Source organism: Stegastes partitus, unplaced genomic scaffold, assembly GCF_000690725.1.
Source record: "Stegastes partitus isolate 25-593 unplaced genomic scaffold, Stegastes_partitus-1.0.2 Scaffold137, whole genome shotgun sequence".
Classification (NCBI taxonomy): domain Eukaryota; kingdom Metazoa; phylum Chordata; class Actinopteri; family Pomacentridae; genus Stegastes; species Stegastes partitus.
In genome coordinates, this window is record NW_007577868.1 from 686,040 (window position 1) to 753,752 (window position 67,713).

The window sequence follows — 67,713 nt, forward strand, 5'->3', positions numbered from 1 at the left end:
AGACACGAAGCAGGAGTAGTTTCCTGCGTCCTGAGCTTCCACCTTGGAGATGTACAGGTTCCCCGTCTTCTGGGAGACAAAGCGCCGGTGGTCTGTGTGCAGGAAAACTGGGAACTCGTTGTAGATCCAGCGATAAGTTACCTCCTCTGGATAGGAAGAGACAGAAGGACAAGTTTGAACCCCAGCTTCAGACGAATGAATAAATGGCCCAAACTCATTTATGTAGCATAGTTTCTTCACTGGGGTTGTAACAGTTATTCATGGAACACTTGAAGACCTGTACATACGTGGCCAGGCTTTCGGAGGTGCACACAGCAGAACAGCTCCCTGTCCTTCTTTGACATACACGGGATCTCTCTCCTCATCAGGAAACTCACCGATAACTACGGAGAAGATGGAAGCGGACAAAGAAGAATGATGAATCATCGAAGCTACACAAAACCACGGAGGCTTCACTGCAAAACTGTTCATCAATACAGACCATCACCGGAAACTCAAAGGAATGAATCAGCTCTCGTCATTACGGACCTCAAAGTCAACAGAGTGGGTGTTTCCTCTTTCAACACAGAGCAGTTTGATATATGAGCTCATTTTATTTCCCCGCAGTTTGTCAAGAGTAGAAACATAAGAATGAAGACTGGCATAAACCTCAGCAGGGCTGCAGAGAGTCGCTGAGTTCAGGTGAATTATTAATACCTCAGATTCAAAGTACTAAAGTAGCCAATAAAATTGCGCGCCAGAACAATTTGTACACTTATAGATGTGCAGCACAAGGCTTCCGCATCAACATCCTGATGTTTTATGCACGTCAGTTTGACTTTAAAAAGCATCAGTAACGAGACATTTAACCCTAAGCAGTTTCTGGACGTTGTTGTTTTTTGCTCGTCACATTTGTCTCAATGTGGGCCCATTTTAGCTTCAATATAAAGTCCTGCACCTCTACAGAAACAGCACAACCATGGCTAGATATAGAGCGCACTTAAGAATGTCTTTTGTGCAAGAAACAATAATAAAAGACACTTGAATTTGTTTGATTAAAATTGATGATAAAAACTGGAATCAACATGGACAATATGTGTCCAAGTGCTTACTAATGCTGCCAGTGCTGTTGTAAAAAAAGGACTCTATGTATGATAGATACTTAGATTTTACATTTTTCCACAATTTCTTCAAAAAAATGTTTTTTATTTAGAAATGATTTTCAAACAACAGGACTGCACATTTCTGTAAATGTGCTAGAGTTAACCATAGGGTAATGTTTTATCTGTAGTCCCTGTCCAGATGTAAAAACAAATATTTGTCTCCTGTTTGCTCTGTGTAAACACAGACTGAAGTTCAGCCTAGGACAGCTAAAAATCAGTTATGGTTCATTTTACTAGTGGACGCATGCCACACTTGATTAGTTCAAAGGCCATCAGACAGTTGAATATCCAGCAATTCTCTACATTATTACAGTTCCTGGATCTGCTAAATGGTGTAAATTTGATAACTTTTAGGACAACAAGCCTTTCAAAGCTACTGGTGAGTTTTGGGGTTGAGACAGTTAAAGCACTGGTCGTTTCTAAATCAGGCAAAGAAACATACAAAGCTTTATACAAGAGAAGCAAATTGGACACCAGACATATAAAATGATGTCCTGCTAGCCAGCATTAGTTGGTTTTATGCTCACATCCAAACTTGACTCTGGCCTCTTTGCTGATGACGGTGCCGTAGATATTTTTGGCCACGCAGATGTACGTCCCAGCATGCTTCTTCTGTAAAGGGTTGGTGATAACCAGGTTCCCTCCCACCAGGCTGTAGTGCTCATCTGGCTGCTCCATCAGCTTGATTTCCCAGTTATCACGGCGCCACCTGGCAGCAAAACAAATACAGACTATGTGGATAAAATCTGACACAGCACAATGCCATATAATATCGCGGATCATTGTTTAGGGTTCTTCTTGTAATGGTGAGTGACCTGTATGAAGCTGGTGGGTTTGCACGTGCCCTGCAGTTCATGGAGATTCTCCCATCGGGTGAGTCTTCAGTGTAGACCACATCCACAGGCTCCTCTTCAAATATGGGGCCGTAACCAGTAGCATCCTCTGAGAAATTTAATAAAACAATTTACTCATCTTCAAATCACCTTGAATGTTGGTTTTCTTTTCGGACACCAATTCCAAGAACTCACCTCCAAAGATTCTGGGCTCACCAAACAAGACGGCCACTAGAAGAGCAGAAGCATTGTCACGTTAGCTATTGATGAGCACATGATCACCAGAAGCACTGTAAAACTGGTGCACTTTCAGGTTTCTATCTTACCTGTGAGGGAGACAGAGGAGGAAAGCACCAGCAGCAATAAAGCAGAAGAAGCCATGACCACGTGAACTGGGCGGATGGAAAGAGGGATGCAGAGAAGTCGATGGACAGGGTATGAACTGGAGAGGGCTGAGAGAGACAAAAAGAAACATGTGCAGGTTCAAATCATTTAGTTTAACATGTGTCCTTACAACCACCAGTTTAATTAACACGCTTATATAACTCCAAACATGCAAATCTGATGACTGTGCACGCTATCTGCACGACTTTCCAGAGCAGAAACAGAGCCAGTGCAGAACCAGCTAGAATCCTCCCTGTGCATATAAATGATTCAGGATGCGAGTGACTCAGCAGTACAATGCAGGCGTGTGAGCGGAGTGCGTCCACAAAGACACCTGCAGAAGCTCGACCGTGCACACTGAAATCCCAGCGGTGTCTATATGCACAGAACACACGGTAGCTCTGCAGCATCTAGACAGCTCCCGCTGTGCCGTCACACATGCTTACACATCACTTCTGCAGGATGAAACAGCGGCACAGCTGCAGCGTTTTAAGTTCCTCTGACAAACGGGAGCAACAGAAAAAAAAAAATCAGAGTGAGATGTAACCAGTTTTAGGAATATAAAAGTGAATTACAGTGTAATAACAGGTTGGGCTCGTAATAAGAGCCTGGCCAGAGTCAGAAGACACCGAATTCGTAAGGAGCCAAAGTGTTGAGCGACTGAATAACTGTTGAGTAGCAACTCATGTATTTTTTTTTTTACAGTGGATAACTAAAATATTCAGTTTGTACAAAAAGGAAAAACATAACAATAAAACAATGACCCAAATGATCAGAAATAAAATAAATAGTGTGCACACTTAAACCAAATAAAAGTGTCCATATAAATGTAGTGTGAATGTAGGTGTATGAGTGTGTGCATGGGTGTCTCCGTTGTTGTGAGTTTTCCTCAAAGTGGTTGGCTCGCCATCTGTCACGACCAGAATCTCGTCCTCATCTTTGGATTTTCTCGTCCCTCCACTAAGGTCATATAATTTACATTCTAGTCTCAGATGCATCATTAAAGGTTTAAATGTAAAATATCGCAATATTACATTAACCTCATATCAAATCTCAAATCTTCAGCTGTTCAGTTGTATAACATTCAGTTTTCAGTGGATCAAATATGAGAACTAAACATTCAAGTACTCACACACTTCTCAGTTCATATGAACAGTAACTCAGTAAAACTCATGGTAAGTAACATTCAAAATATCACATAATAACCACATCACAGTCATGTGCAAATACAATAGCTGTAAATACACATATCGAGTTTGTTTTAGAGGCATCAAAGAAGTGTGTTTAAGCTACTCTTTCACTATAGGCCTATTCATGAGAGAGAACTGCACCAAAAATTACCCTCTAGTTTGCTCCAAACATTTCATCATATCTGTCAAACAAATCATTCAGTGTTCACATAAATCACTATGTTTCGTCCTCTGCTTCCGTTGTATGCGGGGTCCCTCAGGGGTCCATTCTGGGACCAGTTCTATTTTCCCTATACATGCTGCCTCTGGGTCATTTGCTTAATACTATCAGTGGTGTTTCCTACCACTGCTATGCTGACGACACACGACTCTACTTTTCAGTAAGCCCAAATAACCTTAACAACATCTATAGCATTCATGACTGGATTGAATCAGTTACAAACTGGATGTCAAAAATTCTCTCTTGCTAAATTCAGACAAAACAGAGGTCCTTGTGATTGGCCCAGATCACTGTGCTAGGGAGGTCAGTATTGAACTTGGTCCACTATCTGCTACGCTTGTGTTGTATGTATACATGTATGTTTGTTTGAACTAATTTTATATTGCATCACATTAACTTTGTATTATATCTTATCAGAATTGTGTTTTTATCTTTTTGGATTATGTGAAAGCGATTTGTAACCCTGTGTTTTAAAAAGCGCTTTATAAATAAACCTATTATTATGATTATTATTATGATATTATTATTATTATTACCGACGTTACTTGTCTCCGTCGTTCAGTCCCTTGGCTCCGGACCTCCAGTAGATAAGTGCGCTGGCTGTGATTGGAGATTTTCCTCCCTTTTCTCTATGTTTGTCTGTGTTTCCAGCAATAGCTGTCTTCACTCCCGTGGCTGAGATGAGATAAGACCGTAAGGTCAACGCACCTGCACTTCACCTCCGAGCCGACAGGCTGAACGTGGTCTGCGTAAACTCTGATTGGCTGTTGAGGCAGGTACCCCACGTGAGTGAACTGGGAGGTGCATTCATATACAATCGGACATTTAACTCTTTAGCGATGTCAACATATAAAGAAAATAAATACTCTCTTCTTTTGTTACTGGTCTAATCTACAGAGAGGTCAGAGAGCAACATGGTTATTTAAAGCAGACTGGAGTGAGACGGAGAAAGGTGTACAATCCTAAACTGTTCCAGGGGAGCTCTCATGTTATGCTACGAAATATAAATGATGGACAAGGGAAATCTCCGCACAAATCTCCTGTGCTGTTTCAGAGTGAAGTACTAACAGCTTATCATGTGACTAAATGGAATTTGGGAGCAATAAATACACATGCTTCATCTTGAAATATTGCACTTGCAGGCAACATTTGTGTGAGCCGAGCGATGGCTAACTAAGAGGGTGTTTGTGGGCTGTAGTGTCTGCAGCATGAGTCAAGGGTGTAAATAAAGACCGAAAACACAGAAAACAGTGCGTCAGAAAGAAATGATGACCAAGATTGATGGTGAAAATCCAGTCTGATTTGAAAAATAACCCTTCACAGCTTGCATGAGGTGTTGAAAGCAGCCATACTTGATGACTTAAGATCGTCATAAGTTCTCCATCTTCACATCCAGGAGAAGTACACGTGTCCCTAGATAGTCTCTACTTATATAAGTAATATACCTTCAAACAACAGGCTGTTTTACTTGGATCGGTTTGCACTTTTACTGTTTCACTTGTTTAGGCATCCTCATCTGACATTCTAGAAAGAAATATAACAGTATATGTTAGAACCAAAGGAAGCTTAGACTTCCGTTTGTCTCGGCGTGAAACATGAAGTTATACAAACGTTATCTGATGCATTTGTGCCACACTTGGTAGAATTAGTCTTTTCCATTTCTAGGTCCGCTTTTCCTTTTTGGATATTTCCAAAACTAAACCATACAAGTCTTCCAAAGCCGACAGTAAGATGTTTTTACTTGCTGCTAAAAGGGCTTGTAGCAGCTTTGTACTCCTTCTCTGATTCAAAACAACAATGTGGCTGAGATAAAGGGTCTCAAAGTTCTGGGGTATCTGGGCCTTGAATATCTTATTGAATGTTTTGGGATTGCCATACGAATAAAAACTCAATTTAGAGAAATCACAGAATATGCTGAAATGATCTGCATCCTTTGAGCCACAATGTCTCCAACATGTCAACCTCGTATTCTTGTACATTTCTTGGTGTACGACCTCTGAACAGTGTTCTCTCCAATCAGTGCATTGAGGACTCCTGCAAGCGATCTCACCAGAAAGCCCCATACTGGGTTCTTTCCCCACTTTTCTTTGATGTTGAAGGTGTTTTTCTTTTTAGCATGTAAGAGAGCATTGTACAACCTAAAGAGAGGCTTATTTAGCATTGAGTTGAGAGCTCATTTCCGGATTTTATAAAACTCTGATGTCTCCCGATCTGCATGTCTGATTGAAATACTGATACTCTGCATGTATTTTCGTGTGTAAATGAGGTTGTAAGTTCTTTCCTTATCCAGAATTCAAATCTCTCATCTGGTCTGTTGGTACAAAAGTCTATATTGTATCTATAGCATATGAGAAGTTTTGGATATCATAACACCTTGTGCCATATATGTATGCATATTTTTTTACCTTTAGCTTTTATTGGATAGGAAAGGTGGGGAGAAGAGTGGGGTAAGGACATGCAGCAAGTAGCCATGTGTCGGGCTAAACTTCATGTTGTTTTGAATCAGAGTAGGAGGTTTTTTATGTCTTTCAACTGAGCTACGAACCCTCTGTCAGCAGCCATTCCAAATTTGAAGTCCTTCCTTTTGGCCTTCTGCTACATCAATGACACCAATACAGCGATGGAGTGATTTTTGAGGCGTACAAACAGGTTCTTAAACAACAAAGTTCAATCCCTCCTCTTGTTTCCCTGCTTGTAGCATATTGTAACATACTCTAAAAGGAGAAATCCAATTGTTCCCTTCCTTAAATGGGTTTGCACAGCCTGATTTTCTATAACTAATCTTGTTATACTGGCTGGTAATTCAGTAGGATACATCTCTGCCATGTCTTGTTTTGGACTGTTGTTGCGAAATGAAACAGATCCCCAGAACGGCACAGAACAGTCCCATGAAATCCCAGTTATCAGTTAAAACCATCAGCTTCTGCACCCAAACACACAAAACATACAGAAAACACAGCGGCTATGTATAGCAAAGAGTTTCCTTATGGTCTCTGCTCTCATTAAAGATGTGCAAGTCTGGTGTAAAATGCATCACAAACCATCGAAATCGCCCGAAAGCATCAGCGTGAAGCTCAGGCTGGAACCCATAATCTTCCTACAGTGTCAAAGGGCATCAGGCTGTGATCAGGAATTTAATACAGCACTCTTCCCTTATAGGCGTTAAGAAAATGGGATGTTATATTGAATAAAGCCAGAAAACTCCAGAGAAGTTTAACTGCTGGAGCGAAAACATCGCAGCCATCTTCAGCAACTATCATCTGACAACAAACTAGCAGCCACATCGTCTTTGCAGAGTCATTCTGGGTGTGAGAAGACAAGAGAACAAACTGCCAGACATCCCATTATTCTCAGTCAGCAGCCTCACCAGGCAGGAATAAAGAGAGAGAGAGAGCGAGCGAGCACAGGCATCCACCCAGCACAGAGATGCAGAGACTGCAGCACTGACTCCTCATGGGCACTCCTGATGACTCAACACTAATACCACCATGCTGCACAGCAGTCGTTCATATGTCCTGCAAATGCACAGCTACATGTCCTCTATGCATCTCTGACACGGAGTCAGAACTCAGCAAAGTGAGACAAAAAAATATATAAATGTAACTTTTATCTAAGCAGCAGATTTGCTTTTATAGATTCTTGCTGCACCAGTCTGTCGTCCTCTGATCAATTCATCTGAGAGTGTTTTCATGTGTTTCCCCCCCTTTGGCAATAATCCCATCACAGATCCTCTTTGGACAGGCCGGCGAAATTTAGGTCAGCACATGTATTAAGCCCACTGTCTTAGCCGCTGACTGTGTTTGCTGTGGGTTGGTGGCAGCAAGAAATCACATCCAAAGTCGTCCTAATGATGCTGTTTTAATCTGGAGGTTGCTTATCGATGAGGCGTTGAGGATTTAAAAGGAGGAAGTAAACATTATGTGAAACGGTTTCTGACGTGTGGGAAGGCCGAGTCATTTTCTGGACATTTCTGTTGCAGTTTAGGACACAAGGGAAAGAAAATCCTGCACATATCCAAGTTGCTGCAGAAAACACACCATATAGGCTCCCTTCTTGCACATCATGCCATTTAACCTTCATCATGTTTAAGTTGCACATACAGCATTTGGATCTGCACCATACCAACACATTTGCAAAATTTATTTGATTTCTACACAACCGATGCTTTCATGTAACTACAGAACACAATCTTTAAAGAGTATTTGAGGAATAAGGGAGTTGCCCTCCTGCCCATCACTTTAATCCTTCACCAGACAGATGCCATGATGCATCCACAGCCTCCTGCGCCCTTGACGCATTCAAAATCTGACACTTTTCACCTTGAGCCTCCTCCCTGCCTCCACAGACACACTTAGTTTTTTAGCCTGAGCGAACTGCACAGCGAGAGGCTAAACCGGTCTCTTTCTTTTTCATTTTAATCCACTGACTTTTGTCGCAGCAGCCTGGAAAAGTAACTGCGCAGCCCCCCTTACATCACTTGCGCCCCAGTGACGACTGAGCGGCACCGGTAATTCGCTGCTCTGCATTGCGGTACTCCAGTGCCGGTCCATTTCAGCACCAACGCTGCTGCTGCTCGACACCGCATCCCCGGCTTTTACGCTCGCACAAGTCCAGACAGAAGAGCCACTCTCTCTCTCGCGCTCTCGTGTGGTGTCGTTCTTACCTTTGAGGGCAGAGCGAAGGGGGGGAATCTCAGAACACTCTCCTCATGGCTCACCTGGACCCGAACCGCATCGTCCCACAGAGCCCACCCGCCGGAGCGTCCCGTTTCACACGAACTTTTCCATTGGATGGAGGAGGCTGAGTGGCACGTCGGGCTGGCGGCGAGGACGCGCCTCTGATTGGTCCGTGTGAGAGGGAGGGATGGGAGGAGATGCGAGCGTGGTGCTGATGCTGCTGCTGCTGCTGCTGCTGCTGCGCATCCCACACAGGAAGGTAAAGGCATCTTGAAAAATGATTTAAACCCTCATTTCCTATAAATTACACACCCCAGCACATAAAAGCATCATAAGAATGCTTTCACACCTGTTATTTAATGAATAAAACACAAGCAAACACAAGCATCTAACTCTAGAACTCTGTGTACCCATAACCAAAGATTTATTAAAGTGAATTCAAATAGTAAAAGCTGAACAAATAGAGCTAAAAAAACCTAGAAAGAGGTCACTACAGTTCATGCCACCATGTGCTGTGCATCATAAATGACCTTCACATCCATGTATTATTGATGACAGATCCCAGACAGCACTTCAGAGATGAGAGGGAATATGATTTCAACCCCAATGGAGGGGGCAAAAATGATAGATTATAGGATGAATTTCCCATTACAATCTTTCATTTGTCTTGTTTTCCTAATTAAGAGGCCTCTTATTCTAATATTTACTGCACTCGGCAGCTGTAATAGTACACCAGCCTCTGTCATGGTGATGTTCATCTCATATTCAGCCGTCACATTTGCTTTTGGAGAGACAGAATAGTACAGACAAGCTGCTCCATGCCACGTGAATAAATAAAAAAAAAAAAAGAAAAACAGACACACCAGATGTATGTTAATCTTTCCAGGATTAACTTTTGGAGGTTTATCTCTGTAGGTTATTAGCTGGAAGAGGAAAAAAACATCATACACTAGGTGGAGCCCCACGCACACACTTGTCCCAAAGAAACACAGAGCTGGTTTGAAATCCTGAAACCAACATTTATTTCATTGTTTTTTGTTTTTTTTAAACTTCATTTAAAATACAAAATATTTTGCAATATTATATTGTAGAGTAAACAATTTTGACAGCCTTTCATGCTTCTCGTGTAGCTTCAACATTAACCAGAATGTCATATTATATCATATCATATACTGTATATCCTACTGTATGTTCACCAGTAACTAGAACATTGTTTCCAGGGTATTCACACTCCAATTCACCAGTCCACTTATGTATCCATGCCGGCCATCGTTCCGTATGCTCAAAATTAGTTTTATTTTGTTTTTTTTTTTTGAGTGCACACATTCAGACGGATGTGTCATCGTCATGCGAGGTCTAGTTTAGGACAACAAGTTCTCCAGCACGATGCATTCAGACACCAGATGTTGTCGTAAATTAGATGCACGACCGTTTGAAATGACACGGCCCGTTTGACTGCGCACCTTTTTATAAAAAATACAGAAAATGTGCATGAACTGTCAAAGACAGAAACAATACAGGTGTCACAAGAGCTCAGTCACAAGTTAAATAATCTCCTTTGATACCTGATAGGCTAAAACATTTGACCTAGCAATTTCACCTGACGAGTTAAAAAAGAAAAGAAAATTATTTCACACCAAAATGAAAGAGTGAAAACTGTAAATAGTCTCATCTCACACAACGCCGTTTGTTTTGTTTTTTTTTTTTGTGTGTGTGTGTTTGCCAGCCCCCTACCCATAATGCAGCGGGGCTGGCTGAGGTCAAGCTCTCATCTCCAACCTCTACGCTCAGTTCAAGCCGTTATTTACAAAAACACAACAGAAATATCTACATGTGGAAAAGCCGACGCGTTGCAACCTAAAAACTTGATGCAAGTTATGATAAAACCTAAAACATGGAAATGTTCTCTGAGAAAAAAAAAAAAAAGAAGTCTTGCATTTCCTGTCAGGAGCAGGAGCAGACTGACACATCGGATTTATGGAAATAGAAAGCAGTAGTTCACGTCACGCACGCTGTAACACGGTAGCATGCATGTGCTGCACACACACACACACACACACTCGCACACACACACTCATGCACCCCAACATTCACACATAAGCTTCATTCATTTACAGTAATAGAAAACTCACTGAGTGCTGCGCTCAGACGACATAGATAAGGTTAAATGCATAAACCAAAGTCACCAGTGTGTTTACCATTTGCAGTGAAACAAGCAACATTTTTCATTCACATAAACGGACACTTGTTTCCACATTCAGCATCAATTCTCCGACCCCCTTCGTCTCCTCAGAGCTACCGGTAACGGTGAGACTGTCCCCCCGTGGTGCGTCTGGTTCCCATTGGCAGTTACCTGGTGAGCAGGTTGGCAGTAGTTTAGTTCCTCCTCCAGATGAAACGAGGTGAGGAGGAGGAGAGAAATGAATCATGACCTCGGGTTTCCTACATGTATTTTTTTTAATATTCCACATATTTCCCCATGGGACGACTTCTTCTATTTTTTTATTTTTTATTTTTTTACCGTTTGTGTACCACTTGAGCTAATGGTAGCTAAATAGCATGATTGTCAACAAGGCCAGAACAATCTACAGCTGTAAATGATTCCTCACAACTCATGCCTGTGAAATCAAAATCCACTTTTCTTTTATTCTTTAAACCCCATGTAGGAACCCTGGACTCCACATACTCACAACTCAGCTCAAAAGACAGTTTTAATGTTCCCCTATGAAGAATTTCTTCTTTATCGCCTGAATCCTGTAGCTTATTTCCCATGAATGTTTAATGTAGTTTTTAATACTCGCATAACTTTAAAAGCTACAGTAAAGTTGGATGGTGTTCTCCGTGTAATGTATTCTACTTGAACCGCTCTAAGCCCTGGTCCGTCTCGTGTATGAAGAGGGATGTAACGCCATGGATCTAGGTCACTGTTCTCTACAAAGGCACTAGAAACCGTGCTGAGACCTTTCTCGATCATCAACATCTAAAATATCCAGAAACTACAGAGTGTACTTTCAGTGAACCTCTACGTGTAACAGATTTTTTTTTTTCTGCCGGCGCGTGCGGCAGAAACAGGAGAAAAATGCTATCGGAAATGCTGTTAGCTCTGACACAGCGGCCACGACTCGGGGTGGAAGCACTTGACGATGACACCGGATCAATCAGCTTCGGGAACAGAAAGCATAGGCTCGGTGGAAAGAAACAGATTGGGAAAGAAAGCGGAGGGAAAAAAAAAAAAAAAACAAGCTTGAGAAAACATGAGGCTAAAAATCAGGCCGACTGGAGTTAAGTGTGGGAGTTCTGGCTGGCTGGCTGGTTGGTGTGATAAGGAGTGACCGAACGCTGAGTTCAATGCATTTTCTTGCCAGGTTTTCCAATGACTACAAATGGACATACCTGACCTTGAAATATAGCTTTCTTCTTATTCTATTACATATGTACAAACAGTCCGTCTGTCTCGAAAAAAAAAACAAAAAAAAACAAAAGCTAGCTTCTACTTTGAGTCACACATTTCACAGCAGTGACACCGCTGCCATTTTTTCCTCTATATATCAAACGCCATTTAACACTTTCTGACTGAGAGAAGAAAAAAAAAGAAAACAAAAAGGCAGCTGCTTGTAGGCGTGCACCATATACAGTTTCAACACCTCTGCAACAACTGACACGAGGGTGGTAAGATGCTATCATGATTTACTCCATGCAGATGTTTATGATCGGGATGTGTATCCGCCTGCCTTGGGGTCGTGTCCCGTACTTTGATAAAATATATATATTTGGATATTCAGGATGTTTTGCAAAAAGGAGATCGAATGGCACTAACACACACTTGGACACACTCGTGCACAGTCTGAGTGGTAAAACCCTTCTCTGGTACATTCCTCCTGCTTTTCTATATTGCTTGCTCTCTCCTTTAACTCGTCGCATCCCTTGTTTCACACCTTCTTTCAGCTTTCATTGGGAGGAGGGAGGGGGGGGGGATGTAGTGTCAGTCTTGTTGAGTGTGTGTTCATTGGGAGGTCACAGTGTGACTTCGGGGGGCTGGCGGGGATGTGGGGATGAGGACGTGTCAGCAGTCTTGGTGACGGGTAGCCATGGCCACCAGAGCGACAGCCACCAACGGGGGTAAAAGTAGGCGTCCACAAAACGACTGTCACCTTAGCAACTGTCACCACAGAGGCGGTCTCCATGGTCACATTTGCCAGGGTGACGAGGATGCAGGCCGTAGCAACAGTTGCCGCCGGGCTGTCGGCCCTTCGTTAGACGAACGAGTTCATGGCGTTGACGGGCGACGGGGCCTCCGAGCTCTCGTTGCCTTCGTGCGTGTCTTTCTCTTTCTTGCCGCTGTACTGGCCGATGAAGGAGCCGTCCTCGTTGAACTGTCCGTCCCCGCCCTCCCCGTAGTCCACCAGGCTGTCGTCGCTCTCGTCGCGGCGCACCGTCCCGTTGGACGGCGTCCGGCTGCCCTTCAGCGGCTTGTGGTCCTCTGTGTCACTGCAGAAGAGTGGAAAGACGTTTTAAAGGAAGGTCACGGAGGAATAGTTCATGCAGGTTGCAGAACTTGGCCGCCCCCCCATCGAGGACAGGCTCGTCAAGCATTTGTCACATTAGCAGTCTTGGCTTTTCCACTGCACAAGTACATCCTGACAATGTCGTGGCAGCATGGCCTTCTGTTGTCTTTTGTATGAACGTTATTCTAGTTCAAGTGCACTTCAAAACACATACACGAGTCGTCACTTTTTCCATTTCCCTGAAGGGTTCTCATGATGCATAAAAACAGAGTCTACTTCACGGGACCATACTTGTACAGTGGAGGAGCTCAGCTACATATAGACTATCATCTATAGTGTTAGTGCTGGAGGGGTTTAAGCCTGGGTGCAATGCTACGGAGGATTTTGCAAATGCGTGCTGTTCAGTCCTTTACCTACATTAGAATGCAATTTCTGAAAGGATTCCAGTCAATATGCTTCCATGCATTAATCAAAAATGCAATTATATTTCCAACGATGAAGTCATTGTTTCCATTTATATCCTGTTTTTATGCTCCATTTTACCAAAAACACCTTTTTCTACTTTACACTACGCAAGCTCTGAATTTAGGATCATACTGATTTAACTGTTTTCAAGCTCAGTGTGTTTAAAATAGTGAAATTAAACACATTTATTAAGCAAAAATAACTAAATAAAGGAAGCTAGAGTAAGAAAAAGCCACAATAATGAAATGCTAAATCTCCATGTTAATGCAATAACTGCATTTGCGGTGTTGACTATATCACAGAAATGACTACGATGGCATAGTCGACCTGTTTGTTCTTGACTTTACTTTCACTTGAGTTAGAAACAGCTTAAAGACATTTTACAGGTTGCGTGAGTTGCATGCTGGTTTTAACCGCATCTCGTCTTACCTCTCCATTGACCTAAAACCCCCAAAACAGAAAAAAAAAACATGGAGGGACACATGAAAAGCAATTCATGAGTTTACTTTTTCATGTGTTTTTTTTTTCAGACACAGACAATGAAATCAGTTTTGCAAGACAAAGCATGCGCATGGAAACATTTAAAGCACGACATCCACATTAACAGCTAATAAAATTACAGGACTGCAGCTAAATGATTTAGAATTCTAAATTCATGAGAAGTCCTTGATTCAGGCATAATATTTCTAGAATATTATATACTTCTAAAAGAAAGATGAAAGCGATGGAAAAACTAAAACTATCAATGTGGTTTTTCCCATTTGTATAGTTAGTATACAACCATCTTGGCCAAAGATGAGATAATCCACATATTTTGCATTACAGAAAGCTGTTGTTGATTAGATGGCCGATGTGGCGGTGAGTCGGTCATTTTAAGAATCACACAGTAGTTTGGACTTTGCCTTGCCTCAGTTGTGTGTTTGGTAATGGAGTCTGGAGGTGGGAGTGTCTCTGCAACCTGGTAAAATGCTCTACATACAAACAGCCAAGTCAGGACACAATGAATGATGTAAGAAAAATCTCTGTCTTTGCCTGACGCCAAACTGTTCTGGCTCACCTGTACTCTCCAAATGTCCCATCATCCTCCTTCATGGGCTGGATCTCTGGGTCTTGGTGAGCATCTTCTTTCTCTTTGACTGTTAATCAAACAGTGATTTGTTTTAACATTTCAACCCATTCACTTCAATACAGTTGTGAACAATAGTTTACATACACCTGTTGACATCATGTATATCATAGTCTTGATTTTCCAGTGACTCCGATGAGTCTTCTGAGATTTAAAAAAAAAAAAAAAAATAATATTCTTCTTAAGCACCAGTTCCCCTGGCAGCAAAACAACCCCAGAGCATAATACTGCCACCCCCATGCTTGACAGCGGGTTGGGTGTTCTTGGGGTTAAAGGCCTCTCTTTCTCTCCTCTAAACATTTCTGGTCATTTTGGCAAAATGGCTCAATTTTTGTTTCATCTGTCCACAGAAATTTCCTCCAGAAGGAATAGTCCATGTCCAGGTGCTGCTTCTACAGCAAGTGTTTTCTTCTTGCACAGCAGCCTCTCAGCCCATGGAGATGTGAACCACACTACGACTTGTGTTCCAGCAGCTTCTAATGCATTGCAGACCAGCTTTTGGTGATTCTTGATTGACTCTTGACCTTCCTGACCAACTGTCTCTCAGCAGCAGGTGATAGTTTGTGCTTTTTTTCCCTGATCATGGCAGTGACAACTGTACCATGCACAAACAACTGTTTGCACGGTTGATTTTGGCATTCGTAGCTGCTTTCAAAGGGGTCTGATCGACCTTCATGACTTGTTCAAGTCAGTGATTTGGATTTTTAGATCTTTGCTGAGGTCTTTAGACTTTCCCCTTGTATCGTTGTTCTGATGAGTGTATCAAAAGGGCTGCATTCTAATTGGCTTAGAGGAGTCATCAGCTGTAGTCAATTGTAATACTCCAGGAGTTAAGAGGCCATGCTACTAAGAAAATTAGATACACAACTGTCCACATCACCAAAACTGAAAATTAAAGTAGCTGTATGTATATTTATCACTCAGCAGATTTAGTTTTTCCAGACGACCTAAAATAAATGTATAAAAGAACCAGAATGCATCTTGTTTTCTGTGACAAAGATTTATGTGATTAAATTATTCAATCATAGAAAATAAAGTTATAGGAGTCACTGGAACGCTCAAGACTGCCATGATACACATGGTCTTTACAAGTGTGTGGAAACTTTGTTCATGACTGTAAGCTTTAACTCATATTGCATACAGCCAAAGTGTGCTTTACCTGGATATTTGCCTCCCTTGTTTCTCTTGATGAAGCACACTATGAGGAGCACCAGGATGAGGAGAGCGATGGCACACATGAGTCCAATAAACCAGCCCTGGGTGGCGATGTCTACCTGCCGACTGGGTACAGCTAGACATCCACGGAAAAAAGAGGGAAGGGGGAGAAATAAACAGAGAAGAGTAATCATATCTGTAATTTCATATTTCAATTGGAGTTTGCTAAAACGGTGGGACTGTTCTCTTCATGCTGAGCAACACAGATGAGCACAGGAACTGTAATGGAATTTTAAAATGGGATATTATGCAAAAGTTATGTAGACACTGGAGACACAACGGCAAAAAGAAAAGACCAAAATAGTAAAATAATGGGCCCATTAGTGATGGTTATAAATGACATGCAGTAGACCGACTGATGACGGCTGATGAATCTGACAAAAAACACGAAGCAGGCAACAACAAACAAAGACCATCTATTCTGAGGCATGCCGCCTCACCTGGCACCGTAACCAACACCTCGTCTGTGCGGTGGTCTGTCGGGTCAGCTGCATCTCTAGCTACCACACGCACCCTATAGGACATCCCCGGCTTTAAACCCTTTATCATATGCGAGTGTGAACCATTTACCGCCTCCTTTTTCCAGTCCTCTTTACCTAGAATTGGTGCAGTGGATGAACAGGAGTTAGATTCAAGGGAACCGCTGAGAAAAGTCGAGAAGGATTCAGTGATAGACATTTAAGGCATGCACTGATGTTTTGAAAGACAAAGAGAGGCCTTACTGTTTTCTACAATATATTCCACATATACATTCTTATGGTGTCCAAAGTATTCCCAACTGATCACTGCACCGTCCTCTGATACAGACGTGTTAACTGTACCAAACGGAGGGCCTACAGGAGGCACTGAGCAAACAGGAAAGACAAGAAAATGTGTTTTTATTCATAATATGAACAAAAAAGAGGCACCAATTTTAAAGTTTTCAGGAATTTCTAGGGAGCCAAAGTATCACTATCCATATTAACGTCCATAACAGCATCCAGACAATTTACGAGTATGTGTAATATATCGTGTTCAGCCCATTTCATTGCATTTTGATTTAATAAAAGAATTTAACAATCCTGTCTGGAAACCAACTCATTCATTTGCCAAAATGTTTCTGCTAGAGGATATCCTGTACATCGGCCACACCGGACTCTCCAAATACAAACAATTCAACAAAACAATACCACAATAATTTCACATATCAGCTTTATAACGAAATAAAATACAGCTGACCTGATTCATTTAATCAGTTTTTTAAAAAGCTAACTCAAGCAGCCTGCCGTGCATTCTCTGTAAGCTCATTCTATGCTTCTACAGCATGAAGTTGAAATAACATTTCAGTGGGGAAAAAAATGAAGGAGTTCCCTCTAAACCCCAAGCAGTTTTTCTAAGTTTTCCAATGGAATAGCAAGAGTACTTCAAAGACTGCTGGGAAGTTTAAAACCCAAAGATTTGTTCTGTTTTTACAGTTTCTCTCTGATCAATGGTGTCATTTTGGTGAGTTTTTTTTAAAAAAATAGCGTGCCTTCGATGCTTGCTGCTGTGTTTTGGGATTCAGAGGGTTAAATCACACCTATTTGTTCCAAAAGGGAATTACAGGCCCGGCTGTGTAATCATATAATCTGTGGAGAAGTTTGTACATCTTAATCATGTCGCTTCCTGTTTCTTGAAGTAGGTCACTGTAATTTTGTGGCATCGCCTCTATAGACATGGAATCAGTTTGGTTCAGTTAAAGCTTTGATATAGAAGAACAAATATGTACACATTACTGTTGCTTAAGCAGCCAAAGTCAAGTCAATAATAACAAAAATGACCTTCTAATAACCTTTTAACCAGTTTGAAACTTCTGCCACAACATTAAAAACATTTGGTTGCTACAAAAATGTCCACCTCAGTTGATTGTGTTGAAGCAAGAATCAAGTGGGAGAAATGAAACGGAACTCAAGATTGTCTGAACTTTTAGGTTTCTATTAAAAAAGCGAAAATAAATCCATATGGATAGAGTTCATTGTTATCACGATATCTCATCCGTGTAATGAGATTTCTCTCTGTTTTGCCGTTTTCAGATTGAAACATGAGCTGAGGTGGACCATCTTTGCAGCACTCTGTTTAGCGGTAGATATTTGGGGAGGGTAGTGAGGGACATGGGGAGTGCTTGTACCCTTGTGAAACGGGGAATGCAGAGACTGAGTGATGGGGGAAGTTGGGTGAGGGGGCTCTGTGGGGCCTGAAAGAACACGGAAAAAAGTGAGACAACACATACACACCACAACAGACGACAACACAGTACTGGCACGCAGAGATAAAAACATGTTGCAACACCTCTCAATCCTGAGATTCAGAGTTAAACACCTGGTTCAGCGTTGGATCCAAACAAGTAGCTCTGAATCACAACACTGCAGCATGCACAGTTGGTTTCAAATGAATTTTTACTTCGTTTATAAGCACAATAAATCCATCAGTTTAGAGCATCAGCAGCTAAATACAATCAGTTAGCACTATAATGGAACCAATGCATTCATAAGCATCATGCAAGAGGGTTTAATGGTTTTCATTTGCAGAAGGCAAATGCAAAAAAAAAAGGGGAAAAGGCTGCAAGCGCGGCTCATTTTAATGCTGAAAATTCCTAGATTTTACACAGTGTTACCATAAATAGCAGCCTATTCTTGAAGAATAGGACACAAGCATGGTTGCTTGTAGATGCCATGGAAGTCTGTTACACTGAAATCCTGTTTAGTCACATTGGGCAAACTTAGTAACATGCAGAGGGAGGTAAGACGATTATAATGTCTATGCTAAGGTTGTTTTGGTTTCTATTATCTGAGCATGCAGATACTTCCAGTGGCAAACTTGGGTTACCTTTGCCCGTCTCTACAGTGGGCTGAGTACGAGCTTCAGAGAGAAGAGAAAGAGAAAGAGGAGGTGTGAGATCTTGCGTGAGGAATGCAATAGATCCTCCTCGAGGTTGTATTTTTATAGACATCTTGTGATCCTCTTATTAGAGGCTGTTGATTTAAGACTTTGACCTTTTCTTTTTATTGTGCCTTTAATTTGCTGCCAAACCCGTGAGTTTGTGTGCATAGGACTCACTTGTGTCCACGACCGTGGAGGCCTCTTCTGTGATGATGGGGCCAGGGCCCTTGATTGTTCTGGCGCTTAGGTAAAACTTGTAGAGCATGCTGGCGTTCAGGTTGCCCAGGGTGATGGTGGTCTCATTGGCCAAAAAGGTCATGACCTTTTCTGGTCCCAGTTCACTAGTGTAGTTGACTGCAGAGACAGAAAAAAAGCAGTCCGTGATGAAAAAAGAAAAGATAGGATGAAAGCAGAAGGCAACAGGATTGGATTTAAGAATGTGCAACATAACTTTTGAATTGCACAAACGTGGTATATTTCTAGTACAATACACAGGTAGTCCCATTGTGGGCTGGACAAACTCTATTCTCCACTTTACATGGAATTACAGCAATTTTCCACGACACCATCTACAGCTACCTGGTTGGTATTTGAGCGTGTATCCAGCGAGGCGGCCATTGTTGTTCTTCGGTGGGCCCCACTCCAGAGTGAGAAAGTCCAAACCACGGTTGACCACGTTCAGAAAAGAAGGAAGCCCTGGGACTGAAAAGAAAACCAGAATCATTGTCAGGGTCTGTTGGGTTCAAGGACCATTCATGGGGTTCAGAATCCAATATCACATAAGTGGCTGTGGAGTCGTAGTATATGGACCTGTATGATTAGGGCTTCCTACTACAACATGTTGCATTAAAGTTCCAAACACATTTTTCTCAATCTGCAACATACCTTCCCACCTTCTATCTGAAATTCCATGTGTTACATGGTGACATAAATATATCATGTAAGAAATGCCCATATGTCAGATGAAGAGTCACAGGCAGGTAAGGACCAGTATTTTGGAGGGAAAATACATGTTTGCATTAACGTTTGGTGTTTTAGACCTTTCACTTGCACAGAAAAGCAGCTATACAAGACATTAAAAGGAAAAAACCTCGAAAACATAATATTGGTGTTAAACACTCCTAGTATAGTTGCCAGGTATTATGATTTTTGGTTGTGTGTGAGAAAGATGCTTCTCCACCTCTTTGTTTAGTAATATATATATATTTTTTTTTTTTTTAAATCCAGTTTTATTGCAAGAATCACCAGTTTTCTATATGCATGATGTTCAAGACCCACATCAAAACCACAGCCATACACACCTCCCTCAGGTGTCTCAAAAGTCTTGCTGGGGCTGGGAGGCCCTTCTCCTTTGCTGTTAAGGACCTTGACGAAGAGGCTGTAGACGCTGTAAGGCTGGAGGCCTGGCAGACGTCCCTCGCTACGGTTCCCGCTGAAAGTTAAAACCTGGTCCTCCTCCTTTGTCTCCTTTTCTGTCTCTTGTAAGCCACGCTCCCGATGGTAGTACACCTTTTAGGAAACACACCAAGAGGGAATGTTTAGACTGACATGCTGCAGTTTAACCTTTTTTTTCTCTTTTCCTCGACTGATATAGACAATTCAGCTCAGAGGCATTTTTAAAAGATAGCTCAGAAAAGCTTGAAAATACCAACTTCAGGCCAATATTACAAGATTATTTCAAGCCTGGCTTAAAGGTTGCATATGCATGACCTCAAAATACAAACTGAAGGAGGAACACATCATCATCAGTTCACAAGAAGGAAGTGTCAAACAGAAAACCAGCAAATGACCGGCTCTTAGAGCATAAGACAATTTGTATTTCCATGGAATTTTTAAATTGGCGTCTGTTTTTTTTTTTTTTACTTTAAATATTATTATGTACAAGCAACATAACTGTATTCACTGGGTGACAGTGTAGCATTCTCTAGACAGGCCTTTCTTACTCACTTTTTGTTTTTTCTAATTTTAAAAATGAAAACAAATGATCTTGATGAGGCTAAAACCTTGGCTCAGACATGTTAGCTTAATTTTCATTGCTTTTGGAAGCACATATTTACTTGAAAGCATTGCAGATGCGATCCACTGTAACTTTGTACAACATGGTGCAGCAGCAATAAGAGGGAGACTTTTGGGTGAAACACTGGATTTCGGTTTGGTTTGTAGATTGCAGCGCTGTTTGGTCTGACAGCGACCAGGCTACACTGAGAGGATTGTATTTGCAAGCTGCATTGTTTGAAACTGGCATGAGTAACTGTGGTCAATCTGGCTTCAGCTTGTTATCTTGCTTTTCTGCAAACATCCTAAAAGAAATTTAGCCACATGGATGCAGCAAATCTACACTCTGCAGGAAACTCAGCAGCTGATAAATGCAACTTTTTACCCAGCCAGCAACCACATGCCAACCACAGCCTTCAGCAAAGCTTTTACAGACTGGAGCGGACACTTCCTTTATATGCCCTCACACACCCTAAACCTTTATCCAATCACGAGCAGACACATCGACGCCTCACCTCTAAGGGCGTGTTTTTCCAGCACAGAGCTGCAACAGTAAACTGAGTGTTTCTATATCTGCTCTTCATTCTTTCATTTAGTCTGCGAAATAAAGTTCTGCTATTTTTATCCCTGGTACTGAATGATGGCGTGTTGTTCGTAGTATTTACAGTTAATGTCTTATGCTTTGAACTTTTACTTCTGTGCTGGAGGTGCTGAGAGGCGGGCATTGTGTGTGTGTGTCAGCTCCCCATTGGATAATTGAGTGAACCAATCGTTTAGGGTTTTGGGTATATATAGCTGGTGCTTCTGCTCATTCTGTAAAAAAGTCTGTTGGGGTTATGTGCAGTCTTGTTGGGTTCTTGTGTTCACATTTAGTGTGTAGGTGCAAAAAGATAAAACAAGGAAGCATGCAAGGGTTTAATAAAGTCTTACAGAATGCTTTCAAGGCAAAGCAGTTTAGTTCGAGCAACCAAGAAAACTGAATATAAAAACATTTATCAATGAATACCTTGTAGGCCTGTAGTTTTCCTCGGACTGAGGGGAAAGCTACAGGCTCCCAGTGAACCTCTGCAAGTGTGCTGTTGTGAACCATCACTCGCACACTATCAGGAGCAGACAAAGGCACTGGCAAGCAAAGAGAGACACCAAAATGTTACTGAATATCAGAGAATATCAGCTCAGACGTATGACTTTGTCTGATGAATCAAAAAGTTTGCATTTATCTTCTTCTTCCTTTATAATTTTCCACATTCATGATACAAAAACCTGGTCAGATTCTCCATAAAAACCCACTCACAGTCTTCTCCAGAGTACCCCGTCACTACTTCAGGGTCAGGTCCGTTGCCGTAGTCATTCAGAGCCTGAACTTTAATCTCGTAGGGCACGTAGGTCGGGGTTCCTGACACAATAAACTGAGAAACGTTGGCCACGTTCTTTGACGACCAGTTCTCCTCCACGTCCTTCTGTCTCCACTGCACTTTGTACTCCAGACCGGGCCCATTGGATTGGAATCCTGTCAGTGGCTGCACAGACAGTCATTTGAATTATTTATCTCCCTAAAAAACAGCAGTAAAACATTTTGACGTCTTCATTTTAAATGAATGATGAGTTGTTTTAAGCGCTACTTTTATACATATACTAACGTGTGTGTCCTATAAAAGCATTGGAGCATCGGTATGTTCTATCCCCACGTTACCATTTGGTTTACAATCAGCTGACAGCGAACAAGAATCAAAGCCATCTTACTGTCCAGGTGATGACCAAGTTGCCCGGCTCCAGTCCTACTCCATGAACACCTGATGGATTTTCATCAGGAGCTGGGAAAACAAAAGCAGTACAATCAGTCGGACTATTTTAATATGATTACTGGAACAGTACATTAGTTTTCTGGAAGGCGACCATGTTTGTTACCTGCAGGGTTGGTCCTGTACTGCCGTGAGGGCTGGCTGGGATCGCTGTAGCCAACGCTATTCAGAGCCAGCACTCTGAAAGCGTAGTAGACGTACGGAGAGAGGTGCAACTGAGCCGTCGTGCTGGTACCAGAAACTTCGGTCAGGTTGATCCAAACTCCCGGCTCATGGAGCAGATCCTCATACTGGATCAAAAACTCTGGGGAAGATGAAAGAGTCACAGTTTGAGAACTTCTTCAACAGTGGACACGGGTTCAAAGAATCATGACAAAAGACATTTTTCCCTGGTCATGATAACATCACAGCTGATGCTCCCAAATACCTTCTAAGGATTCTAACTTTGCAAATTCTAAAAGTGGGAGGTCAGTTTTGATTTAATGGACAAATATAGTGTAGTTTGAATAAAACAGATGGTGACATTGAGCATTTCGTACTCTCTGTGGGACTGTTGTGTTCATCTCCTGGGGTCCAGGTGAGCTGAACGGTTCTCTCTGTTTGGTCAGTCAGTTCCAGGTCAGTCGGCTGGTCAGGTTTCTCTGCGAACACATGGAGGAGCTCAGGACCACAGAAAAACTAAAAGTCCCCCATTAAAGAAGAAATTTCAACACCGACATACTTTTCCCTAATTAAAGAAAGTGGCGAATGCAGGAAATGAAGCGTAAAGTAGTTTATCTGGATGCATACGGTGGCTTTTGAGCTGAAGTTTGGCTCTTATTGCCAGAACTTTAAGAGAATGTAACCTGTGCTTGCATTTTATAAACTTTATTCACCTTAATTTTTCAACACAAAGCACTACATGACCCTTCTGAACAAAGAAACGCCTTCTGAATGTTCATTTTATAATATATCTTTAATCAATAACACTCTGGAGGAAGTTTCCAAAAAGTGTTTTGTGAAGAAAACTTATGCTGCATTAAAAAGGTGCATCATTTTGTGCACAAAACCAAACATTTGCACACCCACACAGGTGCTTCCACTGCTGGTGGATTAGACCGCTGAAGGAGAAGTCAATCAATTGCAGTCCATCCACACCTGCACATCCTACCTGAGGAGCTCTAATCAGGCAGGTGAAGTGGGAACACCTGTGTGGGCGCACCATACTGCTGCTTTGTTCCAAACACTGGTGATCAATGGCGAAAGAAACTTTTTAAAAATTGTAGCATTAATCAAAAACTAAAATAAGAGATGGCACAAAATGTAACATAACACGATGAATCAACGTAAAAAATGAGGAAAATGGAAACGATGGATGCTACAACATGCTACACTGTGGACAGGGCTCGTTTACCGTAGACAATTGCCGGCGTAGGAGTTGCCTCTGATAGCGAGAAGCGAGAGTAAAGTGCAAGAAGAGGTTTAGATGTTAGTGACAGACATTTTAGAAACCAATCACAGCGATTATAGGAATACATCTGAAGGCTGAGGGCTTTTTGGGAGATTAAGTGGTTAGCAAAGCATGTTGTACCTGAAGCTGGACTTTTACAACTGAACCTGCTAGATCACCATGGTAACTTATTCTGCATAGCTAACCAGCTCTGAAGGAGGCTCTGCTCAGAGTTTTAGTCGGCTGCAAGATGCATCACTTTTTCATCAGTTCTTTTCCTGACCATATTCTCTCAGAGATACGGATTCACAGCTGAGGAAATACGTCATATGCCAGCCTGCTGTGCCATACATTCATCGTGCGTCACATTGCCCCAGGATCTTACATGCATGTAGCTGGTGATGCAGAAAATTCATTAATGTTTCTATGTTTAGTCCTGACTTGCTGCCAAGTCCATTTTACACTACTGCTGCTGCAGCTAATAGAACACAGATTGGAAAATCGACTACTCTGTTGGTATTTATAGCAGAATATTTATGCAATACCATCAATTTCACTTTGATTTGGCCAAAAACTGAAGAGATTTCCACGTACTCATTATGGAACAGTGTCCAACCTAAATGTATTAACTTGCAAGACTAAAGGTTTTCTACCAGCATTCCTCTCTCGGATCTTTTGCGGTAAGAGGCTTTTCACCGTAATACATTTTCATATTCCTCATAGCTCTCCATTATAACAACCCATTTCAATAGACTGAAGCAGGCGACATGGGCTATCGGCCTATTTTGTGAGTAAAAAGAGCCAAAATGATGTAGTTTTTATGGGACTGCGTACAGGGCCTGATGACGAAAATCTGGGTTTAAAAAGAAAAGTGATAACCGCCCCTTATCTGATTGGGGTTTTAGCGTTTGTTGATCCAGCTAATTCAAAGAAAGCTTGGCTATGTCAAACTTGCTTCATAGCACGTCTCTTAGAACAGGGATTGTAATCTGAACAATAGAAGCGAAAGGGATTTGGTAATACAGTCACATAAATCCATAAAAAAGTAGATCCAGGAATCCCTTTGTGCAATTTTGACACTGGAAACAAAGCTAAGATTTTTAATGCATTAAGGTGTGAACGCACCAACAACGGTCAGCATGGCGCTAGCTGAGTCCTGATCCAGGGTGGTGTTCATGATGCAGGTGTAAGTGCCTTCATCCTCATCGGTCACGTCTTTGATCAGCAGACTGTCGGTGTCCACTTCAAACCTGCGAGCAGAGCCGAGCAACATGATTTTGACTAAATCACATCAGAGTGAAGGTTTAATACCGGAATCTGGCTGAAAGTATCTCAGGGTCTTGGGTACCTCTCATCGTCTGGCAGCTCTCCTTTGTCTTTGAGCCAGGTCATGGTGGGAACGAGAGAAGGGTCGTGTTTGACTTTACACTCGAACACGGCGCTCATTCCTCTCTGCACCACCTTGTACTCCGGCTGCTTCAGGATACGAGTGGGCTCTGCAAGACAGAAAAGAAGAGCTGATAATGAGAAAAAATACAGCTTGATGGCATAATAGCTGAAAACACGTGAAAAAAAAAGTAGAATTTCTTTATTTATTTGTGTCCACAGGTAATAATACTGGAAAAATGACTCCACATACTATAGATATTTTACAACTTACATTTTTATTTGTTGCCTTTGTGTATACACAGTCTGCAGTTCAGCTGAATAGTCTGAGTTTGTCGGGTTTTCAGTTCCTGGATCTTTATTTTACCGAATTTAGTTCATAAAAATGGTTTCCTTGGGCAAATTTTAAAATAAAACATGTAAAATAAAATGATTTACATGATTTACTAAATAAGAATGTTTGAAAAATCCAGGCATTTTAAGTCTCATTTTGTCTATTGTTTTTTTTTTTTACTTTATATTTTGGTTGCAATAACATGCCTTTCAAACCGACTGGCGGGTTCTGGGGTTCACAAAGTTCAGATATATCCTCAACAATGAGCTTGTAGTGAAAGGTGCCATTTTTGTAATGATGCTGGCAGATCAGCAAAACTTTTTATTGTCTAGTTTTGCTGAGGACCACATGCATCAGGCAGAAAAAAAAAAAAGAAAAAAAAGCAACAGTTAAATCTTTGGATGACAGGCCAAAGCAGTCTGAAAAGATTCTGTGACGACCATGTACTGGTGGGTTGGGGTGTGTGGCTCAGGAATAAGAGTTAACCCACTTCAGTATAGTTGTAATTGTGATTAGCCCATACTAACCTTTAACCTCCAGGTAGACGTGGTTCTCCTTGATCCCCAGGTTGTTGGTGGCAATGCAGGTGTACTTTCCGCTATTCAGTGGTTGGGCCACATTGATTTCCAGTGTACCGTTCTCATGGATCACATATGGATCACCATCCTTAATGCTGATCTGACTGTCTTTGAACCTGCATACAAATAACAAGACAGTTTTAGTGTAATTCTTTAAGCTCGGAAAGAATTTAACATTTTAATTTAAAATGCAGCGTGAGGTGTTACCATGTGATGGTTGGTATTGGTGAGCCAAAGGAGGCACAGTGAAGTAATGCAGGGTTGTTGCTGATGACCTGGTACACTCTGTTGGGTGGCGTGAGAACCCTTGGAGGTTCAGCTGTTGGGCAAAAAAACAAACATTTAAATTACCACTTGGTGTATTTCCCCCATCACACACAGGCCTATATTTCCCAATTGTGCTGCTAGATTTTTAGAATAAAATAAAACCTTGAACTGATGCTTGGTTAGCTATTAATTTCCTACAATAAGAATCCGCTTTAACTCACCAAGAACGCTGACAAAAGCGTTAGCCATCAGGTAGCCAAACTCATTGGACGCGTTACATTGGTAGACAGCGCTGGACCCTGATGGAACGTTGCTGAGAATCACAGTGTCGTCGTCCACTTTGCGACTGTGGTCCTCTGGAGCATCTAGAACAGTATCAACAACAGAATACACTGTAAAAAATAATCTCCACATATCACTCTCCTGTAGTTCAACAATACTGGAATCAGCAGTTCAGCCCAGTTGGGAAACAGTGTTTGCGTTCTTCATTTAGAAGTATGCATACATGTACATTCAGTTGTTGAAAACATTGGTCTCATTGTACTCACTCTCTATGGGAACTCCATTGACAAACCAGCTGATCTTTGGTTTGGGTACTCCACTGACTCGACATGTCAAGATGCCGGTTTCATTCGGAGCGAGGATCAGGTTCCTGGGAGCGCTGACCCAGAAAGGAGCAGCTGAGGATCGTGAACAAGAATAAAGAGATTTCTGAGATGAAAATTACCAAAAAAATAAATACAACTATAGGTGAAGGAATGGTTGCATGAGAAAATGAAAATGCGTCAGTTAAGCTGGCCTGTGAAATATTTTAACTTTCACATGTAATTTCTTTATTTTCCCTTAGTTTTGGAACAAAAAGTCAACCAACAGAAAAAGAAACGATTTTGATAATTTTGTCTTGGCTTTTATGTGACAGTGAACCCAATATCTTTGGAATTTGGACTGTTTGGAAATTGTGATTGCCATTTTTAACATTTTTGGGTATTTTGTCAGCCAAATGACTTTTCACAAGACATAATTCCCAAAGAACAGATTTACAAATTGTGGTTGAAGGTCTAAGAAACCAAAACAGCCCAGTTCAAGTGATACATGGTTTGTAGGCTTATTTACTTATAATAACAAAACTGACACTACCTTTGACATTGACCTTGATGATGTGGTGCGCGGTTCCCAGGTTGTTTGTGGCCGTGCAGCGGTAATCGCCACCGTCCTCTTCAATCACGTCGGAAATCTTCAGCGTTTTCTTGAAGTTGTGGAAAGACGTTCTGCTGCTTGGCAACTCTCCTCCATCCTTCTGCCAAGAGATATCCGGAGTGGGCCTACCAAAGAAACCATTGTTTGAGTTTCGAGCCATTGTTTCTTGTTTTTGTAACATTTAATAGAGTAAACACAGACCTTTAAAATGAGACAAATCATGAAGCTAGTTGCAGCTCGTGCCAACTTACAAGCCCTCAGCGACGCATTCTAGCTCCAGAGTCTCTCCTTTCAGAACCATCTTGGTGCTGGTGGTGCCAAGAGGCAGCATAAAACCAGGGCGACGCTCCCCCTCTGGGCTGTCTGAAGACACGAAGACACAAATCAGCACCAGACCAAAACATTGGACCTGACGGATGTTGCTCCCACAAAGTTCACAAAAGAGCATATTAGGAAGGGAAACTGTAACCTCAGGGGGGTATTTACATTCTAGTGAAGGACAAAGGTACAGTACAGTCAAATATACAATTGTGAACAAAAGTTCACATGCTGATGTAAAGACCATGCATGGCAGTCTTGAGTTTCCAATAACTCCAGTAACTCTTCATTTTCTATGATGGAGTCATTGAAACATGTCTTTGTCACAAAAAGCAATGATGCATTTTGGTTCTTTTGTAGATTTATAATAGGTCTAATAAAGTCTGAGGAGCTCAGCACAGATATGAAAAAGCAAATCATTGATTTGAACAAGTCGGGATCGTCATTTGGAGCAATTTAAAAGCAGCTATTGATCCACAAATCTGTGAAAACAATGGCACTGTTGTGTCACTGCCATAGTCGGGAAGAAAACGCAAACTATCACCACCTCCTGATGTGAGACAACTGGTCAGGATGGTCAGGAGTCAACCAGGAATCAGCAAAAGGCAGGTCAGAAGTGACTTAGAACCTGCTGGTACACTGGTGTCAGTGTCAGTCAAGTCTGTTTTACATCACCATGGGCTGAGAGGCTGTAAGAAGGAAGCCGTTCTTATCCCCAAAGGCTGAAGTTTGCTGTTGATCACACTGACAAAAAAAAGGTCCCTTGGAGGAAATTTCTGTTGTCAGATGAAACAAAAATTGAGCCATTTGGCCATAATGACGGGACATATTTTGAAGGTAGAGGCCTTAAGTCCAAAAACACCAAACCTACCTACTGACTTCCTCAAGCATGGAGGTGGCAGTATTATTCTCTGAGGCTGTTTAAGTGCCAGTTAACCTGGTGCTTTACACAAAGTAAATGAAATAATGAAGAGGAGGTTTACCTCCACATTCTTCAGAAAAACCTCAAATCATTCACCACAAGTTTGGGTCTGGGACAAAGTTGGATGTTGCAACAAGACAGTGAAACCAAACACACATCAAAAGTGGCAAAGAAATATCTAAATCAGGCTAGGAATACGGTTTTAGACTGGTCTCCCCAAAGCCCTGACTCCGGACTGTGTCAAAGTCAATACATTTAGTTGAGCTACATCTATTCTGTCAAGAGGAGGTCAAAGATACAACCAGAAGCTTGTGGATGACGACAAAAGCACCACATTGAGGTGAAGGGACATTTAATCAAATTGCTGTATGAATACTTTTGGTCCAGCAGATTTTGCCATATTTCTGGAAGACCTACAGTGACAATGATGCATCTGTGGCAAAGATTCTATTATGAAAATTCAGAGTTACGGGAGTCAACAGAAACTCAAAGACTGCCTCTATACATGCTCTTTACAGATGTATTTTTAAACGTTTGTTCACAACTATACACTGCTGATGAAGTGTTTTGCTGAAGTGAGAGAAGGGACAGGAAATGAATGAGTGATGAGCCAGCACAACGCTAAAGGAAGTCTTTTTTTTTTTCTTTTTTTACACACAGTATGAGAATTATCTTAGAGAACGAGGGAGCACGAAGAATCTCCCTGAGTGAGATACCCGTCTGTTTGTTGCTATGGCAACACTGGGGCTCTTTGCAGAGAACACCCCCCCGCCCGCCAGCCGCACTCATACGTGCAGCACATCCTTCAGAAGTTCCTCACGAAACCATTTAGGTTTCCTTATTACTTCGCCGAAAAGGTCAGAAAATAACATTTCACAAGGTGGAAGACGAGTAACACCCTATTAGGATAATGAGGCGTATTCATTCGAGGCCATTGTGGAGAATGATATCAAGTTTTATCATTCCAAGTGAGTTGCAGTTAGCTGATATTTAATGTCATAGACGCTTTGAGGCTTCTTCGACCACATTAGGCTGTTATATATCAGCCACAGTTAACGGTTGATTTTTGCCATGTACTAAATACTGCATCATGCATTATTGCGTTTATATTGATCAAAATTGTGGGTTTGTTTGGCACCGTTTATCCCGAGACCTTCGACGTGCATATGGATGAAACGGGAGAAACCTCGGGAAGATATTAATATAATTAGAGGAGAGGATTAAGTTAAAGGCGTATGTCGGACATGATTATGTCGGGGAGTAAAATCAGGGCTGGGTTCACACTGGAGGGGCTGAATGGGGAATAAGCCAGCATCACTCACCACTATAGAAATCAGTGAAATTGTATAAAGCAGCCACAGTCGCATTCATTGTTTCCACTGTAATATAACAGAAAACCATAAGCATGCAAAACTAGGAAATAAACGTTTTTCGTTAGAATGACCTTTCCACTGTGCATTAACCGATGCATTAGCTCGAGAAAATGCATTTAAATCACAGACTGATGTTGACAGATTGCGGGCACTCTTATGTACTGTGCAGTAGAGCTGCAATGATTAATCAATTAGCAGTCAACTGATTCTGATAATTGATTCATCTGTTTGAGAAATTTTTCAAGAATAACAATCAAAATTCTTTAAATTTCAGACTCTTAATTTGAGGACTTCATCTGACGTTTTATAGACCAAATTCATTAAACAATAAACAAACAATCAACAATGAAAACAACAATTCGTTGCAGCCCTACTGTGCAGTTCCATCATTGTGATAGTGAACTATGGCCATTGCAAAATCAAATCAAAGCCCAGGAAAAGGTAGAATACAGGAAGATTAGCAACTAAAATTCATCTACAGCTCTGACAGTTTTGCAAGAGCATCATAAGGAAATAAAACTGAGGAGTAAAACATCATCTACAACATGGAGAAAGCATCTCTAAATGTGAACTAAGTGACTGGATAATAAAAACAGTGAGATAAATGGACTGTTTGAGTTTCTATTCGGTGACATCAGTTGCTTATTTCTCCTTCTGTGTCTCCACTTACTGTCCAGCACATTGACTGAGATGGGCTGTTTCTGCTGGATGGTCTGCGTATGCGGGAAGCGAGCGTAGCAAATGTAGTCGCTCCTGGTGTCTTCTGGGAGAACATTGGAAAAGTACAAGTCTCCATTCAGGACCTGGGACACTCGTTTATCCAAGGGCAGCCGCTGGAAATCTGAAACACAGGGAATAATCGATCAGCGTAAATAGCTCGTTTGATTCGGTCTTACAAGAAAAAGACTTTTACTTTTCCACAGGGTCGATGCATAATTTCAGCGGTTCTTTTAATAAATGGATGAAAAGGGTTCACTAATGCATGTAGTGACTGACTGCAGCTGTTTGTGACTTTCTTATGTCCTTGCATGCGTGCAGCTACGTATACATGCACATGACTCACTGTTATCCATCCAGAAGATGACAGGAGGAGGTAACCCAGCAGGGGGTCGGCAATGCAGCACCAGGGAGACCCCCATCTGCACCACGATGGCCTCATTTCTCTCCTTCGACCATAAGGGGGACCCTGTGAGTCGCAAACGCCACATAAAACACGCTGAGAGGATAATATCATTCATATTTTTACTGTACTAAGTAGCAATCGGAGCCCCTACAATGTATTTTAACCTACATTTGGATATAATGGAATAGATCAGAGTTAAATGTCTTACTGGACTGTCGGATGACGATGTTGTTGGACACAGCGGTGCCGTGCTCATTGTGAGCTGTACACTGGTACGTTCCCTCGTAGGCTTCAGCCTTCTCCTGGCTGATGTCGATGACCAGAGTTCCTGAACCGGGCTTCATTAGGACTTTGGAGTCTTTCTCTACATCAAAGTGGCTCCCATTTCTCGTCCATGAAAAGCTGGAATCGACAAGAGCAACAGATTTATTTTCCAAGTGATAAATAACAAAACGGTAAAGGATGCAGTTTAACCCATTTGTTTGATCCTGAAGCGCCAATTTTAAAAAATTTACACTGAGGTCCTTGAAGACAAAAATGTCAAAAACAATGCCAGAAAAACAGAATATATTCATAGTTTTTGCTTTCAATGACTTATCTTTTGATCAACATCAGTCCTAATCATAGTTTCCAAACATTCATTTTAACCCTTTAAATGCCAGTTTTGTCAAAAAAAAAAAAAAAGCCTAATAACAGAATGCATGATTTCATGATATGATGGCAGAGGGATCAAAAACAGCAGTTATAATGGGTTCCAATGGGGACATTTTTGCTTAAAGAAGGACAATTTTGCATACACAGTGTATTTCTAATGTATTATGGTTGTTAAAAGGAGGTCAAAATTCCCCCCAAAATGTGCACTTTTCCCACATTTAATGCCAAATGCACAGCAAAATGAGATAAACATCAAAAATGAAGAGGACAAAATGTTCTCCTGGACGTATGAGGGTTAAATCATCTAAATATACATTAAATATACATAACATTTAGACTTCACTGGGAGTTTGGCCAATTCTCATTTCATTCAGATCCTGGTGGTAAATGTACTCTTCCAGGTGTGTTTCTCAAGCTCCCGAGTCTCCAAGACAACAGTTGCCAGGGTGACTCATATTTCCGCTCTGCTCCAGGTTAAGTCGCCCCCAGAAGCAGAGCTATAATTGAACCATAACACGCTGATTGTAAATCATTTATTAGGCGTTTCGGAGTAGTTCTCTCACCTGGGTTGAGGCTTCCCCTTGGCCTCACAGTGGATGACGATGTTCTCCCGCGGATCAAAGATGTAATCTTTCGGAGACTGCAGTGTTATAGTCGGGGGCTGGGGCACTGGAGAAACAGAGGCATAGCTCACACACACTGACAAACTTGACACACTGGATAAGACTTTGCAAACAGAGGATACGCAGGCAACATGCAACAAGCATTTACATTAAGCCAAACTTTTAAGTCATGCGGAGCCGAAACACTCACTGCAAACAAAGACACAGCAGCTTTCTCGACTCCACTTACCATCCCGACATCTACTAAGCCAAGCAGGTCTTTTCACACAATTACAGTGCTGAAATAACTGCATGCACATTGCTGCTTAAAACCACACAAAAGAGAATTTTCAAGAGCAAAAACTCCACACTTTGGGCCAACTTACATCCGTCCAGTACTTTAGCTTTTTGTCCAACATGACATGCCGAACCACAGTAATAGAATATTGAGGAAAAGGTGTTAGTTTTTGCAAAGGAGTAAACAACAGGTGAAACAGTTGTACATTCAGGTACTTTAAAGCATTTTATTGAACCTGCTCTATCAGCTTTATCACGTTTTTCGGTGTTTTGTGATGCAGGTGCAACAAATGCAAGAAAAGTAGTTGAAGATTTTCAAATTTCACTCATGATGTGGGATAACTAAAGAGTTCCTTCAAAATATAATTACATTCTATGAAAACCACATGCTAAAACATGCAGAGCTGAAAGAAAGAAACCCCCAGTCTTCCCAGTACAGTCAGTTACTGCAGTTTCAGGTTCATTGTACCCCAAAGTGGGAAAGAGCTACGTCAGCATGAAACATTTCCTCAATTCACACAAGTAAACCATCATGTCCTGGATTCACAGTGCCTGTAAATGTAACACTGACGAATACTTACGATCAAGAGGCACTTCGAGCGCTACAGTCGTGTGACTCAGGAGTATCAATAGCACAGCTTCGAAGCCTGGCACCCACTTCCTGTTCCTGTCCATGTTCGGGCGTGTCGGTGTCACGATGAAAACCTTTTCCCCAGGTCCAACGGCAGAGTCAGGGCGGTCAACAGGGTGAAGACGTCTGAATCCACACTAGACAGAGGAGGAGGAGAAAACATCATTCCACCACATCCCAAACATGCTCTATATTCAGTTGAGATCTAGCGAAAGTTATTAAAGAACATGTTCAAGAATCCAATTTAAAACTTAGGAGCCATCAAAAGATGGGTCACCGTGGTTGTAAAGGGATGGACATGAGCCGCAACAGTACTCAACTACTACCACTACTATCCACTAACAATTCTCTGTTGAGTTTAAGCGGTGATCTGTTGGTACTAAGGGGTCCCAAAGTGTGCCAAGAAAATATCATCCACCAGTATCACTGATACAAAACAGGATGGATCTATGCATTCATGTTGTTTACGCCAAGTTCTGACCCTACCATCTGAATGTCGCAGCAGAAATTGAGACTCATCAGATCCGGCAACGTTTTTCCAATCTAGCTACTGCTGCCTTTCTCTCATCTTGAATCCCCCTGACCATTCTCCTCTGACCTCTGGCGTCCACAAGGAATTTTCTCCCAGACAACTGTCGCTCACTGGATGTTCTCTCTATTTTGGACCATTCTCTTTAAACCCTAGAGACGCTTGTACGTGAAAATCCCAGTAAATCAGCAGTTTCTGAAGTCGTCAGACTTGCCCGTCTGGCACCAACAACCATACCACATTCAGAGTCATTTAAATCACCTTTCTTCCCCATTCTCATGCTCGGTTTGAACTTCTGCAGGTCATCTTGACTATGCCTACATGCCTAAATGCATCGAGTTGTTGCCATGTGTTTGGATGAATCAATATTTACGTCAGTGAGCAGTTAAACAGGTGTACCTAATACAGTGAGCGTATACAGGATTAGCCTTTAAAAAAGAACTATAGTTAAACATGTATAAATATTTAGCCCAGCTACAATGGAAAGCTTATTTTACTGCATTTTTCAGTGACGTGAACCGACATTCTTAAGGCTCATTATCCAAAGTGAAGAATCTTAAGTAAGGCAGTGCAAGCGGATCGTCTGTCAGACAGCAAATCATTCTGCCAACGTGAAGACTTTGGCAGGAGGAGATGTCCAAACAAACTCGATTCCCATCCTTAAACCACTCGAGCATTCTGCACTTGTCTGTTCTCTGCTGTTATTTACCTTCTCTCGTGATAAAGAACCCAGTGAGACACAGTTGCTCAGCATTTACATTCGTGTAGCAGTCACTAGAAGAAAGCTTCTCAGTGTATCTGCTGACAAAACCCATCAGCTGGGCCTTCTATTCCAGAGACTTTGTAGAGTTATGCGGCACAAGCTGACTTCACATTGCATTGCCCTCCCGACAAAAAATCCACTCAAACATCCCATGTGCCCCGCCGAGATGCCCCCGCCTGACCACGTGCCTGCCTGTAAACATATGGCATGTGAGTGCGCTCGGCTGGAACGATCACAACTCTGCTGCAGATAGAGCCGCACAGATTGGCACATGCGTGCACAAACGCAGAACCGTCCCTGTCAGTGTGTCATATGGATCAAGTTACACATGAGTGCAGACCGATCAGCGCTAGCTGCTGCTGCTGCTGCTGTTGTGTAGCGCGCAGCAAAAGGGATGCGGATTGATGCGTACAGCCGTTACAAGCGCACAAAATCATGTTGGCATTAATGGGCTCTTGTAAAGCGCGCCATGGGGAGCGGGGAATTATGTGTTTGTTTTTCCCTTTTATGTCCCCCTGTCTTGCACAAAGTTGTGTCGCATGTGCATTAGCAGGCTTTGATTTATCAGCAGATTTATCATATTTTACTGCACCGCTGGCATTAAGACGCTCCTATACACACACCGTTCTTGACTAATGTCTCTTTTATACAGTATACATTGATGCCACATAATATTTCACCTTAAAATGTCTGCGAGATTTCTTCTCCACTGCCACAATCATAAATTAACTGGCACATTTTTTTGTATTTCGACTGACTAAACTTCAAAGCCCAGCTTACATTTGCTTTGTAATTAATCATCCTGTGTTTTCCTTTGAGAAAAGACTTAGAAACAGAAAGAGGCGACGTTGTATTTTTTACCTTCATGCTGGCGTCCTGTAGTTTTGCAATAAATTAGTGAATACTAGTAGAAGCCTGAATTCTGTCATAAATAACGTATATGGTCACTGCGAGCCAAACACCAGCTCATCCTACATGTGATTTCTGCAGTTTTTTGCAAGTTCCAAAGTATTTTCACAACTGGGCAGGTGTCTAACCTCTCATTAGAGGATCTTTGTCTGGTGAAAAAACAGAATTTAAAGTCCATGTGCAGTAAATCTGATCATTTGATTTCTTTACACATTATACATGTCTGCAAATAATTGACTGACTAGACTGTGGAATTAAGCTTTTTAACTGTTTTCCAGCATTTTTTGTTCAGGATTTTTGGTTGGGTGAAAAATGTTTAGTTGCTAAAGCACTGGAGCCACACTTTGCATGACCCCTTCTCCTAAGACTATTAAAAACTAGAGTGCAATAACATCAGAGGTTCTCCTGCTAGACTGAGTTACTGTACTTACTACAGTTAACAGTCTGCTAGCATGCAAACGCATCTTCCATGGATACCAGAATTTGCAAAACGCAGCTCAGCCTCCTTGTATAGATTTCCTAAAAATGATGGTATGGGGAAGCCTCTGTCATGACCAATGGGTAGTTTTACAAATTCTCATAATCAACTGGGATTCAAGGATAATGTTGTAGGTAAATAATGCCAAACTGACCATCTTCCTCCTTGTTTTCTGCCTCTCATCCCAATGACATCTGGTGCCACTGTTGACAGCACACATCCATCGATGCCTGTTGTGTGCTTGGTTTACTATCATAAGTGGGATAACTACAGTGTGCATTTATGATTTTATATATAACCTTTCTGATTCAGTTAAATCTCAATTCTGCTTCCACGGCTAGTATGGCTCCTTTTACAACCCCAACAATAAAGTAGAAACACCACCTTTCTCACTACGTAACAGAAGCTGTAGAAGCTTCCTCAGAGTAGAATTCTATGGTTGTATTGAAATGCACTAAATTTTTCATGTGCATAAAATGAGTGAAATAAGCAGGTTGTATTATAAAAGTGACAGTTTAAACCAACAACGGGACATATTCTGAGAAGCGGCCATGTCTGTAGTTCTTTTGCATGGCACTAAATTTAAAAGCAGATTTTACCCCAAGCAATGATGTCATCACCTTACGCACCCATGATATCCCAAGAACACTTTGGAAGAACTGCAGTTCAGAAGCAAAAGTGTTGATTTACCCTAAAAGACCTGAACTGAGAAGTACCGCGTCATAGAACACAGTGTCGGGACTGCTGAGGTGACACACGGCCCCTAATTCTTATTCAGACTACAAGCAGGTGCACACATCTTACACCTGCAAGTACGGGAACAAATCTACAGCAGGGAAAAGTGCACTGCTAACATCAGATAGTTAAAAGTAGCTCAGTAGCAGCACATTAAACAGCATGTAAATGTTCCTGCAAATGTCACTTTGGTGCACGTTCATCTGTTCTCTGATTCTGGCAGGCTGCAACCTGCTGTCAACCAATCACGGATAATGACAGATCCCTCTAGTTAGCTGTGACAAAAACTGCATTTCTGACATTTCTGAGACCTTTAATAAAATTATTACAAATATATCTAAACAAAAAAAACCCTTTATGTTCTTTTTGACTATAAAACAGGATGACTATACTTGACTTTAATTCTCAGTTCTGGACTATATGACTTGCAGAAGTAGCCATTTTCCCAATGAGCTGGTTGAATTAAGGTATCCTCAGGGTGACAGTAACTCCAGTCAGCAGCCTGAGTTGGAAGTGGAGGTGGAGCAGTGTGCTGCTGTCAGGTAAGAGTCTCAGTGGATCTTGACATCTTAATTATTCATGAACTGCCGCGTAGAGTTCGGCGCACATTAATGCAGAGATTGACATGTAAGCAGGGGGTTAAATTCATCAGAAGGTGAATCTAACAGGCTCACGGCTGGATTCAGTCCACTTATATCTCTGCTCTGCATTACAGAAAGCATGTCTTATGACACAGGGAGAGTAAGGGACTCTAGAAAAGCAGTGTGTCAGATTTTATCCAGCTGAGCTATGCAGAGAGTGTGAGCTAATACAACCCCAGGACACGGCTAATTAGGCCGTCACGTCCTATTGGATATTACTCTCACTGGTTAATCGAGGGGATAGTCAACAATGAGAAAGGGACCCACACAACTGAATGCATTAGATGGAGTCCATGCATACTAAATCTTCTACTCTCATTGTGGGAAAAAAAAGCAATATGATCACGCAAATGTAAAAGCCCATCTTCAGATTAATTATTGCAGTAATGTTCCGTTCAGCTACAGCAGAAATGGCCTCCCACACAGTGGTGCCGGCCATATGGACCGAAGATGGAACTCCCAAAGACACAGTGAAGCCCGGATCATTCGTAGAGCTGCTTTTAAGTGGCATTCTGTCTAAAAGGTAATGAGTGACAACAAATGAAGGTATGAGATACTAGCGATCGAATGCACAAATAGGTACAAATGAAAATATTTATTATAGCCGATGTTTAAAAATCACAGACATCACATTCAACCCAATTTTTCCAAGTCTAATTTTAAAAACCATTCGAATATTAAATTATTTATCTGTAGTGATCTGTTAAATTCAGAGCTCTCAATGTGCAAAACAGACTGAATGCACTTTAGGTCATTGAGTTGTGTGCTCAGTAAACTAGGATGCTGCTCTCTTTGCCAACTAAAAATGAAAATATGAAGCTTTGCCGAATACATGCAGCCAAACCACCTGGGAAGTATTGTGAATAAACATTTCAGATTTAACACCACAGATCAGAAAGCTGTGTATAAAACTGTGCATTTGTAGAAATCACTCCTGTGGCTGCCACTTATCACTGTTTTCCCACTGATTCATCTATTGACTATTTTACTGATTAGTCGGTTGATCTAAATGCTTAATTTTCCTCCAACAAAAGCAAAACAGTAAAGTTGGTGGAGTTAAACTAGAAACTCCAACATGGCAAAATGAATAAAAAGACTTCAGTCACGAGTGCAACTTCAAAAGAAATCCAGGTTTCTGTCAAATCCTTAAACCTTTAATTTTACAAGCGATGAACAGCTAAAGCAACTCCATCTCTCAGACTTTAGTGGTAGATTAGAATTTCATGAAAATATAGTTGAATTGTCAGCCTTTATCTCAGGTGTATTGTGAGTTTGTCAGATGATGCTGTAGCTATAAAAATCATGATTTTAGCGTTAACAGGTTGTCTTATTGAGCTGCTTTCAGTCATTATCTAATATCGTTTCGTTATCTAACAAGAGAAACAGAAAAATGTGTAAATGAGAACAGCTTTATTGGGAATTTGGATGTACAAGAATACAGTATATGTGAGCTCAGAGAGCAGGAGAGAAGCAAAGGGATGTAAAGTGAAGCCATGCTGGATAGTACTGATGTGTTTTTTCTCTTCAGGTTCTAATGCATTCTGGTGTGCCATTGAAACTCTGCACAGTGTATAAAAACACCTTTTCGTTCTGTGATTAGTTGAAGTGCTCCCACACTTTTTAAGGTTTTGGTGTTTGGAAACTTTTACCCCGAACCGAGTCAGATTCTGCTTCAATCACCAATGACTCGAGCCAAATACGACAAACATCAGTAATAATGAGGAAAAAACATTTGTTAAAATGAACTTAAATTTTAAAAAAGCAAAACTGTGTTGGCTAAAAACACTGATGTTGACAATGACGTCTTTGAGTACACTGACTAATCGTGGTTGTGCTGACAAAACGAGTTCTTGCCTTCAAAATAATTCAAACAAATTACAGGTTCATCTGAGATTTTTTTCTACTTGTGAGTTATCGTTTAGAAAATAACGCAAAGTGAAAGTTTGGATTTTGTAACTGTAAGACAAGGCAGCCATGTTTCACTCTACAGTTACTGTTTCTCATGTTCCAGCATTTAAGCAAAATTACACTTCATGTTTATTAGAAAGAAGACTGATATCAAGCTTCTAACCCAACTCTCTGATGGAAACCAAATAAGCCATTTCTTTAAAACAGAATATTTCTACATTTCATAAATAAAAAAAAAAATACATTCTGTAAAAATAAAACCCCCCAACATGTGAACATAACTGTACATATGTCATCTGTTTTCATCCTGTGTTTCCATTTTTCTGTCTAACCAGGGTCACGTCTCCAGAGAGGAAGCTGCCCGAGGGTTAAAGAAGAAGAAAAAAAACAACAACATAGCAGGCAACACAGATGACTCCCTGAGCACGGGCACAAACAGAAAACAGACACACAAATACATCAAATTAGCTACCATGTGCAAATGTCAGCATCTCCATATTCCAACAGCTCGAATGTCACCAAGTGTTAACTGGCTCATCGCGTCGACTTTGGCGTCGGTGATACATCAGCGCCTGTGATTTGCATGATCACGCACCGGAAAACCGAACCTTTAACCTTTAAAGCGACACTCTTTCATACCTGTTTGTCGCGCGGTCGAGTGTGTTTATGAAGCCTGTTGAGGGAATTTTTCAAAAGGGAAAGGCTTCGCCACGAGGCTGTACTGTGCAGCGTGGCGGAAGACATTTCTCTGGCAGCAGTATTATCCAGAGAAAGACTTTCCTTTTTTTTTTTATTATTGCAGTTACACACATGCTCGCATTCATCCTTGAGCTAAAAAGGGGAAAAATAATTTCTCGTTGCTCATTTTCCTCACAGGCTACAAACAAAAACAAAGATGATGATGATAAAGAGGACTCAGCAGAGGATGAATAGCACGGCTTAGGCTGGTGGGCAGGTCATCTCTCATCCTTCTCTTTCCTGACTCGGGTCAAAGGTCAAACAGTTGATCAGATCAGTCCATCCTTTCCTCTTTCTTTCGTTCATTTTCTGTCTTTTTTTTGGTATTTCGCTGTCTTCTTTGTGTTTTTTGATCCCTTCTTCAACCAAGGTCAAGAGCACGATGCCATAGTGATGAGAAAATCGCAACAGCTGCAACACTGGGGCTGTTCAATTTGATTACATTCAAGCAGATTGAAACATTCATGGGCTGTTTATGCTGCCCATTAATCAATACACACCACATAGTTTCACTGACGTCTTAACAACCACATCTCGCACATTTAGCCGCTGTCAGTCAACGGTTTTACAAATTCATTCCGTCCTCCTTCTGTGACAGTCGCACGTTTGATGCTATCTCACGTGGAAAAGCTCCGACGCATGTTTTAAATCTATTACACAGCGAATACTGAACCGAAGCTCGAAGATTACATCGCAAATCCAAGCGCAGGATCGATCACAGAGCTGAGCGATTTAGAGAATATATCTATGATGCACTACGATCTGGCTAATCTGTCACCGATACAGTATTTTTTGGAGCGTTTACAGTATCGGACGCTCATCTTTCTGCAACAGGACATGGTTTAGTGCATCTTTAATACAGCCGTCCGATATCTCTGCAAACCCTCATATCTGCACAATATCCTCACAAATCATTTCTGCTCCCTTTCATCGTGAGAGTTTGCAGTGAAATACAAGGAGTCTTTATTATCGGATGAGTCAGTATTTTACAACCTCGTACAGGAGCGTAACCACTGCTGCTGCACAACACCACACACAAATAAAATGTAATTCACGGTTAAGGTTACACACCAAGTACGTCCCTGAATTATTCCAGCAGCGTACCCATTAACATGTGCACCACACGCTGACCTTCAGCAACCTGCAGCTCTTTCTATTTGGAAGTAAACACATGAATTATGCCGTTCGAGTCTCTTCGACCGAGACCTTGAACTCGTCCACGCGCTCTCTTCGAAATGACCCCCCGCTCATAAAAAGCGACCGCCATAAGCAGATCTCTCAACGGATGACATGACACGAAAGCCGGCTGACACGAAGCCGACAGCGTTTCTGCCTCTCACTTTGCAAAACCCCGCAGCGGCGTGCTAAGTTGGTCACTACACGGCCTTCAGTCGCACCGCCGAGGGATGACAGCCCCGACGAGACGGATGAGGGAGGGAGAGGGAGGCAACGGGAAGCAGGAAAGAGAATTAAGAGGGAGGGATGGAAAACACAATCATCCAGCAGTCACATCAAATCACGGTGACACAGATATTTCTGAGACAATAAACCAGAGCCAGACTGCTTTCAGCTGGAGTGGACCGGCGCGCGTGTTCCTCTTATCTGTACACGGATAGATAGATTTGTACATCACTGACAGCACAGTGACGGTTTGTAGAGGAAAACCTTGAATCTGTCATGAAATTTGGCACCAGATGTATTTACTTTGGATGCTGATGTTTCACTCCTTTTGTCTCGACAGTGAGCACATGCATTAAAGCACAGCGACCGCACTATGTTCTACAATCTCCAGGTCACCGGAGTGGGAGCTGAGAGCCGTGAGAGTCTCCAGAAACACATGAGAATGAATTAAAGCCTAAATGTGAACCCAAGGTCAATAGTTCTTTTAGTTTGGTCCTGCTACATTTTTGGGCTCATTTTTCACTGCAATATAAAGTGCAGAACCTCTATGGAAGCAGAACCACGGCTAGGACATGGAAAAGGGTCAAAAATATGTATAAATATTTGAAAAAATTTAAAATGAAAGTTGAATTTCTGTGTTCAGGTGCCCACAGGTATCACCAATACTGGACAAAAATGGTGACCCTACATACTGTATGTTGTATAGACATTTTACTAAATGCTGTACATTTTAAGTTTGTCTCCATACTCGATGTTTACACAGCCTGCAGTTCGGCCTTGTTCAACTAAAAAAGAAAAAATCATTTTGTCATTTTTGACTGTTACTTGTTGCTGGGACATGATATCGTCTTGTTTTCGCCAAAGAGTACAGACTATTTTTGAGTTTTTTTACCGACTGATAACTGCAAATGTTTGTTTTTGTGCAGATTTTTTAAATGAGACACAGAATAAAAGATTTTGATGAAAATTAGATTTGGTTGATTATCCCAGCGGAACTAATTGTCAAACATGATTAGTCCAAGGACTGTTGCAAAGCTTGCTTTTTAAGGATCTACCTCTGATAAATGGTGTGATTTTGTCTTAAAAAAGATAGCATGCCTCATATATGCCGGTGGATTCTGGGGTTCAGAACTGCTGACATCGGACAAAGCAGACTTTGCATTTTGTTATTCCAGTGTGCGTTTCCAGAGGGGGAACGTGCATCTCGGCTTCTTTTAAAAATCACTGAAACCACGACGAAAACTTAATTTCACACAAAACTGGTAGCTGAATGCACTCCAGTTACTGGGCTTCTGAAAAGGGAGCGGGAAAGAAAAAGGAGGACAACCTCCTGTAATCACAAACAAAAAGCAGTTCAGACCACACACACATCATTTCTTACAGCATCTAACAACCGCCTTTGTGCAACCAGTGCCTGAGGGTAGAACCTTACCTAGTTGGCTCGCAGTACTTTAACAACTGGTCCCGCAATCATGTGAAAAGCAGGTGCTACTGTCGTGTCATTCTAAAAGGGGAATAATCCCTTTTCTCTTCTTTTAAACGTAGGAAGCATAATCCCTTGATACTGCTGTACTCCAGAAGCTGAACAGAACATCTTTTGTAAACTTGGCAACGGCATAAATAATCCGAGCACGCAACTCTTAAGCTCGAATGACAAACTGGAGTTGTGTTTCCAACCAGCATGATGAATATAAGTCCTACATTTATTCTCCCTGTGGCTTAGTTTGTTGTCGCCATCAGCTCCTGAGGTATATACCGCTCTCTTTAGGTGCTTTGTTCTATATGTTCCATGAGATTTCAAGAGCTAACTTGACAGTAAGAAATGCTAAGTGAAAGCAGTGCCGACGTATACTAGACAAAGACGTACAAACCCACTGGTCCTCTGTGCAAACATCCAAGGAAAGAAAGGTCTGACCCCGAGTAAGAAACACCAACCTCCTCTCAGTCTTTGTCTCTGTATCTGTCACTTTGATAACGTTATTGGCTGACTGCTCGGCCTCTCCTTCCCCTTATGTCTCTTTCTGTTTCCCGTCTTGGCAAACTCGCCCCAGCCGGCCGACCTACTGCGAACAAAGCCCACTGTAAGATGAGAAAATGCCCATTCTTCGGGGCAAAGGCCTCAACTGGACTTTTTGAAGTTGTACGGAAAACAACAGGTAGCAATGCCTCGCTTATCCGCCTTAATAGATGGGCTGCTATTCATATGGTTTTTTTTAGAGAGTTAAGTATTATTTACTTAAGCGTATTTGTGCTTCACACAATAGGCGGGTTGGGTTGCGCTTTTCTTCGCTTGAGAGGTAAGAAGAGATGGAAATAAAGCACTGACTGTGGAGCTAAAGTGAAGCTATGTTGGGTGTTTTACAAGGTGTATTTTCTGTCAAACAAATCGTCAACACCTGGGAAAAAAAAGACAAGGTGAGGTAATGTCATACTTGTGTTACGGATATGGGTTTGTGATTTCCAGGAAAATGTTTACAAAGCATGCACCAAAGACAGTCCTCCATCGATCAGGTAAGTTTGATTCCTTTTTGATCAGGACAGATTGCATGCTGAATATTAGGGATAGACCGATTATCATGGCCGATATTTGACATTTTTCTGATAATACCACTTTCTCATTTGCTGATGATGAGCCACTCTCTCTGTCTGTCATCACTCTGTAGTCTCAGAAATGTCCCTCAAGAGGACATTGCAAAAACTGAACAAGAAACACAAGCCATTGCCACAAACAAAAAAAAGTAGCTAAAAAAACATAGCTACTCTTACAGTGGCTAATGCTATGCTAATGGCTAGTCGCTAAATTAAAAGACAGCCACAGATTACTGTGAAATAGAATCTGGCAAACAATAATTAATAATGCTTTCCGATACGGACCTTGATGGACAATAAAGGTGATAAAACAGTGAAAGATTAAGAAAATAGAAGAACAGCAGACTTAACTGCAGGAGACAAACTGATCAATCTCAATTAACCCCTTATAAACAGCTCAGAGGGGCCTAATTCTATCACGCCTATTCCTATTTTACATATTCAGTTATAATCATCCTTATTAATGAAGAAGCCTAGTGATGAATGACAGGTTCTCTGCTATCACATGCTGTTAAAACATTACATTTAATGTGTATCTCTACCGAATATCAACCTTTCTTCAGTATAGGCAGCGAAAAAACCCATATTGGCAGATCCCTGCCGAATTTGCACAGTTTTGAAATACACAAGTTGCAGATACCCACTGCATTCTTGTATTTTGACCAGTAAGAAGCAGGCTGTAAGCATGTTTTCTACCCAGGTATCTCCCTTAAAAAACTGAAATCAGAGCCTCATGATTTAACTGCTTACTCCATCGGAAGCTGTCCGCTACACTGGAAGTTAATGTAAGAGGAGCTTTCACTACACTAACACCGCTTCTTTACAATGAAAAGACAGAACTGGCAGGCCCTTTGTCTCCGACAGCCCCCAAACCGGATCACACACAGCCGTCTCATCAAAACAAACTATCTCAGCCTCTTTTGCATGTGCACACACACACACACACACACACACACACACACACACACTGGGCCTTCCCTTTTAGGGTCAGTTATTCCAGCACCATCCACAGAATCCCCCAGCGCCTGCTTTTCTCTCAGGCTTTGTGAAGTGCTGATGGTCAGCATGCGCCTGTCCGCCCGTCCACACCTCTAACACCGACCCGCGGGAGCTATTGTCCTTCCTCGTTGTTTACCGCTGGGATACTGCTGAAATGGCAGGGGGTGTTCTAGGGCACAAGGTGACATCTCCGGCAGTAAAAAAGATGTGGCCACAGCGCCGCCGGCTACAGCTGTAATGACAGCAACTAATATTCACGTGCGCGCTGTGACCTGGTTTTGAAAGTCATGCAATATTGATTTGAAAATGCATTTTTAACCAGTTTAAGAAACGAGAATCATTACAGACAAAGGACAGCGTCATCCGCGTATTTATAAAAGATGAACATTTTAGCAAGTACATGCGGAAGTTAAAAATAATATAAAACTGGGGGTGTGGATAGAGTTTGTGTTTTCTAAAGGCAACATTTAGCAAAGCCGAGGAGTACAATAAAAGAAAAGGTAAAAATCAATTTTTGAGCGTGTGTGATTCATTTATTAACTAAGTTTTACAACAAGTGGACAGCAGAATTTCAACTGATCCATCCCTGAGGTATCCAAAAGCTCCTAAATGTCATTTGGTGACAGTATTGAGCACCACATGCATTAAATTTAATGACCTAAGTATCCATTAAATGTATATTGCACACTAGCTGCTGTGAGAAGAGACAAGCGGTCTTAGCTGTGTTTGTTCTAGCAGAAAATTAACCCAATTTGTGCTGTTAATACATACAAAAGGTGATTTTATGTGGTAGCTGGTAGGAGCTCAGCATTGACCTCAGCTATCTGACTAATAACAGCTGAATCAATTATGTATCTGAATGGCTCAGTGACCCTTATTTACAACCCTCCTCCCAACCTAGAAGGAATATTGGTTGGAGACTGTTTAGCTGAGGATTGTGTTCGATTATTCTAAGAATTATCAAAATCACAACATGGAGCAAAGAAGGAGCTGCAGTTTATCGATAAAGGTCAAATGTGTCGTAATATCCCATTTTAAATGAGGCATTGTGATGCAGAGATGCCTCGGCATACAAATTCTCCACACATAAGGGAATGTGCTAGTACGGTACAGATACTGGGAAAAAAAATCATGTCATTGTCAATCTTTGAAAAAAAAATAATAAGAAGAATCATGACTCATATTGCAATTGCAACGTAATGGCTAATAAATGACAGAATTAAAATGTGACTTTGTTTGCACATCATTCAGCCCTAATTAAAGCTGTATTGTATCTTCAAGCATCACTACATCTCTGACATTTACAGCTGGAGATAGCAAGCATATCAATAAATGAGGAGTTAAAATACGTACAATTTATCTTACTTATGTCAGAATCAGAAATACTTCATTGATCCCTGAGAAGACATACGGTAGAGTTGCTCCCATTATAGATAGATAGATAGATAGATAGATAGATAGATAGATAGATAGATAGATAGATAGATAGATAGATAGATGCATAAAATGTGCATTTTCTAAGAAAATAAAATGGAAGCATACAGTGTAATCTATGCAATTATGTAGCCTAACAATGAAAATGTCACTTCATGAATGCATCCTCGATAAGCCAAAAGGTCTCCTGACCCCTCACCCACTTGAAAATGTAACCGTGCTGCTGTGAACGCCCATGCTTCTCCATAAATCCCTGATATGAATAGCCTAACCGTGACACAAAAAAAGAGTATCTTATTGTCATTTCCTGTTCCCCTTTTTCCTATTCAGGGAACGTGAGCAGCCCTGCTATCGCATGAAGTGAATCTGAACAGCGTTGCTTCAGGCACATTCATGTGAAAGAGTGATCCTCTCCTTTTAGAAGGTGAGAAAATAGGAAAGGTTAGAGCACCTGACAAAAGAGATCTGCGAAGACAAACTGCGGCATTGATTTTGTGACAAAAATCAAACTTTGACCCAATGCCAAAAAAAATATACGGCACTGCAAAATGTGGTGTGTTGTTTTGAAATAAACTGAAGAGAATGAACATCCAGTATGAAAACAAGCTGTGGTTTCGTCACAGAATCAACCTGGAACGGCTTTGAAACCGATAAATGCTCACAAAGCTGAGGACTCATTCATATGTGACTCCCTTACGATTGATGCCATTAAAATTTGCCTCATCTGACGTCCAATTGTAATGCTGTGATATCTGGACACGTTTTTCCAGGCGTATGGACCAGTTTGTTGGCTGCCGGCGGCCTGGTTGGGTGTTAGGTTTGTGCAGGTGTAGGTGTTTGTGAGTCCGTGTCTCGCCTGTCTAAGGTTATCTCATCAAAAGCCGTGGGCTCAGTCAGAGCCGTGCAATCCATAAGTGTCTTTTTTTTTAGCTTGTGTGTCTGTGACAGGTGGAGTGAAGGATGCTCAATATCCCTGAAAAAAAAATATCTTGACATGTGACACCAGAATGTGATTTTAGTCAATGGTGACAAAACTGGATGTAATGATTCATATTCTGCATTATGGTTATAAATGTCAATTACTGCGACTAAACGCTCGAAATCAAACAGAATTTCAGAAGAGAGACTTTTACATAATATTTCTCAACAACCTTTCATGTAGTCAGTTTTTTCCCTACTACTTCTACCACGGCTCCCTTTTACTTCTTGTATTTTACTATTATTATTTATATTTAATCCCCACAAACCTTTTTCTCTAAAACAACATACCTAAACAGCTAAACTGGATTCTCATTGACGGTTTGAAAGAAATACAATTTCCCCATGACATCTTATGTGGGACCGTTATTCTTAAGCTTAACTTTTTTCCTCTCACAATTTTCTTTCGTTTGCTTTTTGGTTACATCGTAGACAACATAACTACTTGGTTATTTTTAGGAACATTTCCTGCTTTGTGTTCAGATTTAACAACATGAACTATGTGCTAGATGCTTGGTTAGGTTTAGAGACCATACCTACATGGTGAGGTTGAGGAAAATGTCCCGGTTCAGGTTAATGGAAGCCCTTTGACAACATGTATGAGGCTTTTTTTATTTTATTTTTTGCATTTTCAGGCCTACATGGGTGACAACACACACTCCCACTAATGGCAACAGTAATGAACAAATGGCATAAAATGTGTTCCCCCCAAATGTGACTGACAATGTTGTCTAGCTGTAGACTAGTCTGACTCACAGAATGCAGATTACAGATATTAACCTGTCAATGGCCACAAATTTCATGCAGTTTTCTGTTCCCCCTTCTGCTGTCTACATGGTACCACCAACTTGACTGAAAACCTCAAATTTGGATGGTTTGGTTCAAGCAGTGAGGCAGCTCTGCCTTACTAACTTTCATGACCCTTCCCTGCATGCCAATCTTCCACCAAGACAAATCCCCTGCCACTATCTGAAGAGGAGACCATTGATATAGCACAGCCCAAGATGAATGGAATTGGTTTAAAGAAAAACAAACAGGCCAGAGCAAGTTTTTATCTCCTACAGCAGACTAATCATGAAGTCCAGTCAGACCAGTCTACACAGCACTGTATCAACGCCTGAGAATGGTCCGGCTACGCAAGACTACATCTACAGAAACTTCATTTTTAGGAGACGGAGCTAATGTTTTCCTCTACAAACTGATCTTTCACAATGTAGCTCCCATTACTGCGATGTCTATATTATGGCATAAACTCATCTGCACCATCCCGTAGGTATTACATCCCATGTTTTAACTTTCAGAAGAAACCACAGAATTCTGCTTAAAAACTTGGTATCTATATGTTTCAGATCCAACTTGTAGCTCACTGGTTCATATCTTTTGTACTCTCAGAAACAAGTTGAACAACAGTGCGTGCAGTTCCCAGGTGGGACCATGTGAACTGTGGCGGGGGGGAAAAAAAATAAAAAAAAGTGTTTGGAATGAAGCAGCCAAAGAGCACGCGTGTCGGATAAAAGGATCAAAAATCAATAGCTGGTCTCATTCTAATACAGTGTGACAATGTGTGACATAAATCCAGCTGGGCTTGTAAATGAGCCAAGTCTCATTGGTATTCCTGGGTGCTACTGCTAGGTAAGAGGTATCGACGAGCAGATGGATGCACGTGGCCTTGGTGCGTGACTCTGGGCTTTACTACAACATACTGCATGTTGTATGTTTGTCCTTCAAGGCGAGTCGGTTAAACCTTTAACGGCTAAGTTTTCTGCATATCTGGTTGTTGTTGTCGATGGTCGGACAGCCGGCCACATTGTCAGACGGATTGATGGCGTCAACGTCGGGGAGGTCGTCAGGGGGCGAATATCAGAATTAAAAAGATGAAAGAGAGGGGAAAGATGCTGACAGGAATGAAAAGGGCATGATGGGAAGGGGGCAGGAGGTGAGATGGAGGAGGGGACTGATTGACGGTGTTATAGCGGCGAAACAAGCTGGCATCGGCCTTCTTTTTTTTTTTTTTTTGCCCTCCTCCACCCATCTGTTCATCAGGATTACTCATAGAGAGGGGAGGAGAGAGGAGAGATCACCGCAACCTGCCAATTCAAACCACCTTTTCTTTTTTTTTTTCCAGTCAAATAAACTGCTGCGATAATGACTCAATGTAAAAAAATAAATTAAAAAATGATGGCTCAGTGCAATATAGTGGATCGCTCTCAGGGGACTGTTCGGGTAACAATGATAGTAATGAAGGGTGGAAGCATTGTAGTGGTGTGTTATGTAATACCCTGCTGCTCTGCTTACTGAGGCTCCCTGCTGAAAGAAAGACGCTTTAAAGGTTTTGCACAAGGTGAATGCAGCACGCCAGGTAGTGGCTTTTTATGTACATTCAACGGTTTACGGCAGTGGGAAACCCCTCGTGTGTGATTCTCAGTGGTACTCTCATATATTAGTGCGTCATTCCCTGCATTTCTTGCGTGTTAAATGGCATCAATGCGCTGCTCTCCGCTGTGTTCGTTCAGCAGCAGGTGATGCCAGGACATGGTGGCTCCTATTTTTTTTCACATGCTGGGAGATCATAGCTCATCTTACCAGGCAGTGGGCATACTGTCGGATCGCCTCGCACCAGCTGATCTTGACTTTTTATCTTCCAAATCATGAGCCTTGACCTACTTCTTTGCACATGCATTCCATCACTTCCCATATGGGTGATTTTTCAGCATCAAAGAACACTTTTATTGGATTTTTTTTGTTTTTTTCCAAGCACAAAACAACAAAACTAACCTACACAAATTCAAATCACAGCCACACAGAGGTTCCACCAAGCGTAAAGCTACAGTCCTTTGCTTTGCTGACTTACTACCCATTGACTGCACACTGCAGATACAAACAAAAGGCACAGCCAAGACTGCAAAGGGCATAAATTAGTCACTGACTCTGACTCACGCTTCAACACTCAGCACTTTCCATCCATGCTAACTGACCTTTCTTATTTGAAGTACAGCCAGCATCTGCAAAGCTTAGAAAAGTCACCGAAAGGTCCTTGGAGGATATTTTCCCAAACGCAGAAATATACTTCAGTTTGTCAGAAACTGATATAATGTATTACTCACGTTTGGTTTAAAATCTAGCCCCTCAGGGCGGTGTAACACAACAGCAGCCGAGACGAAACGCATACACAAAATGCACAAGGGCAGACGTGACATCAGCAAAAAATTGTGCTCCAAGTCCAGAAGCTGTCCTGGACTTGAGGTTAGAGCATCGCAGGACGCATCTCCCTGGCACATTCAGTAACATCAGTGTGTACGTAGTACGCAAGAGCACAGGATAAACAGCTGCAGTGGCATTATGAGTGAGCGAAAGCAAAGGACAAGCAGTTTTTGTTGTCACTGGATCGTGGCGACCTGTTTCTGCTCTACGTAGCAGCATTATAGTGGTGATTACAAGCGGAGTCAATTACAATGAGAGCAAAAGTTTAACCCTCTGAGTCCCAAGCAATTACTGGACTCATTTTGCTCTTTGGTTCATTCTTTACTGCAAAATAAATTCCTAAAGACCACTATGGAAACAGCAGAACCATGGCTAAAGGTAGCAACAAGTCAGTTGTCTTGTGCAGCAAAACAAATCATGACAAAGGAAAAGAGAAGAAGCTCAATTTGAATGTCTTTGATTATTGAATTTACAAAAAAAAAAAACAACTTCTGGAATCAACATGCACAACATTTTTCCACCAAGACTGAAAAGACACAGTGACTCCAGATGCTATAAATATCTAATTACTTAAATTTTTTAACGTGTCTCCTCTCTGCTCTATAAACACAGACTGCAGCCAATAAGTCACTGAATTTTTGTCACATGATTGTCGATCACAGCTGAGTCACACACAACGTGATGACTGTGCCAAGGAGCATGGCATTTTTCGTTTTTTACTGAATCTGGTTAGAACAAATGGACTATTTGTGGTAAATTTTCAATGATCGAGTAAAGCGGTTTTGTTAAAAATATCCCGATCTGGTTATGTATTCCAATGGAACTGTGTGTTACAGATGAGTAGTTCAAAGACTGTACAGTTTGTCGCTATGATAAACAGTGTAGTTTTGGCACACCAACTTGTTTTGTGGTTGAGGATTTTTAGAGTAAAAGATAATAGCAAATGAGTGCAGATAGACACAAATCTTTGACTTACCTGTGTGGATTAAATCTCAGATGCTGTCTGTCCTCAGAAGGTGGTTCTGACCTGCAATGAGGAGGAAGAAAATAACCATGAATGGGGTGTTTGTTTTTTTTAGCCCAGATTGAACAATATGTTACCATCATTTCAAGAGTGTCCACCAGAACAGAAAATTTTGTTAAAACACTTCAAGTGCTGCTTCTATCAAGCTGCATTTATGCAAACTTGCAGCCGCATATTAGATAATCAGTGGCTTTCGCTACAAATGACTGATATGTCAAAGGTGAAACATTTCAAACTGTCCTTGTTTGATATGAAATAATATTTATGAAATTAGCTCATCTAGTGCAAGCAGATAAACGCACTCAAGGAAATCTAATTGACAAAAGGATTGATTTAGTCCTCGAAGCAGACAGACTTCAATTCATTCATCACATAAGTCTGGCGTCACACAGAGTCTCTCTCCAGGGAACCCAGCAAATGATTGCGTCTTGCCCAACACGAGGCCTCCAATCGATAACCAAAATTTCTCCTGTCATTTTTATTACTTTTACCTCCAGCCGAGGGGACCCACACAAATAAAAGGTTACCCACCAACACACACATTGTGCCCCCCCCTCACCAAGCAAGCTTCCCCTTCATGACCGCGAATGCATTATCATAATCTCCAGAGAGAGTCTCCATTCATCTCACATTAGCAAAACAAATGTGACGGACAAAGAGCGGAGGGGCCCATTTAGACGTGGAGCCATTAAAACTGTAGTTAGCTCAGAGGAGAACGATGGTGGATTATGCGAGGAGCCATTAATAAGGTGAGGTTGAGCTGTTTGAACTTATCGGGTAATGTAAAAAAAAAAAAAAGATGAGAAAGGAGGGGGGGGCGTCCGACGACATGGCTGAGTGGCTGTTGTTACAGAATGACCCAACCCAACCCCAAGCTGTGACCCATCAAAGCAGAGCCAGACAAAGAAGGGAAGATTATTTTTTAATGTGCAATATAAGCACCCTTAAAATTAAATTAACCCAGCCCGCTTAGTTTTAATTGAACTGAAAGTGTATCAGCCGAGCGATGTGAAATGTATCAGGATGAATCGGGTGAATTTAAGGTGGACTGATGTGATTCGAACCGAGCCGCATTGATCTTATCTCAGCTGAACTGAAACAAATTGAACCGAGACGAGAAGGAAGGAGATGAGGGGGGAAAGAGAAGAAGAAAAAAAAACAGAGTGTGGGATGTTAATGAATGGAGACAGCAACGCACTGAGACATCAGAAAACTGGCAGGAGAGGCAGAGCAAGGATGATGGAGGAAGGAGTGTCTGAGAGAGAGAGAGAGAAGAGGGGGAACAAACATGAAAAAATGAAGAGTGAGTGGGGATCAGAAACATGCATTATTAACGGGCGAATCTAAAAGCGCTTCATCACCAGAGTGCAGGAGGAGGAGAAGTGGAGGTGGGGGGGAGGTTGGAGAGAGCTGCAGAGAGGGAAGACGACGCCGGCTGGGAGGTGGCGGAAGAGCAAGAGCTGACCCCGTGATCCAGCACGTTACCATGGAGATGACAAAAAGAGACATACAGGCGAGGATGTCGTGCAGCAACGGAGAATGCAACTTCTTTTTAAAGAACTAGCTCAGGATTTTTGGGAAACCTATTTATGGAGTTAGATGAGATGGTCTCCTGTCTCTGCATCAGCTCGTCTTAGCATGAAGCATCTCTTCTTTGAACCCCGAAATCAGCCAAAATTACACCATTCACCACAGCTAAAAACTGAAAGAATCATTAGATTGTCAACATTCTGGGGGGTCCTTCACCTAGTCATCTGTGATGTGTTTCTACATCAGTGTATGTAACCAGATCTAAGCTTTAAATCATATTTTATTAAAATCATGTTATTCTGCATGCATAATGTTTATTAACCTTTTCCCTGAGTACACTCAAATAAAAACAAACAATAAAAATATAAAAATTCAGTGTTTTTCAGAGCAAATGTGAAGCCATGAGCGATTCATCTGCAACCAACAGTCATTTGACAAAAAATCAGGGACTTTTTGGCTAAACTTGGCTGAACTGCAGACTGTGTTGACACAAAGCAGATAGGAGACAAGTATGGAAACAAATTAATAATGTAAATAGTGAAATATCTCCACTATGTACAGATATCTGCATGTAGAATTTAACAAATCTTTAAAATGTATAACTTTGTCACTTAATAAAAAAATAAAATAAAATTCAGGGTTTTTCAGAGCAAACATGAAGCCATGAGTCACTCTCAAAAAAATGTTGTACATGTGGATTCCAGGTTTTTTCAGTTTAAAAAAATAACATAAAGAAATTCAAACCAATTTTCTGTTTTACAATAATCTATGGCCTTATAATTGGGTCATACTGCCCAGAAGACATTTTAAAGTTCTTCCAACCTCTAGTCATGGTCGGACTGTTTCCACTGAGGTGTGGGACTTAAATCAAAGATGTAAAAATGTGACAGGAGCAATAAACTCACAGAAACTTCCTAAAGTTTAGATGATTAATCAGCACAATCATGTGTAAAAATGGCAATTTGACAAGACTACAAGAAGTTAGTTTTTCTAATGGAGAAACAGTCCTGCAGGATGGATGATAAATGAACACATTAAGATACAACATGTTAATTAGTGAGCTGTAGAGGTGCAGGTAGGCGGTTCCTTCACACGGAGCCAAGTGAAGCAGCTGCCAGCTGTAGTTTCATATCTAACTGATATGACAGAGGTAACAGTCTTATCTAACTCTTGACAGTGAATCACTGTATTTTCCAAAAATGTCAAAGTCTTTTCCTGTCAGAAAATCGATCAAATTACCTGTCAGTTCTTCTGGTGTTCACTTTATTTGTGCTGATCTCATGTAATCATTTTCTTTTTGACGAGATATCAAACAGACGCCACGACATCTATTGGTTAAAGGTGTGTGAACTGCATTAACACACGTAAAATATTAAATACAAATCGGTGGAAGGCTGTAAAGTTAGTGTAACTGAACACAGCAAAAACTGTAAAAGGCTTCAGCTAACCAAGTGTGAAGCTACCAGCCGAGCTAATGATTACTGAAATACAGTCGCAGTGTGAAACATATTGATCCCAGCCCACCCTGACTCTGTTCTGAACAAACTTCATTGACAGGAGATGAGTCAAATAAACACTGTACTTGACATAGAGTTGAGTAAATGTTCTGAATCTGTTTGATGAACCTTCAGAAGAAGCAAAAAATAGTCTCAGTAAGGAGATAAAATATCTCTATGACAACAGCATGAATGTGAATTATAAGTTCTGGACAAGGCCTCTGTATGTTTTTACTGTCTGATCACTACGTCTGATTAGTAAAACTCTAGGTGTGGCGCAGCATCGCTTTGATTTACTGCATGTCTCCTGTTTCAATTAGCTTCCTGGGTTTATGGATCCACTGGGAGACGGTAAACTGCACCAATGTTGTGGCTGCGTGTGTGGTACAAAGGGGGGATTTTTTTTTCCTGACTGTGATAGAATAAGTGACCCCAGGCGTGAATAGAAATGTGTAATCCCTCAGGCTGAGGGGCCTCAGCGATCGGCGACGGTAGCAGCTGCCCGAAAAACACACTTAACACAAGCTTCAACTGGCTGGGCTCCCGACCAACTTCTACCTTCATCTGAGTCTGGCCCACAAACACAAGAACATGGAACCCCTACATCATTTCACCCATTCAGTGTGAGCGGATAGGACTTTAGTGTCCAACATGTAATCCCAAGAAAAACTAGATGTAAAGGATGCAGTGCTTGTCTGGTCATCTGAACCCTTTAACCTCCAAGTCTTAATATATAAACTCCTTTCAAAATTATTATCTATTGAAAGGTTGAACACTTTTAGGTAAAAAGTAATAAAAATCCTTTTTATAATTTCATAAATGTTCACAAATTAGATCAGGAAACTTTGTAGCTTACTCTGTAGTTGCAATGTCTGTATTTTGATATAAATTACATCTATGATGGAAGGATTTTAGCTCTAATTTCTAGCCCTAAACATGTTTGTGGCTACTGTATTGTCCTTGTGAATATTTCCTCAATATGCTGATGGAACAAAGTATATAATTCAGATCAGTCACTTCATTCCAAACGACCACTGCAGGGATGGCTGTCTGTAGTCTGAAGTAGCGATAGATCGATTATCGGCCTGGCTGACTATCGATAGATTAAATGCTCAACATCAGTTCTGATTCAACCACCTCTCTTCTGTTTGTTGTGACTCTGTGGTGTCAGAAATGTCTCTCAAACAGAAACTGCAAAAACTGAATAAGAAACACAAGCCGTTGCCACAAACGAGGAAATTAGCTCACAGTGGCTAATGCTAACGGCTAGCAGCTAAATTAGAAGGCAGCCACAGATTAGTGTCTGGAAAACAATAATTGATAAAGTTGTAAGATCTGGACATTAGTGGGCAATAAAAGTAACAGAACATTGAAAGATTAAGAAAACAGAAGAACAGCTGATGTAACTGATCAACCTCAGTCGATCCCATGTAAACAGATCAGACTGTCCTAATTTATTCCCTCCATATTCGGTTATAGTCACCCTTATTAATGATGATGCCGAGTTATGAATGACAGGTTATCTGCTATCACATGCTGTTAAAACATTATATACAACATATAACTGTCCCAAATATTGGATATCGGTCTTTGTTATGTACAAATAATCAGCAATGGACCTAAAAAAATCCCCCTCATATCTGTCGATCCTTAGATTGAAGCCACTTGCTAACTTAATCAGTGAGTTTCTATAATAACCTTCTCTATAAATGGATAAACAATAATAGTGTTATTTGATCATGTAGACCTACTGGCTAAAGAGGCATTTTGACATTTTGCAGGTTGCAAATTGAAATTTTAGAGAGACTTTCTAGATCAACAGTGACGCGTTTGTTCACAGAAATAATTAACATGCTAAAATAAACTGCACTGAATATAATAGAAAGTCACCCAAAAAAACAGTGTCCTGTGTTTACCCACATAGATATGTACAAAATCCAATGTGTTGGTGTAATCAGTAAGGTCTGAAGCTTTAATTAGAAAACTAATTTCAAACAGAGGCTTGGGGGATTCAACGTCTGGTTGGCTATTTGGTGATCTATCCACGCAGAAAGGTCATACTGGTAGTGAAAAATGACGTATTTCCTCACAAACTGCAGGACCGCTGGAGTCGATACTGACATGTGACGGGCTGTCAGCAGAACATGGCCTGTTCCGCACCTACACGTATGAACAGAGACCCTGAGGGGGAAGGGCGCTTGAAAATCAGAGGCAAGGTGAAACGGCAGATAACGTGTTCTTTGATATTTTCTAAAAATAGCAATTTCAGTAATGTCATCTCCTGCCGTTTCCACTGAAGGTCTTTCGTCTGAGGGTCTTCAATTGCAGGATTTAACCAACCGCACAGCTGCGAGGTGCTTTACTGGTAGAAGAGAGTGCATCAACCTTCATGCTGGGACTTACTCGCACCATTAAGAAAAAAGAAAGAAAGAAGTGATCCCATTCACTTTAATCTCACGTGGTCACAGCTGCACTGCCAGACACATGTAGCGACTATAATATCTGCACTTAGCTGCTGCATGAAGCCTTTGTGTTGCCTTCATCACAGCTTTAAGCCTGAGAAGAAAATTTGGTCGGAAATTAATGAGAAAGCCTCCACGAGCGTTACTAATATTAGGAGGCCTCCATCCTCTGTTCTTCTTCTGCCTTTTCCTCTCTGTTTGGTGGAAGATATGCAGTCAATATTGGACGTCTCCCAGGCTTCCTATAGGTCCATACCGCCCGCTGTTTGCGCTCTCTTGTCAACAGGCCTTTTGTTCCTCGCGCTCTCATTTCCAACCTTCTGTTTCTCATCGCCTTCCACTCATTTCCACTCTCGTCCGTCTCCATCTTTGCTTTCCCTTACGCCCCTTTTGTGTTGTCACATAAGATGGTTTCCAAGGGTGCTGCTTTGCACGAGGCATTTTTTTTTTTTCTTTCTGCACATTTCTGACATGTCACTGATGGCCGAGTCTCGCTCTGCTGAGTTCTCGTGCTATTCTGCCTAACTGTCACCATAGTGATAGTAGTCGCAGATTGTACAGCCTCGTTTCTTGAGTACGGGTGATGCGATCAGGAATTTTGGGGGCTGATCGCCCATTGGTGGAAGCAAGATCAACCAATAACCAACATGCGGGGTCTATGTGAAGCCTTCCGTTTGTGGTGTACAATTATTAATTCATTCAATTGTTCTTAACATTGAATATTTGGTATTAAAACTCAAAGATGAGAAAGAATCATGAATTAAAAAATGGCAGCTTGTGCAGAATATTCCACTCTCTCCATGCAAGTTAGCCGCCTATGCTCGGTTACTGGGGACAACTTAGAGCTTAACAAATCCAGCTTACTCGTGGAATCAAAAATGAACATGCACAAGAAACCAAGTCGGAATAATAAATTACACCGAGGCAACATAAATCTATTCCTATAGATGCATCAAAAAGCAGGGACTTTATAAATTTACTCCACTTTTAACTGTATAAAAAGATGCAACAAAAAAGACGACACCAAAAATATAGCTTCAGATTAAAGACCTGAGTGAGTGGCTGAACAGTAATGCTCTTTCTCTCTCAATTTCAATTCAGGTTGCTTTTTTTGGCAAATACATAAATAAATCAAGTGGACAGTATTGCCAAAGGATCAAGGACAATTTGAAAAATGATGTTACAGAACAAACAAAACATGTCTATCATTCATCAAGGAAACAAAACCCAAAATACATACAAGTAAAAACAGCAAATCTGAGCATTCAGTTATCCAGCACATCTCTTCTTCTCTCTGCCTTAGCAGCTATAGTTATTCTATAACGTGACTAATCGTCAAATGGTTGTTGGTGTTGAAATGTTGTGGCTGCTTTCTTGGGAACACATTTTACAAATTGCAATTGTCTTTTTCCAGACATGCGTCAAAGTGGTGAATTTAGAGCAGGGGTGTCCAATCCTGGACCTCGAGGGCCACAGTCCTGCATGTTTTAGATGTTTCCCTCTTCCAATACACCTGATTCAAATGATCAGTTACCAGGCTTCTGCAGAACTTTGATGATGAGCTGATCATTTGAATCAGGTGTGTTGGAAGAGGGAAACATGCAGGATTGTGGCCCTCGAGGACCAGGATTGGAGACCCCTGATTTAGAGAAACTGTTTAAGCTGCATGCAGAGAAGCTGTCTCGCAAGTTTCCTCTATGGACGCTGTATCAAAACAATATCGGCCCATAGGAATCAACAGCCTGTGGATCGGAGTGTCCTTAGCCTTGTGTCTTGTTGTAGAAGACAGAAGACAGGGATATGGTAGAACCAACTGGTGTCCATTTGTAGGTGCTTTTATATCGTAACACTTCCTGTCTGGTGCTTGTGACTGGTTGAGTTCCCTCATGTTAATTATAGTTGATCTCAGTTTAACTATTAAAAGCTGTGGTGCCAGATTATGTTTGAGATCCACAATGAAAGCAATTCAATCTTTTTGTTGCATTTGCAGCCTTTTACTTGCATTTTTTTTTTTTTTAAAGAAGAGCGCTAGACGGATGCAGCAGCTGTTGTATCTCTTGCAGAGAACCTCATAGAAACACACCCAAACATGGTGCCTCATTCATTGCAGGGGTCTGTGTTCTGTAATGGAAGTCAAACGTCGGAAAAAGGTCCTCGGAGTGCACGTTTGCGTTAAATGAGGTTTTGTAGCCTTGGGACGCAACCCCCCCCAACCCTCCCTCCCTGCACAGCCTGCAGAAATCCACAAATTAACATAGAAATCAAACTCTATGGCGGGCCTGTCTCTCACTGTGGCTGATTTAAAGGAGTCACACGGTGAAGTATTTCATCTGCATTCATGGTGAATGTGCTTTTTCTCTCCAGTCGGTGTGTTTCTTCTTCTGCTCCAGACCTCCCACTCTTCCCTCTGTCATGTTTCTGCTCCCTCACTTTGATGCTCTCCTTCTGCTGGAGCTTTAAAATGAGTCTGATGATTGGATCGGATCCCCAGAGATCTCATACCTGGACGTTTTGAACAATACGCTCGAGCTTAGCAGAGGATCAGCGGCAGAAAAATGCTACTTCCTACTGTTCCCTAATCTTGATTTATCTTCCTCTACATGTGTGTGTGTGACATTCTCGATGACTCCATTGTGTGCAGTGTTGAGTGGGAACTGCCAGGATTGTCCCTTTAACCTCTGGAGGGAAAGAAAAGGGGAAAGAAAACTTTGGGGAGGCAGTAAATCTCTGTGATTAAACCCAGCTCCTCTTTTTGTGTGGGACTGGACTGTGTGTGTGTTGTCTGTCATCTGAAGGATGCTCCCAGACTGTTAAAATTAAAAACCTTTGGAACAGTCATGGCAACCAACCCCTCCCTCTCTCTTGGTCTCCGTCTCTAACGCACACAAACGTTAAAAGGGAATGTATGGGTTTGAACTACTTCAAACGCAGCTGGAAAGGCCAACCTGACACCAGCTTGTGGCATTTTTCAAAGCAGCCATACCTTTTTAGAAAGAACTCAAACTATTTTATCATTTTCATCCAAAACTGTAAAGTGTTTTCAGAGCTTTGTGAAAGTAAAAAAACTATACTACTACTAAACTATACTACTAAATTATAGTAACAGGAACCCAGGAGTGCTTTGAAGCAAGACTTCAGCTTCAGTTTTATTTCTTGATCTGTTTCAAACCCTGAAAGTGTTTCAGTCCACTAAGAACTTTCAAGGTGGAGTGTTTCGTCCAAAAATACCATGGATTGGTTGATGCTCTGAATCCCAAGCACACTGTGGGGTTTTCTTTTTGTTGTTTTTTTTTGCCCCTGCCACATTTTGATTCACTGTAGGCTCATTTTTCACTGCAATATAAAGTCTAGCACCTCTATGGAAACAGCACAACCATGACTAGAAGTAGAGGGAACTCAGAAGTGTCCTCTGTGCAGCATGACACATTTAAAATGCCATAAATCAAAAAAAAAAAAGAACAAAACTTTAACTTAATAAACTATTTATTTTGCAAAAAAAAAAAGGAATATATGGAACATTTGTGCCCAATGTATAACTAATACTAAAAAACAAATTCTGAGTCTGGGTGCCCCTCACCTGTCGACGTCACCTGGCTGAGCGGGCGACCCATGATCAGGGGCTATAGTCCCCAACGCAGTGGTCGTGGGTTCGACTCCCGCTCACAACAGTTTGCTGCAGGTCCTTCCCCCCTTGTCTCCCCCCTTTCCTGTCTCACTCTCTCACTATCCTGACAAATAAAGGCAAAAAGGCCTGAAATAATAATAATAATAATAAAAATCTACATACTATAGTTATTGTACTACTAATATGTTTTATTTGTTTCTATACCCCTCTCTTATCTGCTCTACCTGCAGTTCAGCCTAATTTAATCAAAAACTACCCGAATTTTTGTTATATGATGGTTGATCATAGGTAGGTTATTAATGGCTTACCGGTTGCAGCGAGGAACACAGAATTTGTTGTTTTTTACAGAATCCATTTAGAGCAAATGCTTGATTTTTGACAATTTTTAAAAATCAGACATGAAGAATAAAGTGATGAAATATTACAATTTGGTTTTCCAATAGAACATCACACCCCAGATAAGAAGGTCGAGGAAGTCTGACAGTTGAAAATCCAATTATTCTTTTTGCTTTTACAGTTTCTGGCACTTATAAATGGTGTAATTTGGGTAACTTTTTTAGTTATTTTTTTTAAAGACAGAGAGTTTTTAACCCAGTTGTGGGTTTTGGGGTTCAGAAGGTGAAACACAACCGTCAAAACAGCAGATTACAAAAACCTGTATTTGTTTATCAATGTCTAATTGGCATCGCTGCTCGAAGAATATGCAAACAAAAAATAATTTACGTCTCTGTGGCCAAGGGAGCAATGCATCTATATGACACCATGACACGGTGCACTAAACCCAACCTGGCAACCAGCGTAATAAGGTCGTTTGTCATTTTCCGTGACTATAGGAACATGTAGACAGATGCACATGGGAACAGGATGCGCGCACACACACACACACAGTAATAAGTAACCAGGGCCTGCACCAAAATCTCATCATGCACAGATGGTATATGTCTGATACTGAAGGAAACAGCCTTGAGGCTGCTACAGACCGACAGTTGTCCCACGCCCAGGTGCTGCCGTCTACGTAGCTGACATCCCATTCACTGTGGATACACTTCTTTTTTTAACCGTGTAACTGAGAGACAGTCACGAATTCCTGCAGCCCTTTCTCTCTGTTAATGTGATCGCCTGTGTTCGTGAAAGGAGACAGTTAGCACATTTTGTGTTTCGCTGCTTTTAGTGCGGCCAACTGGTGTGTGGACATCAGACGTGAGAAAGTCATTCATGAGATTCAGGATGCAGGGCTTAAAGGGATAACTCACCCTATTTTTTCTCTCATTATTGAGAGAGGATGAGCAAAGGAGTGAAGCTATTTAGACACCTAGCAACTGCTACTATTATGAAGCAGTGAGCGGCTCTGTGTCTGCAATTAACAAATGGAAACTAGAGCTGCTTGAATGCAACTTGCCTCAAGGTGAGAGAATAAAGGCAGGAACTCTGCTTTTTCATGCTGGTTAATTTCAAGATTTTGGGCTATTTGGTTTCCATTCTAGCAGACTGATGGGAAAAAGTCAGAAATACCCACTTAGGTGATTAAAATGTTTACTTTTACTTATTTTTATTGTAGTATTGGACATATGTATATAAATGTGCACATATTTAATCAGATAATACCGTATTTGCTATTTGGAGTAAATTTAGGTAAACGTACAATACAAAAATAATTATCTATAGCTATTTTACTACATTTATAATTTGTCTCCATACATGTCTCCTATCTGCTCTGTGTAAACAAAGCCTACAGTTCAGTCCAGTTCTGCTGAAAAGTCACTGAACTTTTGTCAAAACTTCTGGCCACAGCTGAGCCACTCAACTGCACCACATTAAAGAACTTTATTATTTTTTTATTTATCTTGGACAAACTTTTAGATGAGACGTGTAAAATAAAGTGATTTCTATGGAATTATGATTTGAGGCTTAGATGGGATTAAGCTTTCTGATTAAATGGCACATGACAGATGAGTAGTTCAATGTCCATTAGAAAATTAAAAATCCAATTATTTTTTCTGTTCTCACAGTTTCTGGTCATGACAAACGGTCTAATTTTGGTAATTTTTGAAAATAACATATGCCCCACAATATTCACTGTCATATCCCCCGATAAGAAAGTGATCATTAGAGTTTCATCATGCATAACCTGCTCAAATAGTTGCTAAAGGTTAGGAAAACACTGCTGTCTTTGGTAAAGATTGAAATAGTCCAAAGTGGCTTGAAGTACACTGGGATGACTTTTTCTGTCATAAATCAAAACCTCTTTCTTTCCCTTAACTTGATCAAGTATTTTAGGAGCCTTCTGACATGTAGAACACACAATACAAACCCACTCTAGCTGCAGTGTCCTCTAGTTTGAACACCCAGTCAATCACTGAGACCTCTGTTCTATGACTTTCTGTTCTGAGAATAGAAATCAGTTGGACTGGTTCAGATAGAAACCCAGCAGTGATTTATTTTCTCCAAAATGTATGTGACAGAGAACACTTCTACAATATTCATGTATTTATGTAGGTGTGAAATATGAACTCTGACTGTTTCACTGTTAAAAATGCACATGCAGTATCTTAGATCTGACAGCGTGAAGAGTTTGGGCTCCATCAAGTGACAGCAACAACAGTGAAATGCAGCTATGTAGGGCAGATTACCATGAGTTTTGATCATCTGTGCGTCTGTGAATGTGCACGCCTAACGCAAAGTGACTAATTACACTTCACCCAGCAGTTGCCCTTCATTAAACGTGAAAGCTCTACAGCGTGTACTTCACCAGACTGGCTGGACTCGACATTAACAGTCCACTTCTGAGCGGGCAAACAAAAGAGAGCGCTATCCAAACAGTCGCATTATGCACTACCCGGGGCCTTTGTGATAGCTCCAATTAACATGTGTTGTGTGCTTTGCTTCTGCATTGATAAGTGCTGCATTTGTTTGTGGGACCTGAGGTCAAATAAATCTCGTGTGCCCCTTTTGCGTGGCTTTCGCCTCTGAGGCTCTCAGCTCTGTTAATGTATAATACTAGTGGGACAACAAAGGCAGACTTAATGACGGCACAGAAGCCATGTGCAAATGGTCCCCTTGGCCTGAGTGAATTATATAACAGCCATGACTCGTGACCTCACCTGAGCAAATAAATGAAAGATCCTGGTATGACTTATTTGGATGCTGTCATGGTTCAGTACTTCAGTGGTGTTGCTGCTTCCTTGCTGCGGTGTGCAGGATCGCTGTAGCATGGACTGGACACACATATATCCCTATGCTGCATGCACATGGATTCATGCTTACATACACTTGAAGCTACTTTATTTGCTTCCCGTCCTTGCCTTGATTTTCATTAAACAAATTGCCATTGAAACAACATGGGCCTGCAGGCAAATCCAGCAGACAAAACAAACCAGACAATCGGCCCCAAACGCTCAAAGGACCACAGGTTTTGCAGCAGTTAATATCGCACTCCTGCTCATTTTAAAGCCATTTGGATAAAAATGGCCCCATGTTGTTAAGCTAATTTGATCCATTTGTGGTAGATAATAATCCACCGAGAATAAATTCTCTTTGTGCGTCCCAGTAACCTCATTATTTGACACCAATCTCAGCGCTAAAGAGGACCGAATATATCCTTTGACACCTTTTCAAGGCTGTTGGAAGAGAAGAAGAAAAATAAATCCATAATTCAAGTGCCTTTCTTTCCTTTCACACCTACCAATCTCTTCACATTTGTAAGATTGCTATAATCAGCTCTTCTTTATCTCTGGTGAAAAGACTCCAAAACACCAACTTCACCCTGTTTACATTCTTGTTCTGTATTAGGACCTAAAGTAGCTCAATCACAATTGCTTATGCAAACTCTGAGTGGAAACTACCTCATCTAAAACATGTCTGATTTAAAGCAAGTTTAAATCAATGGACCTCTAACAGTGTTTACTCTAATGCTGTTGTCGGACTACATGTATGTAATCGTCCCTGGTATTGATGAACCCATGTAGGTTGCTCCAGTTCAGTGGAGCGTTTTAGCATCTATCAGGTTTTTTTTGGAGAATTTACAGCCTGCAAAGTTACCATTTTAGAGAATTTACCTGCAGCAGCTAAAGATCCAGTAGTATTACACCATTTATCGGGAGGTCGGGACTCCAAACAGCTAAAAGTGAAGTGAAAATTGGACAAATATTCATCAGGTAAACACAAATACATCTCCACCTTCACCTCACTGCACTACAATGTTCTGCTGGATGATGATTTGACGTGTACTACCCTTCAGACATTGTTGCAGACCAACCCTAATGCCAAGCAGGACTCCCACACAACTCAAAAACAGCTTGAGTAACACAACCAAGAGTCCAAGACAAATTCAATCCATAGAGTTTCCACCTTAAAACAGATGTACAGGATTCCCTGCCAACGTCTTGGTGTCCGACACTGCAGGAAATCCCCAAACAACAATATATTAGTCTGTTTGAATGTTATGGCTGACAAGTGTAAAGTAATATGGTCAAATACCTTCCTTCCTCAAGCAAATAGTTGTTGCTTTGACTATAAGCGGGCATCTGCTGCCACGAAGCCAACAGCCAACATGGAAGATCTGAGGAATGCTCTTGTGCTGAAGCAGAACATCCAGCAGATACAGCACAATTTGTCATTTTCTCTTTCGTTGGACCAACACCTGCAAAACAAGTGTGACGTAGCAAAATTCTAACCCACTTATGTGATAAAAATGGAAAGAAATCTCAGAGTCACCTCAACCGCAGGTCTACCAGATCTATTCTAGAGCTGACTGCAAGTGTAGACTATAAAAAAACTCTTGTTAAGTTCTCCTGCTAGAATTTTTTAAGAACGTCACACCAACTTTCAGACCACAGTATGAGCTTAAATGACTACAGCTCGTGTCTCGCGCATTATCTTTTTAAAAAATCTACGCCCAGATGGGGAGGAAAACCTTTTCAGAGCAGAGCTTTACAACATATTCTGTGATGGACCTTCCAAAGCAGCAGACCCTAGCAGCTTTCCATCACACATACACACAACTATATGCTATTCAGCGCTGCCCACAGGGCTCGGAGGCCTGTTTGGCCAGCGGTGCTGAGCTTGTGGCAGGCCAGACAGCATGGACCCAGCTGTAAAAGAGAGGCTGTAGCTATCTCTATACAAAGGCCCCAGTCAGCACTTTGCTACTCTAAAAACAGATGCTGTCTGAACTAATGAGTGTAGCTCTGAGCAAAGCAGAACGGGGTTTACATTGGGACAGTCTACAACTCCATCTGTGTCCTATTTTCTGTTTACTAGTCTATTAGTGGTGATGTCCTTTAAGGAATACTTACATAATGGTACTATTATTTCAATGTTTTTATCAGTAAAATGAAATCTTCACTGTCTCGCTTGTTTGTAGTTCGTCCACAATGCTTTTTGAGTTAAACCACAGCAGGAGTCAGATTTAGGAGAAATAAGCGATATATTGTGCAGGAATGCAGCACATTAAAAGATGGCTTTGGTCAGAACTGAATCCCCCTCGTTTTGGCCGGAGGAGGCTCCGTCAGACAAAATGACTGCAGGGATTTTGGCTAACAAAGATAAACAGAGTTAACCCACTCGGCTTTATCATCCAGCCGGCGTTAATGAGCTTGTGAGGGATCATGCAGCTGTCTAAAACATGGGGGGCTCCTCTTTCAGCCACCCTGATGCCCCGCGGGTCCCCAACCCTAATCCCAGGATCAATAATCTCCATGTCAATACAACCTCATCTCCTGACACTTATGGATTTGTGATACCTGATCCACATCATCAGCCGGTGTGTTACTGCAAATGCTCCGGTGAGGGTGAGAAAAGCCCAATCACGGTAAGCTGAAAGTAAAAGGAAGCTGGTAACGGAGAAAAAATACTTTCTTGGACAGAAAGATCGAAAAATCTGATTTAGAACAAGGACAGTTTATTCTCAGCCAAACCAAATTTGACCCTAAAACATGGAGGAGTGCAAGTGACAAGAAATAGGAGAAGCACTCCATAATTTATTAGTCAGGACAGCATTTTATGGTCTTGCTTTGATTTACCAAAGGAGTAGTGGTGCTTCTAAGCAAGAAGATAAGAGACATATTTTAGCATATATATGTAAGATGGCATCAATAATTCAAACCCGAGTCGTCTCCTGTGGCTAGAGGGATCTTACAAATCCTGTGGTGCAAACTAGTCATTATTTTATCTTCCCCTTGAGCCCACAAACACCACAGATCTTGCAGAAGGATGAGATGGTCAGTTTGATTACATCTTGCTGCAAGACTGAAATTTTGGTCCTTCAGCGACCAGAACCACAGATCAAGGCCGATATCCTTCTGCCGCCACGTTTCACTGACTAGAGCGCGGACAAAGACGCCTTACAATGTAATTTGACAAATTAAGGCAACTTGATATTTATTTCAAGTGTTGAAGTCAGAAGCTGTTGTGTCTTTGTGCTGCATCCAGTTGCAAGCGTTGCAAAATGATGTCATCATGTTGCAAGCTGAAATCAATCCACATACAGAATGCCCAACATGGGGGAAAAAAGCATATCAAAGACGACTGATGTTCAAAAGCTGATTCACTGACTAGCCTACATTACAGAACAGATCTGTTTTTCATTATCATTATCAAATAATGAGTTTTCTCAATTTATCCATAATCTGTCAAAAATTAGACAAATGCTCGTGCTGGCTTTATCTAACTGAACAGTGCAAAACCCCAATTCTCAAAAGGCAAAAAAAGGGG

The 67,713-nt window shown here is 41.3% G+C and overlaps 2 protein-coding genes across 2 annotated transcripts in view; both read right to left on the reverse strand.

The window, feature by feature from the left end:
• Positions 1-2,373, reverse strand: part of cntn1b (contactin 1b) — an 11,795-nt gene extending 9,422 nt beyond the window's left edge. Inside the window, 6 exon segments of the mRNA XM_008278910.1 lie at positions 1-146; positions 288-383; positions 1,670-1,851; positions 1,958-2,084; positions 2,171-2,206; positions 2,302-2,373. The exon segment at positions 1-146 is cut by the window's left edge and continues 71 nt beyond it. Coding sequence (XP_008277132.1) covers positions 1-146; positions 288-383; positions 1,670-1,851; positions 1,958-2,084; positions 2,171-2,206; positions 2,302-2,356 — 642 coding nt within the window. The 5' untranslated portion in view covers positions 2,357-2,373.
• Positions 2,374-12,368: 9,995 nt separating this feature from the next.
• On the reverse strand, positions 12,369-51,893 carry nrcama (neuronal cell adhesion molecule a). The gene is made up of 31 exons (XM_008278911.1): positions 51,842-51,893; positions 33,513-33,699; positions 33,021-33,038; positions 32,596-32,701; positions 31,587-31,780; positions 31,319-31,441; positions 30,922-31,096; positions 27,894-28,001; positions 27,583-27,767; positions 26,994-27,125; positions 26,667-26,810; positions 26,386-26,497; positions 26,128-26,294; positions 25,229-25,376; positions 25,006-25,130; positions 23,845-23,874; positions 22,991-23,092; positions 22,558-22,755; positions 22,393-22,463; positions 21,944-22,169; positions 21,656-21,771; positions 19,956-20,163; positions 19,234-19,356; positions 18,832-19,008; positions 18,601-18,633; positions 17,903-17,968; positions 16,479-16,601; positions 16,197-16,352; positions 15,701-15,832; positions 14,473-14,551; positions 12,369-12,933 (listed from the first exon to the last, which is right to left on the reverse strand). Exons 2-31 carry the CDS (start codon positions 33,604-33,606, stop codon positions 12,699-12,701), a joined length of 3,906 nt encoding a protein of 1,301 aa, XP_008277133.1. The 5' UTR covers positions 33,607-33,699; positions 51,842-51,893; the 3' UTR covers positions 12,369-12,698.
• Positions 51,894-67,713: the final 15,820 nt, after the last annotated feature.

Coding starts and splice junctions, on each gene's coding strand:
- nrcama (XM_008278911.1), bottom strand. CDS start 33,606: ATGGACAGGAACAGGAAGTGGGTGCCAGGCTTCGAAGCTGTGCTATTG. Junction 21,772..21,943: donor GGGGTACTCTGGAGAAGACT/GTGAGTGGGTTT, acceptor TTTGCTTGCCAG/TGCCTTTGTCTGCTCCTGAT. Junction 18,634..18,831: donor CTCCACGGTCGTGGACACAA/GTGAGTCCTATG, acceptor TTCTCTCTGAAG/CTCGTACTCAGCCCACTGTA.